This window comes from Siniperca chuatsi, unplaced genomic scaffold (assembly GCF_020085105.1).
Source record: "Siniperca chuatsi isolate FFG_IHB_CAS unplaced genomic scaffold, ASM2008510v1 Contig00116, whole genome shotgun sequence".
In the NCBI taxonomy this organism is placed as follows: domain Eukaryota; kingdom Metazoa; phylum Chordata; class Actinopteri; order Centrarchiformes; family Sinipercidae; genus Siniperca; species Siniperca chuatsi.
The window spans coordinates 1-58,611 of NW_025322588.1; the positions used below are offsets into that span (position 1 = coordinate 1).

The window sequence follows — 58,611 nt, forward strand, 5'->3', positions numbered from 1 at the left end:
AGGGACAGAGAATATCTGAGAAAGTCTTGGCGTTGTTAAACATTTACATTATTAACATTGTGTGATAATATGTAAATGTCCCTAACAGGTGGAGTACCTTCACAGTCCACGCCTGAACAATCCACTCATAATTATTATTATTTCAGAGCCTGAGATTGGCCGACATGTTTCCACGACAGTTAAACGAGTCACTGTTTGTAGAAAAGGCCGGAACACACTCTGACCAATCAGTGTCAAGAGTCAGCACGTTGGGCCCTCCTGCTGTTAAAAGGTGCAGATCACTGTTTTGCCCTGTAATGGATCTTTTAATATCAAAGTCCCCAAAGAACTAGAAGAGCGACTTTGCGTCTGCAAATTTCATATATTATTATTTCATATATTAAATTAAATACAATTGTTCTAAAGTAACAGATTCTGTTATTAATATCATAAAGAGTACCTGCTCTATAGGAAAAGCGCAATGAGATAACTTCTGTTTTTGAATTGAATTGAATAAAGTGAATAATGTTGGTTCCTGGAGATGTTCTCCTTGGAGACCTCCTACACAAATATCTCCTGTTTACGTTCAACCAGTGTTTCTGTTCTGAGAAAAGGAAAAAGGCTTCCTACATGTGTGATTGTTCATATAACTCTCATATCCACCTTTAACCAAAAAGACCTCTTCTATCAGACTGACTGTCTGTGGCTGCAGCAGGCCTCTTCATACCTGAGAGTGTCCAGTCTCCAGTGTGGATCCTCCAGTCCAGCAGACAGCTGCTTCACTCCTGAGTCTCCTAGATGATTGTAGCTCAGGTCCAGCTCTCTCAGATGGGAGGGGTTGGAGCTCAGAGCTGAGGCCAGAGAAGCACAGCCTTCCTCTGTGATCAGACAGCCTGACAGCCTGCAAACACACAAAACAACACACATGGCAGATCATCTGAGGGTCCTGCTGCGTCAGTTGGATACAAGAGGAGACTCCCCAAATAAATTAATCAATAAATACTGTGACTGAAACAGGGATTCAACAGTAACCATGACATCTAAATGTTAAAGAGGATACAGCCATGCTATGAAATGCTGTGAAATTAAGTGGAGCTTGAAATTTTGAGAAATAACTTAAATAATTAGACAAACTGTGAGTGAAATTAAGTGGAGCTTGAAAGTTTGAGAAATAACTTAAATAATTAGACAAACTGTGACTTAATCTGACCTGAGAGTTTCCAGTTTACATTGTGGACTCCCCAGTCCAGCTGTCAGCAGCTTCACTCCTGAATCCTGCAGGTTGTTGTTACTCAGGTCCAGCTCTCTCAGACTAGAGGACTGGGAGCTGAGAACCGAGGACAGAGCTTCACAGCTTCTCTCTGAGAGGTTACAGCCACTCAGTCTGAAGAGACAACAGTAAGGAAACAAGTAAGTAGTTTTTAATTTCTTTCTCCTGTTCATGAATAAACCCCACTATGTATCTACTTACAGAGCTTTGTTGGAGGCTTTGACCACTGGCAGCAGCCAGAGAAGAGCCTCCTCTGATGCAGAGTATTTCTTCAGGTCAAACACATCCAGATCTTTTTCTGATGACAGTAAGATGAAGACCAGAGCTGACCACTGAGCAGGAGAGAGTTTATCTGCGGAGAGACTTCCTGAACTCAGGGACTGTTGGATCTGCTCCACTAGAGAACGATCATTCAGTTCATTCAGACAGTGGAACAGATTGATGCTTTTCTCTGCAGAGGGAGTCTCTTCGATCTTCTTCTTGATGTACTCAACTGTTTCCTGACTGGTCTTTGAGACACTTCCTGTCAGTGTCAGCAGGCCTCGTAGGAGAGTCTGATTGGTCTGCAGTGAAAGTCCCATGAGGAAGCGGAGGAACAAGTCCAGGTGTCCATTTGAACTCTGTAAGGCCTTGTCCACAGCACTGTGATAGAAAAGTGTTGAATCGTCTACGAACATTTTAAACCACAAGGAAGTTGATTGTTGTTCTGACAGCAGATTGACACCAGAGCTGATGAAGGTCAGATGGACATGAAGAGCAGCCAGAAACTCCTGAACGCTCAGATGGACGAAGCAGAACACCTTGTCCTGGTACAGCCCTCTCTCCTCTCTAAAGATCTGTGTGAACACTCCTGAGTACACTGAGGCTGCTCTGATATCGATGCCACACTCTGTCAGGTCTGATTCGTAGAAGATCAGGTTGCCTTTCTGCAGCTGCTCAAAAGCCAGTTTTCCCAGAGACTCAATCATCGTCCTGCTCTCTGGAGTCCAGTGTGGATCTGTCTCAGCTCCTCCATCATACTTGATGCTCTTCAGTTTGGACTGAACCACCAGGAAGTGGATGTACATCTCAGTCAGGGTCTTGGGCAGCTCTCCTCCCTCTCTGGTCTTCAACACCTCCTCCAGAACTGTAGCAGTGATCCAGCAGAAGACTGGGATGTGGCACATGACGTGGAGGCTTTGTGATGTCTTGATGTGGGAGATGATGCTGCTGGCCTGCTTCTCATCTTTGAATCTCTTCCTGAAGTACTCCTCCTTCTGTGGGTCAGTGAACCCTCTGACCTCTGTCACCATGTCAACACACTCAGGAGGGATCTGATTGGCTGCTGCAGGTCGTGTGGTTATCCAGAGGCGAGCAGAGGGAAGCAGGTTCCCCCTGATGAGGTTTGTCAGCAGCACATCCACTGAGGTTGACTTTGTAGCATCAGTCAGGATTTTAGTTTTGTGGAAGTCCAGAGGAAGTCGACACTCATCCAGACCGTCAAAGATGAACACAACCTGAAACTCTTCAAACCTAAAGATTCCTGCTTCTTTGGTTTCAGTAAAGAAGTGATGAACAAGTTCCACCAAGCTGTACTTTTCCTCTTTCAGCACATTCAGCTCTCTGAAAGTGAATGGAAATGTGAAGTGTATGTCCTGGTTGGCTTTGTCTTCAGCCCAGTCCAGAGTGAACTTCTGTGTTAAGACTGTTTTCCCAATGCCAGCCACTCCCTTTGTCATCACCGTTCTGATTGGTTCATCTCTTCCAGGTGAGGGTTTAAAGATGTCTTCTTGTCTGATTGTTGTTTCTGGTCTGTCTGGTTTCCTGGATGCTGTTTCAATCTGTCTGACCTCATGTTCATCGTTGACCTCTGCAGTCCCTCCTCTGTGATGTAGAGCTCTGTGTAGATCTGGTTCAGAAGGGTTGGGTTTCCTGCTTTAGCGATCCCCTCAAACACACACTGGAACTTCTCCTTCAGGTTAGATTTAAGTTTACGCTGACAATCTCCAGAATGACTTCCTGAATAAACACACAAAAAATCGATTCAATAATATTTCCCTCCATCTCTTGAGACATCAGTAAATGTCCCATTTATCCAGCATGTTGAATCTTTAGAGAAATCCTCTTACTGATCTGCAGACAGTCAGCCAGCTCCTCCTGCTTCATTCTCCTCAGGAAGTGCAGTGTGATCTTCAGAAATGCCTCTCTGCTGCTCCTCCTCTGCTCTTCCTCCGCACCGTCCAACACCTCCTCATCCTCCCTCTGACTCTCTGAGCATTCTGGGTAATCTGATCTCAGAACCTTCTGGATCTTCTTCAGCTCGTTCTTCACAAAAGTGACAATGTTCTCCTCCAGCAGCTGGAACAGAATATTGTATGAATGAAACAATCAAACTAAAATCATGGAACCAAACATCAGATCCATGTTGGACAGACTGACAATCCACTGGTCTGAAAAGTGCAGCGTGGAGATTATTGTGACCAGAAGAGATGTAAAAGTAGTTGTTGTACATGTACAGACCATAAATATGGAGTCCAGGTGTGTTTGATGCTGCTGGGCAGACTGACCACTGGGAACCTCTGAGCTCTCCTGGTCGACTCTGTGGAGGAATCATGAAGAATTAGCTCACATTATGTCTGTCCACACAGAGACAAACACAAGCTGAAGGTCCTTTGAGTTAAAGTGTTGATTACAACATTGAATCAGACAGTTTCCCCTGACATTAAAGTGTTGGTCATTGTTAGGTTGAACATCGGTCAATCCATGTTGAAGTTGCATGTGTTATAGTTTAGAGTATGTTTATCTACAATATCTCAATTGGAAGGGTTAGGAATGACATGTTATGAGGTAACGTAAAGGACGGCATCCCAAATGAAAAAGAGTTTCCAGATGTGTCTTTGTTGTCCAGGAAAGTAAGATAAATATATTTTGAAGGTAACCAAGAAGGGCCCCAACTAAGGTTAAAGGTCAGTGTCTAGAATGGTGTATATATACATTCAGCTTTTCTTGGATCTGTGAGTATTCCTTGTACTACTCCTCAGCTGATATTAAATCCCGCCTGACTGAAGATCGACTCGTGACTCTGTGTGTGAGTGACTAAAACTGGACTCTCCCTCAGTGTACACTGCTAACATCACCTGAGCAAAGGCCCTCCAGTGGAGCTGCTCAGTGTCTGGTTGTATCAGACTGGTTGTACTGGGCAGCTCCCACTGGGAATGAGTTTGACTGTGTGAGTGTGAGGCAGCTGCTGCTGAAAGAGAACATTGGTGCTCAGAGAACTTCCACATAAGTCAGTAAAGGTTTAAAAACTGGAGATCTCACAACTGAGAATCTGATACAAACACACTGTTTAGTTTTTAGTATCAGTTTTAAATCCTCACCTTTGATCAGCAGAGTGACGTCCATCTTTGAAGAATATAGGATGATCCATGGACCTGTCACTCTTCATGGACACACAGCTGGGTTCTGGTTTTTCCAGCTTCGTCCTGATAGAAACACATAAACACAGTATATAATCTGCACTGCAGCCAGAACACAGACTAACAGTGTGTTGTGGAGACATTTGACAAAACAGTTTGCTGGTTGTTTTGTCCGGCCATCCAGCAGAACTGTTTTCCACCACTGAAACACAACTTTTCTTAAAGGCACTGCAGAGTGAATCAATGTAGAAACAGTTCTCTCATGTTGTAGGAATCAGTTTCCCGTAGGAAAGGGCTGTCTGACGGCAAGGTAAGGCAGTGAAAATATTCTAAATACAGCGTACACTTAAACTGATATTTATTTAGGTGGGCCTTCTTTTAGGGGGCTAAAATCCGTTTTGTTTCGGCTCCCGTCCACAGCAGTGCATTGCTTAGCTCCCGTGCTGGTCCTGTCTGCTTCTCCTAACTGTCCACTGTATGTATTTATAAGGGGAAACCCACAGAGACCACTGTACCTACTGTGTTTACAACTGAAGCAACATTAGAGACACAAAGAACTAATACGACATAAAGAACGTGTCGGCCTACAAGTTAGGGAAAACATTTACGAATAATAATAATAAAGCAAATCTCGTACAACCCTGTGTTGTAAAAATGATAAATACATCTACCTTATTCCTAATGTTAATTACTATTAACATCATTATGTGTGTGTGTGCACATATATATTACCTATTTTGTGTGCCTAGGACTTTTGCATATTTTTGCCGTGGTATCGAATGTCGTTCTTTTTACTAGTTTTGTTTTGAAGTTTTAATTTCTTGTATCAACAACATGAGGAGGGAAATAAGAAGCTGGTCTCCCATAGATCCTGGTCGACAGGGATGGAAAATCACTTTTTAGTCTTCAGACACAGAAGCTGCTGGAGAAACTAGCAGCTATCAGCAAGAAAAGGATCAACACACCAAAGTTCAATAAAACATGAAGCTGAATAATTTCAGTCTGTGTATCATCGCTTCATTTTCCTATAAAATATTGGACCAAACCAGGACTAAATGTCCTGATCTCTGAGCAGATTTTACTGTTACTGACAGATAACAAACTGAACTGTGGGGTCCGTCAGCAGCGACACTGTTGGCCTGTATTCTAACGTTTGCATTACGAGACTCTCCACAAATATCCTGACTGTTATTTACAGACTTTGGTAGGTGAAGCTTTTTAGGACAAAATTCAAAGAGCAGTTTCAGACTAAAGACACTTTGGAAGATCCCCACTTGATTTGTGTAAGTCAGACTGCTGAAGCCTCATATTATCCTCAGCTGAACTCTACAATGTGTTTTTCCACAGAACCAGGACTGTGGATTTTGTCCTCCACCACTTCCACTGAAATCACATGAGGAAGAGATCTGTTCAGGGCCAGTGTGCACAGGAGGACCAGTTCCAGCCACCAACAACTCTCAGTGTACATGTGGGCACGTCAGTGTTGTTTAGGGACAGACTGCAAAACATGTGAACCTGTCCTTTAATACTAATCTTCATCTGACCTTCATCATCATCACTCTAGGAGAACAGGAACATTATGAGGACAACTGGTCAGACTGGACTTAATGAGGACAAACATCAGCAGTGAGCAACATGAGGAGGGAAATATGAACATTTTAGGTCAGACTGTCCAACACTTTTAATGCTGACAACTACTTACTGTCTGTCAGAGACATGTCCTCGTTTAAAATCAATGATATTTTCCTTTGACCGGTCACTCCTGAAGGACACACAGCTGGGTCCAGGTTCAGACTCAGGTCCAGGTCCAGCAGAGTCTGGTCTCTGCTGCTCTGGCCTTGAACACAACACACACAGAGCTTTGAGTGTGAATAATGATGGTGCAGTGATCTGAGTGCTGAGCTCTGACATGGAGAAGAGTCATGGACAGTTAGAGATCCTCATCTCACCTCTGAGCTCTGGTCTGGCTGCCATGTTCCCACACAGACTGGTTTTAGAGGAGGGGCTCCCTCCTCTCTGTCCTCACACTGATTCATGCTGCTGAACTCACATCCACATCAGCTCACACACACTTTGATCTGGAGAGGAAACACAAATCCTTCATCTGCACATCAACTGAAATCCTCCTTTCCATCATTTCTCCTGTAAGAAGATCAGCTGCTCCTCCAGTGATTGGCTGTTACTTTCTGTTTCATATCAGTGTCAGCTGAATGCAGTCAGACAGCAGTGAGGCAGAGGAAGCTGCCATCAGCTGCTGGACTTCTACTATCAGGCCACTAGATGGAGTCATGAAGCTGCAGTGAAGTGCAGATTTACCTTCACCGACACACTGATTGAATATTTTAGTAACTTCCCCACCACTAAACAACATTTCAGCTCTACATAAATGAGCCGCTCACCAACAGGTCAGCAGCTGCAGCAGCGACTCACAGCTGATTAAGATACTTTAAAAATCACACAACTCCTTCTGCGAGTCGAACCTGAACACAGACATGAAACATGTTTTTAGATTCAGTGTGACTTTCACTTCAGAGGATATCATTATCATACCATGTCATTAGACGCTGCTTATAACTGCAGCACTTGGAAATGTTTGCAGGAATCTGTGTATTCAGTATCCGCATGTGCCTCATCAGATTTTCAAGTATATTGAGATTTGTAAATGTGTACAGATATTAGATATTAATGGCTGAAAAGTCTTTTGGAAATACAGACAAGTCATCAGTTACAACTCAGGCGGCCTCTCAGTTGTCTTTTTACTCGTGACTTTTTCCTCAGTATCTATACAGCCGACACACTACTGTGTAGTGGTGTTCTTTGATTCACTGTTGTGTGTGTAGTTTTGTACAGTCAGAGAATAAACAGCTGATCAGGGAGAGTCAGAGAATCAAAGGTTTCAGGCTGTCAGACCAGTTCTGACTCTCCCTCGTTCCTCAGCAGTGAAGTCAGCTCAGATTAAAGTCTAACTTGTTTCCTGCTGCTGATTAAATCCGACTAAACTCGACATGAAAAGGCTCATTTTGGCCAAAAAGTCACGTATCATAGAATAATTAGCGAATGAAGTCACTGCTCTCATCTACAAGTATATTATGTAGCCCCAAAATCCAACGACTGACAGCAGAGTTTCTTCATCAGAGGTGAGTCATGTTACCTGTCAGGGCAACTGACTGCTGGCAAGTAATTTCTTATGCTAAGTCTGCCCACCGCTCCCGACTTTAACACCTGCCTGAGATTTCAGATGAAACATTAGAAATTGGCCGTCAGCATTCAATAACAGCCTCTCCAGACCTCTACAATAAGAGGGTCTCTCTTCAGTCAGATCTCCTTTCTACTGAAGAAGCGGCGAAGCTACTACTGCACTTCCAGTCCTTTAAAGATGGCCGCTCATTTCCACTGCAAAGTTGTCAAACTGTTCCCATTAAATTACGGTAAAATACCATGAAAAGACAGATTCTTGCTATAATTTCACAGCCCAACTTTAGTACAATTTTTCATTATTAGAAAACGTGAAAATGCTGCAAAAATACCTTTGAACTTCACTGTTCTTTTAAATTACAGTAAACTTTAGTTATTTCATAGAATGATTCAGTTTATCTCCAACATCTGTCTGTCAAAGGTTTCTCCTGTAAAGTGAGTCTGCAGCTGCTTGTTGCTGTTAATACAGAGTTTATCTGGAGTGAACCACAGCTCGCCACGATATTAGGGCTCCTCTTAGGTAGGGGGCCTCCGACAGTTTAGCAACCCCACATTCATTTTCAGATAGATGTTACATTTGCGAACGATCCAATTCTTTTCAACAGCTCTTTGGAACGAACGAAGAGAACCGAGTCGTGCTCGGTGAGAGCCGTTGTTTTTATTGTTGTGCCCAGATTTCACTGCCTGCCCTAAACCCACTCCCCTTTCCGAGAACAGCGAGAACCGGCCAGTCACAAGACGTAGACGTGGCGGGAAAAAAAAGCCAAACTCTAGTAAATTCACTGACAAAGCAGAGGGAGATGGTGTCACCTTGTGTAATGTTTACAATGCAGATCACTGACATTAAGTCAGGAAACTTGAGTCCTTTACTGCTGCTGAACCTCGTCCACACATGTGAAATGAAATGATGTTTGACTTTGATCCAAATCTTACCCTATTATCATCCTAGTAGAGTTGGGACGTTCGCGAACGAACCGATTCTTTTGAATGGCTCATAAATATGAACGATGGGAGCCGAGTCGCGGCTGGAGGGGAGCCGTTCTTTCTGTCGTTCTTTTTTCCCTATGCGTGTTTCACACAGATGCACACAAATGAGCTCCTCCGCGAGACAGAACAGTTATAGGGGGAGGGGCGCACCCAGCGCAGGCCAACCCTTTATAGCGTGATGATATTAGTTATTAGTTGTGCACGCATCCTTCACGTGAGTACTCCAGTGGAAAAAAACCCTGCGTTCCTCTGTCATTGGGTAGGAGCGGAGCCATGACGTGTGCACGCTGCCATCACATGCATACTCCAGTTAAAAACAAAAAAACACGTGCGATTGCCTCTCTGTCTCAGTGCCAACGTCAGTAATAGCGGTCGTAAATCCAAAATAGTGATGTCACTGTCTAAGCAGAGGATTTGTGCAACCCTATGGAATATAGTCCACACATGACAAATGAGGTAATAATCAATATTTCAGAATAATTCAAACTCAGATATTGGTGTGTGATATCCGAGTTTTAATTATTTGACCACAAATCTCACCTCATCATTCCTCCCATCATTATTTCCAGGATAAACTGAGATGCCCCCAAGCTGGCTTCTTAAAACTGACTAAATATTTAAAAAGAGCCGTTCTTTGGAACAGCTCTTTGAAAGGAACGGATCGCGAAGATCCGGATCCCCTCAAAGAGCCATAAATCCCATCACTACATCCTAGTGATTATTTCGCAGATAAACCTAGTAACCAGCGCCCCTAAAAACAGAAAGAAGCACAACGAATGGCTCTGAAAAGTAAGGAACCCTCAGATCCGGCTCCCTAGAAAGAGCCGTAATTCCCATCACCACTTTCAAACGTGTAAAACAACGACATCAGACTCACTCACATTGTTCCTGTGAATGTACGTCAGATCGGCAGCTTGCTGGCGTCTTGTCCAAGTCTGTCTGTAAAAAGAGAGACCTGCTCATTTGTATTATGGTGACTCCACGCATAAAGTATCTGAAGGCTGCTGTCTCAACATCGTTACGCGTTGATGTGAATGTGTGTGTACATTTAGTTGTTTATTTAAGAGATGGATCCTCCTCTTGTTGTTTATTTTACTTTTTTTAAGTGTGTCTTTTGTGTGTGTTCTTTAAAAGAAAACCTATTAAAAAGTTTTATGTTGGAGTTTGTGTTATTCAAAATTTTGACACTAAGATTTTCATTTTCACTGCAAATGTATATCGGTTCCAAATATTGGTTATCGGTCTCCTTGATTACTAATAATCGGTATCGGCCCTGAAGAAACCGTATCGGTTGACCCGTAGTCCTGACCTGTCAACCATTTTGGTTTTGAGCCATTTTTGTTGCACTTACAATGGCTGGCCAGAGGGCGGTGCTGTTTGGGATGACACACTAGCGTCCACTGTGGTGGCTGATGTGCAACTAAACCATCAAAACCCATGCACATCCAAGAAAACGGCTCTTGAATAGCGGTCCACTGTAGTGACCACTATGCTGAAGGACAGTTGAGACCTGGACTGGGTCTTCAGTGAAACCAGGTCAGTCTCAGTGTTGGAAGGTTTCTGTATTTGAGCTCTTAACACTTCATCCACGCCAAAACTTCAGAGCATTAAGAGTTAAAGATAAAGCTCAGCCAAGTTGATCCAAGCTGTCAGACCAGTTCAGACACTCGCTGCATTCCTCACTGATGACGGAGCTCAGACCACAATCAGACTGCTGTCGGTTCTACTTGAGAAACATTAATGATATTACGTGGAAATCTTTCTAAAGTCACTGTTCTTTAACTCGGAGGGAAATTCTACAGCATGCTTCAAACAGCCAATCAGCATCAAGAAACATCTCTACTGTACAGTTTAACAGCGTTACATCACAATGTGATCAAAGTGTTCATCAGACATTTACAGATTCCTCTGGTCGGATTCTCACCTGCTGAACTCACTTCAGGTCAACGTAGAGACATTTTCCACCTTCACGTGTGGAGGAAACACTCGTCCGTCCTGGTGTCTGTGTGCTGGTCTGACCTGAGGACGCCGTCACACCCTCATAACTTCAGAGTCAAAGTCTAAAACACATCCGTGTGACGTCAAAACCAGTCTAACCTGTGGCAGAAACCCATTCAGCGTCAGAGAAGTCACACATCAGAGGGTGGAGTTCTACTACCTGTCCACTAGGTGGTGCTAACTAAGTTCTTTATACTACATGTGCTTTACTGCAGTACTTTATACTACATGTACTTTACTGCAGTACTTTACACCATGTGACATTCATGTACAGACATACAGTTCAACTTATCTGAAGAACAAGAAGTAAAAGTACCAATACAACAGTGTACAAATCCTCCAGTACAAGTAAAAGTCCTGCATTCAAAATCCTGCTTCAGTAAAAGTACACAAGTATTATCAGCTTCATGTAGTTAAAGTATCAGTAGGAAAAGTCCTCATTCTGCAGTCAAATGTCCCCTGTGACTGTCAGTAAAGTACAAGTACCTCCAAACTACTTCAGTACACTTCTTGAGTAAATGTACTTTCTACCACTGTTGAACACGCGACCCTGAACACAGATCTCTGAATATTGATCCAGACACGTCCTGAGAGAAATAAAGTGTCGATAAAACGCTGACAGATGAATGGAAACGAGTCTCTTTCACGCTTTGTGATTATTTGGCCAGAGATTTCTCCATCTACCTTTTATGTGGTTTATGATCTCTCCCTCACTGCAGATTAGACAACATACTGTCGTTCAGTGCGAGTTCACATTGTCAGGCGAACAGGGGAGCTTCCCAGCATGCAGCAGGAGAAACAGCCTCGTGCATTTAACTGTAATTTGATGTGTGTTGCTGCATTGTTGCTGCTCTGACTGCGTTTTGCTTCTGCAACGTGCTGCACAAGTCGTGTGTCTTTAATCAGCACGATGCGACTCTTCCAACATGTTTGAAAGAACTTCCTGTCATTCATCAGATCAGCTCAGACACAATCAGATCTGCTGCTAAACACAGATGATTATTCTTTCTAATGCTCGGACGGGTTATATTTAGAGTCAGGTTACAGCTTTAGTTCAGATTGTAGTTGCAGATGGACAGTCGTTTGATTGGGTGCAGCTGTCGGAGCAGCGAGATGGAGAATAAGATCAGTTATCTGAACAGTAAAACGACTGTAAATACTCAACAGGTCGACGCTGAGGACCGTACACATTTAAACAGGAAATAAAAATAGAAACAGCACGCGTGAAAAAATAAAGATGCATGAAAACCAAATCTAGACAAGCTTTATTCTTGTTGATTGCACCGCTGATTAATTCAAAAGCACTAAGTGGTGTTACTTCCTGTTTGTTTAAATCAAATGCAAATAAAAGGCTCAAACTGAACTGTTCTCATTCTGTACTGCAACATCTCAGACGAACCTCTGCAGATCTTTTACATGTAAGATTTTATTCTGAAGTTTGCCAGTGGGAGTAAAAGTGAAGGATTTTTCCTTTTATGTTTCACTTTAGTCCAAAATTGTCATATGGGCTGTGTAGTGGTATGCCTCAGTCTCCCTCAGCCACTGCCACTCCGACTCCCTCGGCTCCCTCAACCCTCTCCATCTCCATTCCCCACTGCCCTTTACAATAACTGCACCTTTTATCACGGTTTGTCTCTGAGTCTGCTTCTGGGTACAAATCTGCAAATCCTAACGGAAACACTTTCAACACAACTGCTTCACAGTGATTCTGTGCTTCAGAAAGCTTCGTTTCCCCCATAACTACTCAGAACCGTTGTGTTCCTCTTGACGTTGACCTTCAAAGGTTTGTCTTGTTTTCAGAGAGTGAGATCAGTGTAGTGTTTAGATGAGTGATAACAATGTTGGAGTGTTAACAGTCTGATTACTCTAACCTTGTTGTCCATGCAGCTTCCAACTCGCCTTCCTCTTCATCAGTGGGATGATGCTGCCCTCTGCTGGACTGGAAGAATTCAACAATCTGAACATTTTCATAAAGGTGTAGGCTGCACAAAACCTTTAAGGGCACATTCACTAAATGTAAAGCGAGCAGGTTTGTCAGGCTGTGATACACTATATGGCCAAAAGTATGTGGACAGCTGACAGAGTAACATGTGACTATGACATCATGTCCACTCTTCTGGTTTCAGTCTTTCCAGCAGGTGTTGAACCTGCTGCAGGGATTCGCTCCCATTCAGACTCCAGAGCATCAGTGAGGTCCAGCACTGATGTCGGTGATCAGGTCTGGATCACAGTCGGCGTTCCAGTTCATCCCAAAGGTACGGTGGCCGGAAAGTGCAAAACAACATTACAAAGTGTGAAACACTTTTACCAGTCCCGAAACAAATTTACAATGACAGATTCTTCACGGAGAGGGAATGTACCATACACCGGAAGTGACGCGGTAAATTCGTGTTGTGGTTGTGGAGTTAATGGCGTAAATAAAGTTTATGGTGACCGAACATGGACTGCGGCCGAGGGATGTTTTGCCCATTTTGTGGCAAACACATGAGCAGCTTAACGCGGTTTTGCTTTACGTGTGGTCGGTGTTTGGAGTTTCTAAAGGACGCGGACCAGACGGAAACACCGGGGACGTCTCGACAGCCGGACAGTGCTAAGCAAAGGAAGTTGTTATTTGTTATTTTTTTAGTGTAGCAAAACGCTAGCTATCTGAGGCCATGTGAATAAAATCAGTAATGCTAATAATGATTTTTTGAGCGGCTTATAACTTTCTGTTTTGAAACGGAAGTCTGTCCATTTCAGCAGAACAGCCATGCCCATCATACAAACAGTTCATGGAGTACAGAAGCTCCGAAGTCAAAAGAACGGCAGTCTTTTAACTTTGGGCCAAAAGGAAGATTTAAGCCTAAAGAAAGAAAAAACACGTCCAGGTAAGTTGTACTGACCGTCCTATACAAGTTTGCAATGCTCTATATGTATTTGTGTGTATGTGTGTATTTATTGTACCTATGTATACATTCATTATATATCTTTGTTATTTTACTAGATAAATGTAGGACTGATGGTGCCACATGAAACTGATGGAGCCGATTTAAAACCTCTAAGAGGGAAAACACTCCCGTTATTTGCAGACCCGGAGGTAGCAGCACCTGATCTACTGAAACAAGCTGTATAGAAAATGAGAACATTTAACAAGGACATGCACGAAGGACCTCACGTCCTTTTGTGTCCAGACTGCTCAGAGGTGGTCCATGTGCCTGGCTCAGAAAGGCCATTCAAATTGGCAGAATATAAACAGGAAACAGGAAAGGCAAATTCCAGGATCCCTTTTTTCATTTGCCCAGAAAAACACTATTAAAGACGTTAAATGATGTCATGATTCAATGTTTTTTACATATTTTGATCCTCTGCTGGAGGAGAGATAAGGTTTGTTTGATTTATTTTTTCAGTGGATGATACTTCAGACTCAGACTCTGATTCTGAAATTGTCATCACAACAAGGAGCACAGCTGAATTCAATTGAGCTGACACTTTGGTACATCAGTTATTTCTATTTTTTTTTTTTAATATTTATGTATATTTGTATTTATTTATTAGATATGCATTGGATTTTATACATAAAATCTTTGTCCTGGTCAATAATTTAGTGGAAAAAGTTTTGTTTTGAGTATTTTGCAGTAATTATACAGTAACACAGGAAACCAATCAGAATTGATATGTGCTGTATGTGGTAATGGAACAATAATGGAAGCTGTTGAAAGCTGTTGATCATTTTATCCGTTTCCTCTCAGGTTTTTGAACCACAAAATCGAAGTACTCCCAAACTCAAACTGGAAGATGAAAGGTAGGTGTTGCACACTTGTACACAAAAGGAACTTTCAGGCGTGCATGGGTGGAAATTATTCCTTTACTTCTTGACTGGAAATAATAATAATAACCCATATCTTATTGGGTTACAGTGCTTTCACTACCGGGTAAAGGGCAATTTAACATTTGTTTCCATTTAAATCACAAAATTGTGATAAAACTACTAGCAGATATTTCACGACTTATTCACATACACATTCTACATTTATATTGCTGTTTTGGAGATGTTTTACCACTTTTGTTCACCTGGAAATACAGCAAGACCGCACATAAGCTCAACGTTGCTACATGCTATCGGCTGTTTCTGTAACTGACTGAGGTGCCCCCTCGCTCCCTACCTGAAGGACCCACAGCTGCTTGTGTGAGCTTTACTTCGTTCACCTGCGAGGGCTTATTGGTGTGTCCTAAAAACATAACAATAAGCTCTCGCAGGTGAATAAACACAAATGACAAATTTAACCAAACTGTTAAAAAAAACATGTGAGAATGAAGTGGGGGGATGTAATGAAAGACAATGTTTTTTTTCTAGTGGTAATCAACCAATAGGAATCTTGGCTGTGTCTTGGTGTATACATAATGTTTACATGATTTGACTGTAGGCCTGAAGGACACCTGCTGGTTTTAAGATGTCTGAAACACCCACTCTAGCCCAGAACACCTTGGCCACTAGAAAAGACCCATTGTCTCTCATTTCATCCCTTTGACTCGCTGACAAAGGCTAGATGCCAAATTGCATGAGAGTGCTTTTAAATAATCTGTCTTTAAGTTGTTGATGTGATCAGAGAATTCGCTCTGATGAACTTGAAACAGAAAATACCATATGTGTAATGTGATTTATAACAAAATCATCTTTTTTATAAATCTTTCTGTTCCCTCTACTGCTGCCTTTTACTCAAAACTAGATTACAGCCTTTATCATGGAGCTAATCATTTTTTATGTTTTATCATGTTTCAGAGATGCACCAGGACATTCATCAACAATTTGGCCAGGACAGGTAATGAGGCAGACTGGCACCATGACGTTTCTTGCTGTCAGTGTTGTTGTTTCAGACATATAATCTTTTTTTTTCCAGATAGTAATATCTGATGCTGAGGATCTGGATCCACCTGAAAAAAATCCAGAAAAAACTTTTTGCTACAGGTAAATAGAAAAAATCACAATGACTGACATAATTTAAATGTATTTAACTGATTACATGGGGAGGACACTTTTGTTTGTAAGATGTTTTAACATGGACATTGAATTAATAATAATAATATAATTTCCCAACAGTAAATACACAGACCTGTATTCACCAAATGTTGAGCAAGAAGATGAAGAGCCGGTTGCTGTCAATGTGAAGAATTTCCAACACACAGCAATGTAATATGTCAGCTTTTGACTATAGCACTGTGCAAGAGTTCTGGTATATCTGGAATATCCACAAATGAAGTCACTTTTTGTCATTACAGGGAGGAGACGGACATTACATTACCTGACATCATAGCAAACCTGTCACTTCCTATTGATCATAAGAGAGTCCGCCGGTTCAACATCTCAAGGGCTCATGTTTGGGATGGGGCAGTCAGAGGTTTCAAGCGTGCAACATATTCTGAAACCTGTGACATGCTGGTCAGATTTACTGATGATACTGGTGTTCTGGAAGAGGGAACTGACACTGGTGGTCCAAGACCAGGGGTTTTAACTCTACTAATGAAACACCTAAAAGACCAGAAGGGCATCGATTCTTGGTCTACAGTGCAAATGGTATGCATACATCTAGTTAACAACAGATGGTGTAACCCTGGTCACGTTACCATCAAGCAGAGTATCTGTAGCCCGGACATTGAACTGTTAGCTGTGGGACTCGGCCATATTATCTGCCACGTAAATTCCCACATGCCATTGTTGTGGCTGTTTACATCCCCCCCTCTGCTAACCCGGCATTGGCATGCAACGCCATTCACACCGCCATAGCACAACTCCAGACTCATCACCCGAGTGCACTCATATTAATCTCGGGTGACATCAACCAAGTCAGTGTTTCAACAACACTGAATAATTTCACCCAGTATGTGAGTTTCCTACTAGAGAGGAAAGGACACTGGACCTGCTGTATGCTAACGTTAAGGACGCATACAGCTCTTCCCCCTCCCCCTCTTAGGTAGGTCAGACCACAACCTGGTTCACCTCAAACCCTGCTATGTGCCTCTGGTTAAAAGGCAGCCTGCGACCACAAGGACAGTGAGGAGATGGTCAGAGAGGCCTACAAGACACTGCAGGAAAGTTTTGAGGTGACAAACTGGGACGCACTCTATGAGCCTTATGGAGAGGACATTGACGGGCTCACTGAGTGCATCATCACATTAACTTCTGTGTGGACTGCAATGTCCCAACTAAGATGGTCCATTGTTATCCAAATAACAAACCGTAGGTAACAAAGGACATCCAGGACATCCTGAATGCCAAGAGGGCCTTTACTGATGGTAATAGGGAGGAGGTGAGGGCAATCCAGGCCGACCTGAAGGTGAAGATCAGGGAGGCCAAGGAGAAGTACAGGAGGAAGCTGGAGTGGAAACTCCAGCAGAACAGCATGAGAGAGGTCTGGAGCGGCATGAAGACCATCACTGGCTTCAGACCGACTGGCAGCAGAGGAGTTGAAGGCAGCTTGGAAAGGGCCAACAAACTTAATCTGTTCGACACACCAGCTCCTGCTCATCCCCCCTCTAACTCGGCTGCTGTCGGCCCTCAAGCTCCTCTGGGTACTCTGCTCCCCCCTCCCCATCAGAATAACGGCCCTCTTCAGACTAATGACTCCCCCTCCCCACCTGTAACCTCTGCTGTGTGCCTGACTGCTGACCAGGTGAGAGGACAGCTGATGAATCTCCACTCAAACAAGGCTGTAGGCCCTGATGGAGTTAGCCCCGGGGTGCTAAAAGCCTGTGCCCCCCAGCTATGTGGAGTCCTTCAACATGTCTTGAGCCTGAGCCTGAGTCTTCAAAGGGTCCCTGTTCCTTGGAAGACATCTTGCCTCGTTCCTGTGCCAAAGACGCCTCGTCCCAGTGGCTCCAAGGACTACAGACCGGTGGTACTGACCTCCCACATAATGAAGACCCTGGAGAGACTAGTGCTGGAACAGCTGCGGCCATGGTCAGACCCCTCCTGGACCCCCTTCAGTTCGCCTACCAGCCCCGGCTGGGAGTTGAGGACGCCATCATCTTCCTGCTGAACCGCATCTACACCCACCTGGACAGGCCGGCAAGCACAGTGAGGATCATGTTTTTTGACTTCTCCAGTGCTTTCAACACCATCCGGCCTGCCCTGCTGGGGGAGAAGCTGGCAGCGATGCAGGTGGATGCCCCCTTGTGTCCTGGATTGTGGACTACCTGACTGTGGTGGGATGTATCAGCGGTGGAGATGAGTCTGAGTACAGGGCTTTGGTGGGGAACTTTGTCTCATGGTGTGAGCAGAACCATCTGCAGCTCAATGCGACAAAGTCTAAGGAGCTGGTTATGTATCTACGGAGGGCCAAGGCACCAGTGACCCCGGTTTCCATCCAGGGGGTCAGTGTCGACATTGTGGAGGATTACAAGTACCTGGGAGTACACTTAGACAATAAACTGGACTGGGCCAAGAACACTCAGGCTGTTTACAGGAAGGGCCAGAGCTGCCTCTGTTTTCTGAGGAGGCTGAGGTCCTTCAACATCTGCCGGACAATGCTGGGGATGTTTTATGAGTCTATGGTGGCCAGTGCTATCCTGTATGCTGTTGCATGCTGGGGCAACAGGTTGAGGGTAGCGGATGCTAACAGACTCAACAGACTGATCTGTAAGGCCGGTGACATTTGTGGGGTGGAGCTGGACTCTCTGGTGGTGGTGTCAGAGAGGAGGATGCTGGCCAAACTACATGCCATCTTGGACAGTGTCTCCCACCCGCTCCATGACGTGCTGGTCAAGCAAAGGAGGACCTTCAGCGGAAGACTCATCATCCCCACAATGGCCAAATGGACAAATGGCCAAATGGACAAATAATTGGCCAAATTGTGAATGAAGGCTGGGACTGGATGGTCAAAACACAAGATTATGAATCTGACCAGACATTTGATGCCAACAGCTTTTAAGAATAGGAAGCGAAACAGCATGGAGGCCTGACACCGGGCAGCGACTTCTCTTCACTTCTACTGGAAAGTGAAACTTGAAACTTGTTTGAGAGTCGGCTGCCCGGCCTTGTAAGTATTGAGTCTGTAAAAAACACAAACCCAGTAAAACAGAAGGGTCAGGATAGTCAGGGTATCTACACCTGGAAAGACTTTGGAGTTAATGAGCTGAAACACCAGTGTGGTTCATTAAAACACATCGGCTTCATCGCACAGGGATGATACACTGTGGGTGTCTGTCTGTCCGTCGGCCTGTCCTCTCCTGACGTTTCACGCTGTAAATTCAAAACTATGCAAATGCTGAGAGGGAGCCTCGCTGCTCGGCTTTAAGCGGCAGCTTTAATGTCTGGATGTGACGATTCTGCCGACCTGCTTCAAGGCTTTTATTTAACTTTCTAAACAATACGATCCTGGTGAGCGCTCCCAGCGTCCTTTAGGCCAGTGAGCTCATTTCTTTCCAGATGTTTTTCTGTCTTTATGATTGGAAACTGAATATTTTGGGGTTTTGGACTCATTTCATCCATTTAATATGGTGCTTTTGATGATCAGCAATTGATTCGTGTTGATGGTTTAGTCTGTGAAATGTCAGAAATCAGTGAAAATTCAGATTCAGTTTCTCGTCATAAAAGACTTCAGAGAACGTTTTTCCTTAATCGATCGATCAAACGGTTTCTACTTTCCTTTAAAGAACAATAATTTTGATGTTTATGTGAAGCTCATTCAGAACTTCAGCTAGATTCTCCTGAATTTAAAAAGCTTTTCTGCTCTGGTTAACAAACTGTCTGAACTGGAAGATAAACTGAACAGAAAACAAACTGCAGCTTTATCGACTCCGAGCTTCGTGGTCGATGACATTTCTGTAAAGGTTTTGGGACTCTGTGTGTGTGAATAATACTGTATGTGAAAATATTAACGTTACGTCCACAGAGCTATGCATTTTCTATTTAATATCCATCTTGGCAATTAAAGGTTTTTGATGAGTATTTTGGTGTTTTGGTTCATTCTCAGAGATCGTTTCAATAATTACAGCAACAAGTTCGACTTCAAAATGTGTCTTTTACCTTCAGATCTTCTGTTCATTTAATTGTAAATTGAAGTTATTTTTAGTTTAATTTGATATTTTTTATATTTCTTTGGAGTGACAGTAAAAATAATTCTGTTGCAGAAACAGTTGCTGTGTTTTTAGTCATTTCTAAACCAGACTGAGCTCTAATTTCATGATCAAATAAACCAAACAGACTGAGAGCTGCTGGACGTATATTTTAAACTGATTTAAATAACTGCAGCAAAATATCAAGTGATAATCATAATAATAAAACTTTATTTATAGAGCACTTATCAAAACAAGTACAAACAACGAGAGAAATATAAAGAAATAAAATACACAAAAGCAATAAAATAAACAGTTCAGGTAAAATCAGGATCTGCTTTCAGATAAAAATGTGTTTTGAGACGAGACTTAAAGAAGACGCTGACTCAGACGGCCTGATGTCTTCGGGCAGGTTGATCCAGAGCCTCGGGGCCCTGATGGCCAAAGCTCCGTCCCCCTTAGTTTCCCTCCTGGACTCAGGAACAGACAGGAGACCCCTGCCCGAAGATCTCAGACTACGTGGAGGTTCATAAGGGATTACAAGGTCTAAAATACAGTCTGGAGCCATGAAGAGCCTTAAAAGTCATCAACAAGTGAAATGAAAATGTTGGGCTTTATTTCCAGCTGTTAGATGGAGAAGCTTTGAAAATCACTTTGAGTTCATTGATGAATTTATGACAATAAGCTGAAAGATTTCTGCAGCTGTGATCCTGTACAGACTCAACTGATGTGTTTCTCTAACAGGAGGAGACTCTCCCTCCTACAGAGAACACAGAGACACTGAGGAACCAGACCTGGACCAGGAGAGCCCAAAGCCAGGATAAAGAGGTTCAGTGAATGTGGTGTTGAAGGTGTGGAGATGGATCAGTGTGTCAGAGGAGACTCTGAAGAAGGACAGAGTGCCAGCAGGACAGTCCACATACACCGCCACTCTGTCGGAGATGGAGGAGGAGGAGGAGGAGGAGGAGGAGGAGGAGGAGGAGGAGGAGGAGGAGGAGATGGATGATCCTCTGTTATTGTGCCAGACAGAGTAACCATCATCATCAGAGCAGTCCAGTCTCCAGGACTGATCATTCTCTCCAAACACACAGTCATCACTGCGTCCTCTCCTGCTGATTCCTCTGTAACTCACTGATATATTAACTCCTTGTCTCCACTCGACCTCCCAGTAACAGCGACCAGTCAGACCATTTCTACACAGCAGCTGTTCCCAGCAGTCAAACCTGTCTGGATGATCAGGATATGACTGATCCTCCTCCACACATGTCGCCTTCCTGTTGTCGTCAGACAGTTTGATGTATCTGTTCACTGTGTTTGTGTCGAGTGTGAGTTCACAGGAATCTGATGGAGAGAACGAGACACAACACAGCTGCAGTTATTAATCTATCATCTGTTTGATGACGACATCAGAGACGTGAATGAGTGATGTCACAGTTTGAAGATGGCTGAATGTGTGCTGCTTTGTTTTCATGAATCAAAGTAAAAACAGACTTACACTTCCTCAGACCTGGTCTCAGCCATCGGACTCCACCGGGCTCCACCCTGAAAGGAGGAGGGGGTCAGACCAGCACGTCCTCTTTCAGCACGCAGACATGTGTGGTTCACCCAAATATGTGCGACCACATTTGGTATTATTGAGTAAAAAGACAATTCTTTATTTTAATTTGTGTAATTAAGAGCTTTATTTGTACATTTATAATATGTCGCCCTGTGTTAATATCGGTGAGTAAAAGAACAAAGTAAGCGGAACCTTTGACTCTGTGGTCGCGCACCCCCGGTTGCCTGCAGCGGGCCAACTTCCTGTTCCCCTTTAGACGCCAGTGATGGGAAGTTCGGCTCTTCTCTATGTTGGAAACCCTTTCATGTGCAGTGTTTTTGTGAGAAGCCTTATAACTGCCTAATTTTGTGCATTTATTCTGTTACAAAACCATTCTTTTGTTTAATATTTGAATCAAACATTTTATTGCACTAATTAACAACAAAACAGCAAATAAATCCACAGAACAGAACTGGAACCAAACTCAAGTTTAACAGCATTAATGTCCTCAGTGAAGGTCGGCATTCAAACAGTCCGATGCCTCAGCTCGGATGGACGGATCCTGTTTCTTCTCTCTGTGAGTATCTGCCCTGTTTCTGAGGAGATTCTCTCTGAAGGAGCAGAGCTTATACCTGCATGTGTGGGGAAGCCAGCAGATGCTGCTGCAGCTGCTGGTTTTTGGGATGAGCCACACCAGGATCTGCAGATGGTGTGCTAGCTTGCCCTCTGTCCTCTAACTGCACTGTAGGATGGACAGTCCTCACATGTCTCTGCAGGTTTGTGGTGGAACCTGCTCTGAAAGTAACTTCCATCTTGCAGTGAACGCACTCTGCTTTTATTTCACAGGTCAGTACTTGGTTCAAATTGCCGTAAATGAAAGCCTTAAACTTCGTATTACTTGTGTCTTCGCTGAAAAGTGATATTGTGATGATTTGTTTAACTGTTGGCTCAGTTTGAGAAAAGTTTACTGAACCGCGGCGAAGTCAAGGCGGTAAAGCTAGCCGAGAGTTGGTCAGCTCGCGCTGAGTGTGTTTATTTCACAGTAACCTTGGTTTTGGGTTGATGTACTTTATGTATAGTGCTCCAGTTTAATGCTTCAGCCTCCTGATGGGACTTTATTAGAGTTAAAAGACCCATTGTGCACTATTTGTTCATTTAATGTAGAAACTGTAATAAGAAAAGCCATATAGTAAATGTTTTGGTTTACTATATTGTAACTTTGTTTTATACTGCGATCTAAGCTAACTAATGTACACTCTGAGGTGCTTTGTCCAGATTTAAGTAAGATTTATGCACTAATACTAGTCCGGGATAATTAATCTGGAGTTTTGCACCATGTCAGTAGAAGTCAGTGTAATATTAAAGGTCCAGTATGTAGTCTGTACTGCAACTGTAAAAAGGTCAAGTACCAATAAGCAGCAGTAGGAGGTTTTGAGTAAATACAGATACATATTGCAGCGAAATGGACTTTATTTAGACTTTCAAAGCTATTTTTATAAATGAGACAAGTCAATGCACTTTTGTAAATTACGTGTGTTTTGATAAGAAATAAGAGACGCAATTTGGGAAAAGATGCGAGTGTACCTGTCGTTCTTTCTTCCACACTCTACTTTTATTTTACAGACTTTTCTTTTTGTTATTGTGGTCGCCACGCCTGGGACCCGTAACACACGGACATGACATTACTCTCATCCACATCTACACAATCTGTGCATTTACATCATTAACATTGTGTGATAATATGTAAATGTCCCTAACAGGTGGAGTACCTTCACAGTCCACGTCTGAACAATCCACCCATAATTATTATTATTTCAGAGCCTGAGATTGGCCGACATGTTTTCACGACAGTTAAACGAGTCGCTGTTTGTAGAAAAGGCCGGAACACACTCTGACCAATCAGAGTCAAGAGTCAGCGCGTCGGGCCCTCCCACTCATCACCTGCGCTCAGGTAGCTGAAGAGGAAGGACGGCAGCAGCTGTGAAAGGCTGTTTTACTCTTCTGTTTCCCCGTTTTCTGACTGGTTGAAGTTCTGTGTGCAGCCCAAAACGTAAGTCCTACTTATTCCGTAGCTGTCCCGGGTCTAATGCCTGGCTATCTGGAGACCAGGTTTCTGGGTCTTCGTGAGTTTGCTACTGTGTGGAGAAAGTTCTGGACTGTGTTACAATGAAACAGTCACTTGAGTGAGAGGTGGACAGTTTATAAGTTTACAGTCATATGTTCATATTTGGGTTGTGTTATAGTCGCCAGGGGCAACGTGGAGCCACATGATCCGCTATTAAAGGTGCAGATCACGGTTTTGCCCTGTAATGGATCAGTGAGTTGTAACTGGTGTGGCTAATTCTCACTTTGTGTTAATGTGCATTATGTTAGCATGCCGTCTATGCCAGTTCTACCTCAGCCTTTATGAATGGAAATGAAGGGAACTCTTGTTTATATTGTTCTGTACGCTGGCGGCCACAACAGCTTCAGTAAATAATGCTAGTGGTAACATTGATGGTCGAATGCCGATCTGTTGCCTGTAGAGCAATGTAAATTCTACGTACACTGATGGACTGCGGCCTGTGTAATTGTGTAATTATACTGATGCCTGTTAATGTACTTTCTGTATTATTTGCTTATATTTCAGAACCACATTCAACTTCATGTTCAATTTGTCATTCATCTGGTTTCTCAACAAACATTCCTGGATCGTCAGACATCTCTGGTTAAGTTCTGACCGGACTCCCTGCAGCGGGCCAGTTCCCAGTTAACCACATTTTTAGTGTCTTTATACTATTATTATATAATGCAACATCATTAAAAATCAAAATGTTTTGACTAAACAAACCAACGTAGCTTTAATCGTTTATGTTCTCCTCATATCCCATATGTGACTGTGCATCATGTGTAATCTTTATCTTCTCTCTGAGTTCGTTATCAGTGTAAATATGGTGAATAAATTACCATATATCTGGGAGAAGTCGTCACGACTCTTTCGTGTGTAAATCTTTTAATATCAAAGTCCCAGAAGTTCCCAAGAACTAGAAGAGCGACTCAGTGTCTGCAAATTTCATATATTATTATTTCATATACTAAATTACATACAATTGTTCTACACTGATAAAGGAACAGTCCAACATTTTGAGAAATACACTTGAATGTAGCGTCTCAGAGTCCTGTGGTCGTCAGGTTTAACTAAATTAAAAAAAGTTCTGACAAAACTAAAGGGGACCGAGCGTTTGCAGTCAGGCCCCGAGGCTCTGGAACAGCCGGCCCGAGGAAATCAGGTCAGGTCGGCTGAGTCAGTGATCTCTTTCAAGTCCCTTCTTATAACATACGTTAATCGGAGAACCTTTCCTGATTTTACTAGTTATCATTTTCTTTAAACTGTCTTTTACTTAGTTAAAGATGTTTTTCTTGTTTTTTATGTTTTCTTTTAAAACCAGATGGTTTTATGACTTGTGTGTTTTCTTTTGCTGCCTTTGTGACGGACTTTGTAATATGGATTAGGGAAAGTGCTCTATAAATAAAGATTATCATAATAATAATAATAATAATAATAATAATAATAATAATTATTATTATTATAACCATGTCCTGGACCTCTTTCTGTACAGAGATGAATCGGGTAAGAGGGCAAAAAAATGTATTCCTCAAACTCAGAGACGGTTCCTTTAACATGCATCTGTCCAAACTGCGTAAATTATTACCAACAGGCAAATATCATGTTTGTTCCTGGAGATGTTCTCCTACGCAAATATCCCCTTTTTACGTTCAACCAGTGTTTCTACTGTGAGCAAAGGAAAAAGGCTTCCTACATGTGTGATTGTTCATATAACTCTCATATCCACCTTTAATCAAAAAGACCTCTTCTATCAGACTGACTGTCTGTGGCTGCAGCAGGCCACTTCATACCTGAGAGTGTCCAGTCTCCAGTGTGGATCCTCCAGTCCAGCAGACAGCAGCTTCACTCCTGAGTCTCCTGGATGATTGTAGCTCAGGTCCAGCTCTCTCAGATGGGAGGGGTTGGAGCTCAGAGCTGAGGCCAGAGAAGCACAGCCTTCCTCTGTGATCAGACAGCCTGACAGCCTGCAAACACACAAAACAACACACATGGCAGATCATCTGAGGGTCCTGCTGCGTCCGTCAGATACAAGAGGAGACTCTCCAAATAAATAAATAAATATATACAGTGACTGATTGAACAGTAACCATTACATTGTGATCTAAATGTTATTCTACAGCCATGCTAGCAGCTCTGTGAAATTAAGTGGAGCTTGAAATTTGGAGAAATAACTTGAAATCCTGACAGAAGAGATTTTTTTACTTTGCAAAACGTTAAAATCCTTGCTGTTTTACTCTGAACATGTTGGAAACGTGACTGAATCAGTAAAAAAACATGAAATGATAATATGATATAATGATTTCGAAACAACAATAATGCTCTCTGTCTCACTCAGAATTCATATTTCATGCTGTACAATATGTGAACCTCAATTAGTGCAAAAAAATTGGAAAATTCAAAGACTTTCTGTACTGTGAAATTTGAAATCCTGACAGAAGAGATTCAGGAAACGTGATGAAATGGAGCTTAGAGAAATCATTTTTAAACATTGAGACAAACTGTGACTTAATCTGACCTGAGAGTTTCAGTTTTACAATGTGGACTCTCCAGTCAGCACTCAGACATCTGGAGTTCTTCCATCAGCAGCATCAATAAGAGAAAGCAGCTGTGTTTCCTCAGACTCTCTGTGATGGTTATAGTTGCTATGGTTGAAGATCTAAGGCTTCAGGTTCCCGTGAGGGAAAGGGCTGTCTGACGGCAAGGTAAGGCAGTGAAATTATTCTCAATACAGCGACACTTAAACTGATATTTATTTAGGTGGGCGGCACTTCTTTTAGGGGCTGAAATCCGTTTAGTTTAGGCTCCGTCCACAGCAGTGCGTTGCTTAGCTCCCGTGCTGGTCCTGTCTGCTTCTCTAACTGTCCACTGTATGTATTTATAAGGGAAACCCACAGAGACAGCTGTACCTACTGTGTTTACAACTGAAGCAACATTAGAGACACAAAGAACTAATACGACATAAAGAATGTGTAGGCCTACAAGTGAGGGAAAACATTCATGAATAATAATAATAAAGCAAATTTCAGACAACAACCCTGTGTTGTAAAAATGATAAATACAACTATTTTATTCCTAATGCAGCATTACTATTAACATTATTACAAATGTGTTGGTTCAGTGATTCTTTTTTCTGTACCAGCACTGTGTGAGGTTGTTAATTTAAAAAAAGGAAACAATTATCTATTATATATAATAGGTAACATATATATATACCTATTTTGTGTGCCTAGGACTTTTGCATATTTTTGCCGTGGTATCGAATGTCAGTTCTCTTTACTAGTTTTGTTTTGAAGTTTTAAATTCTTGCTTATCAACAACATGAGGAGGGGAAATAAGAAGCTGGTCTCCCATAGATCCTGTTCAACAGGGATGGAAATTCACTTTTAGTCTTCAGACACAGAAGCTGCTGGAGAAACTAGCAGCTATCAGCAGAAAAAGGATCAACACACCAAAGTTCAATAAAACATGAAGCTGAATGATTCTAGTCTGTGTATCATCAGCTTCATTTTCCTATAAAATATTGGACCAAAGCAGGACTAAATGTCCTGATCTCTGAAGCAGATTTTACTGTTACTGACAGATAACAAACTGAACTGTGGGGTCGTCAGCAGCGACACTGTTGGCCTGTATTCTAACGCTTGCATTACTAGACTCTCCACAAATATCCTGACTGTTATTTACAGACTTTGTTAGGTGAAGCTTTTAGGACAAAATTCAAAGAGCAGTTTCAGACTAAAAGACACTTTGGGAAGATCCCCACCCTGATTTGTGTAAGTCAGACTGCTGAAGCCTCATATTATCCTCAGCTGAACTTTACAATGTGTTTTTTTCCACAGAACCAGGACTGTGGATTCTGTCCTCCACCACTTCCATTGAAATCACCCTTGAGGAAGAGATCTGTTCAGGGGGCCAGTGTGCTGGGAGGACCAGTTCAGCCACCAACAACTCTTTCAGTGTACATGTGGGCACGTCGCCAGTGTTGTTTAGGGACAGACTGGAAAACACCTGAACCTGTCCTTTAATACTAATCTTCATCTGACCTTCATCATCATCACTCTAGGAGAACAGGAACATTATAAGGACAACTGGTCAGACTGGACTTAATGAGGACAAACATCAGCAGTGAGCAACATGAGGAGGGAAATATGAACATTTTAGGTCAGACTGTCCAACACTTTGAATGCTGACAACTACTTACTGTCTGGCAGAGACATGTCCTCGTTTAAACTCAATGATATTTTCCTTTGACCGGTCACTCCTGAAGGACACACAGCTGGGCTCAGGTCCAGGTTCAAGAGAATCTGGTCTCTGATGGATCCTGACCGAAAAACAAATTAATTCAAGCTCACATGCCAGCAAAACATACTTATATAAATATAAAATACATGTAATTAATATAAATAATGAATAATATTAAAAGCAACTTACTTTTTGTCAGATACACGTCTTTGTTTAAAATTGATAATATTTTCCTTTGACCGGTCACTCTTGAAAGACACACAGCTGGGCTCAGGTCCAGGTCCAGGTCCAGGTCCAGCAGAGTCTGGTCTCTGCTGCTCTGGCCTTGAACACAACACACACAGAGCTTTGAGTGTGAATAATGATGGTGCAGTGATCTGAGTGCTGAGCTCTGACATGGAGAAGAAGTCATGGACAGTTAGAGATCCTCATCTCACCTCTGAGCTCTGGTCTGGCTGCCATGTTCCCCACACAGACTGGTTTTAGAGGGAGGGGCTCCCTCCTCTCTCCTCTCACACTGATTCATGCTGCTGAACTCACATCCACATCAGCTCACACACTTTGATCTGGAGAGGAAACACAAATCATTCATCTGCACATCAGCTGAAATCCTCCTTTCCATCATTTCTCCTGTAAGAAGATCAGCTGCTCCTCCAGTGATTGGCTGTTACTTTCTGTTTCATATCAGAGTGTCAGCTGAATAGTCAGAACAGCATTGGGAACAAACATCATTTATAAAAACATTATTTAGATAAAAAAAGAAACAATATTGAGCTCCAAGGACTCTAATTCTAGGCCTTAATCCCAGCTTCAGATGGAGACAGTGTGCAGCTGGTTCTCTTCTAATGAATGAATTCAAATGAAGTGCCGAGCTAATGGACCCAATAGTCTTTTAGTCCGGAGCTCAGCAGCTCAGCTGAACATGCAAACACGTGACATTCATCTACAGACGCCATACAGTTCAACTTATCTGAAGAGCAAGAAGCTTAAAAGTACCAATACAACAATGTACAAACCCTCCAGTACAAGTAAAGTCCTGCATTCAAAATTGCTTCAGTAAAAGTCAAGTATTACTTCTCAGCTTCATGCAGTTAAAGTATCAGCAGGAAAGTCCTCATTCTGTAGTCAAATGTCCCTGTGACTGTCAGTAAAGTACAAACACCAAGTATTGCTTCAAAGTTATTAGACAAAGCTCTTCAGCTGGAAGCGCTAATGTCACACACAGCCGCCCGACTCAGACTGAACCTGCAGGCATCAGCTGGAGGTGGTGGAGGTACTCGCTGTGACCACTGGAGGTAGTTTAACCATTCTACACCTCCTTCTCTTCTAACTCCTTTTCTACTTCTTCCCTCCTCTCTCTCCTCCTTCTCTCCCCCTCCTCCCTTTTCCTCCTCCTCTCCTCAAACCAGCAGTTGCAACAAACAGAGACCTGAAACTGGTTTTCTCTATGCTCCACAGCTGACGAAGTGAGAACAGAGAGAAGGGCTTGGTTTGTTGGCACAACTTCAGTTAAGACTCTAGTTGTTGTTTTTACAGTGAAGGCCGACTCAAAGCTCACAAGGAAACATGCATTCAAAATGGCTTCTCTCCTGCTCAGCTCCCTCTTTAACACAGACAAGTCTGAAGAGAAAACTACAAAGAGAGACAAAATGGCTCAGAACAGCTAAATTAATAAAGGTCGACTACAACATGCTGATTAATGTGCAATGTAAAACAAATCTATTTAAAATGGTAAAAAGTTGTCAAACTGTTCCCATTAAATTATGGTGTAAAATACCATGAAAAGACGCGATGCTTTAAGTTCACAGCCCAACTTTTTAGTACAATTTTTTCATTATTAGAAGATGTGAAAATGCTGTATAAATACCTTTGACTTCACTGTTCATGAAATTACAGTAAACTTTAGTTAATAGAATTATTGTTTATCTCCAACATCTGTCTGTCAAAGGTTTCTCCAATGGATTGATCCAATTCTTTTCAACAGCTCTTTCGCATGTAACGAAGACAACCGAAGTGGAGTGCTCTCGGTGAGAGCGTTGTTTTTATTGTTGTGCCCCAATTTCACTGCCTGCCCTAAACCCACTCCCCTTACGTGAACAGTGAGAACCGGCCAGTCACAAGATGTAGGCGTGGAAGGGAATAAATGAGCCAAACTCTCTATATGGTCTATATGGTCTGAAAGAGCCATAATTCCATCACACGCTTTCAAGAAACGTGTAAAAAACGACGCCAGACTCACTCACATTGTTCTGTGGAATGTCCGTACTGTCTCAACATTATTACGATGTGAATGGGATGGATTGTTTATATTACTTTTTTAAGTGTGTGTCGTTTGTGTGTGTTCTTTAAAAGAAAACCTAATAAAAAAGTTTTATGTTGGAGTTGTGTTATTCTAAAATTTGACACTAAGATTTTTCATTTTCACTGCAAATGTATATCGGTTCCAAATATCGGGTTATCGGTCTCCTTTTTGATTACTAATAATCGGTATCGGCCCTGAAAACTTGATCGGTCGACCCCGTGAGTCCTGACCTGAGAAAGAGAAACAAGCATCGTCTGTCTGTTCCCCACACAGAGTGGTTTTAGACGGATGGCTCTGTAAATATATAGACATATTTCTTCTATATATATATTATATAACTAGAACTTGTACTGACATATATATAAAATAATGTTTTGTTACAAAAACTGAGATTTTTATTCTAATAACATAAATCAATTGATTTACAGCCAAAACGTTACTGCAGATGAAGAATTTCCCAAGAACACCAAAAGTTGCAGTGATAGTATGAATTGTAGTTGAAATCCAGTCCAGCCGTCAGCAGCTTGTTTTGAGACATTTTTGATGCACTTACAACGGCTGGCCAGAGGGCAGCGGTGTTTGGGATGACACACTAGCGTCCACTGTGGTGGCTGATGTGCAACTAAACCATCAAAACCCATGCATATCCAAGAAAACGGCTCTTGAATAGCGGTCCACTGTAGTGACCACTATGCTGAAGGACAGTTGAGACCTGGACTGGGTCTTCAGTGAAACCAGGTCAGTCTCAGTGTTGGAAGGTTTCTGTATCTGAGCTCTGAACACTTCATCCACGGCGTAACTTCAGAGCATTAAGAGTTAAAAGATAAAGCTCAGCCAAGTTGATCCAAGCTGTCAGACCAGTTCAGACACTCGCTGCATTCCTCACTGATGACGGAGCTCAGACCACAATCAGACTGCTGTCGGTTCTACTTGAGAAACATTAACAATATTACGTGGAAATCTTTCTAAAGTCACTGTTCTTTAACTCGGAGAGAAATTCTACAGCATGTTTCAAACGGCCTATCAGCATCAAGACACATCTCTACTGTACAGTTTAACAGCGTTACATCACAATGTGATCAAAGTGTTCATTAGACATTTACAGATTCCTCTGGTCGGATTCTCACCTGCTGAACTCACTTCAGGTCAACGTAGAGACACTTTCCACCTTCACGTGTGGAGGAAACACTCGTCCGTCCTGGTGTCTGTGTGCTGGTCTGACCTGAGGACGCCGTCACACCCTCATAACTTCAGAGTCAAAGTCTAAAACACATCCGTGTGACGTCAAAACCAGTCTAACCTGTGGCAGAAACCTAGTCAGCGTCAGAAATCACACATCAGAGCGTGGAGTTCTACTACCTGTCCACTAGGTGGTGCTAACTACGTTCTTTATACTACATGTACTTTACTGCAGTACTTTATACCATGTGACATTCATGTACAGACATACAGTTCAACTTATCTGAAGAACAACAAGCTGCACTGAAGTAAAAGTACCAATACAACAGAGTACAAATCCTCCAGTACAAGTAAAAATCCTGCATTCAAAATCCTGCTTCAGTAAAAGTACACAAGTATTATCAGCTTCATGTAGTTAAAGTATCAGCAGGAAAAGTCCTCATTCTGCAGTCAAATGTCCCCTGTGACTGTCAGTAAAGTACAAGTACCTCCAAACTACTTCAGTACAGTTCTTGAGTAAATGTACTTTCTACCACTGTTGAACACACGACCCTGAACACAGATCTCTGAATATTGATCCAGACACGTCCTGAGAGAAATAAAGTGTCGGTAAAACGCTGACAGATGAATGGAAACGAGTTTCTTTCACGCTTTGTGATTATTTGGCCAGAGATTTCTCCATCTACCTTTTATGTGGTTTATGATCTCTCCCTCACTGCAGATTAGACAACATACTGTCGTTCAGTGCGAGTTCACATTGTCAGGCGAACAGGGGAGCTTCCCAGCATGCAGCAGGAGAAACAGCCTTGTGCGTTTAACTGTAATTTGATGTGTGTTGCTGCATTGTTGCTGCTCTGACTGCGTTTTGCTTCTGCAACGTGCTGCACAAGTCGTGTGTCTTTAATCAGCACGATGCGACTCTTACAACATGTTTGAAAGAACTTCCTGTCATTCATCAGATCAGCTCAGACACAATCAGATCTGCTGCTGAACACAGATGATTATTCTTTTTAATGCTTGGACGGATTATATTTAGAGTCAGGTCACAGCTTTAGGTCAGATTGTAGTTGCAGATGGACAGTCGTTTGTTTGGGTGCAGCTGTCGGAGCAGCGAGATGGAGAATAAGATTGATTGCACCGCTGATTAATTCAAAAGCACTAAGTGGTGTTACTTCCTGGTTGTTTAAATCAAATGCAAATAAAAGGCTCAAACTGAACTGTTCTCATTCTGTACTGCAACATCTCAGACGAACCTCTGCAGCTCTTTTACATTTAAGACAGATTTTATTCTGAAGTTTTCCAGTGGGAGTAAAAGTGAAGGATTTTTCCTTTTATGTTTCACTTTAGTCCAAAATTGTCGTATGTGCTGTGTAGTGGTATGCCTCAGTCTCCCTCAGCCACTGCCACTCCGACTCCCTCGGCTCCCTCAACCCTCTCCATCTCCATTCCCCACTGCCCTTTACAATAACTGCCCCTTTTATCACAGTTTGTCTCTGAGTCTGCTTCTGGGTACAAATCTGCAAATCCTAACGGAAACACTTTCAACACAACTGCTTCACAGTGATTCTGTGCTTCAGAAAGCTTCGTTTCCCCCATAACTACTCAGAACCGCTGTGTTCCTCTTGACGTCGACCTTCAAAGGTTTGTCTTGTTTTCAGAGAGTGAGATCAGTGTAGTGTTTAGATGAGTGATAACAATGTTGGAGTGTTAACAGTCTGATGACTCTAACCTTGTTGTCCATGCAGCCTCCAACTCGCCTTCCTCTTCATCAGTGGGATGCTGCTGCCCTCTGCTGGACTGGAAGAATTCAACAATCTGAACATTTTCATAAAGGTGTAGGCCGCACAAAACCTTTAAGGGCACATCCACTCCTCTGGTTTAGTCTTTCCAGCAGATGTTGAACCTGCTGCAGGGATTCGCTCCCATTCAGACACCAGAGCATCAGTGAGGTCCAGCACTGATGTCGGTGATCAGGTCTGGATCACAGTCGGCGTTCCAGTTCATCCCAAAGGTACGGTGGCCCTGAAGTGCAAAACAACATTACAAAGTGTGAAACACTTTTACAAAGCTCGAGACAAATTTACATTTTGGAAAACAAATTAACAAGATGCAAAACACTTTTACCAGTCCCGAAACAAATTTACAATGACAGATTCTTCACGGAGAGGGAATGTACCATACACCGGAAGTGGCGCGGTAAATTCGTGTTGTGGTTGTGGAGTTAATGGCGTAAATAGAGTTTATGGTGACCGAACATGGACTGCGGCTGAGGGATGTTTTGCCCGTTTTGTGGCAAACACATGAGCAGCTTAACGCGGTTTTGCTTTACGTGTGGTCGGTGTTTGGAGTTTCTAAAGGACGGAAACACCGGGGACGTCTCGACAGCCGGACAGTGCTAAGCAAAGTAAGTTGTTATTTGTTTTGGTTTTTTTGTGTAGCAAAACGCTAGCTATCTGAGGCCATGTGAATAAAAATCAGTAATGCTAATAATGATTTTTTGAGCGGCTTATAACTTTCTGTTTTGAAACGGAAGTCTGTCCATTTCAGCAGAACAACCATGCCCACCATACAAACAGTTCATGGAGTACAGAAGCTCGAAGTCAAAAGAACGGCAGTCTTTTAACTTTGGGCCAAAAGGAAGATTTAAGCCTAAAGAAAGAAAACACGTCCAGGTAAGTTGTACTGACCGTCCGATACAAGTTTGCAATGCTCTATATGTATTTGTGTGTATGTGTGTATTTATTTTACCTATGTATACATTCATTATATATCCTTGTTATTTTACTAGATAAATGTAGGACTGATGGTGCCACATGAAACTGATGGAGCCGATTTAAAACCTCTACGAGGGAAAACACTCCCGTTATTTGCAGACCTGGAGGTAGCAGCACCTGATCTACTGAAACAAGCTGTACACAAAATGAGAACATTTAACAAGGACATGCACGAAGGACCTCACGTCCTTTTGTGTCCAGACTGCTCAGAGGTGGTCCATGTGCCTGGCTCAGAAAGGCCATTCAAATTGGCAGAATATAAAAAGGAAACAGGAAAGGCAAATTCCAGGATCCCTTTTTTCATTTGCCCAGAAAAACACTATAAAAGAGGTTAAATGATGTCATGATTCAATGTTTTTTACATATTTTGATCCTCTGATAGAGGAGAGATAAGGTTTGTTTGATTTATTTTTTTCAGTGGATGATACCTCACACTCTGATTCTGATTCTGAAACTGTCATCACAACAAGGAGCACAGCTGAATTCAATCGAGCTGACACTTTGGTACATCAGTTATTTCTCTTTTTTTTTTTAAAAATATTTATGTATGTTTGTATTTATTTGTTAGATGTGCATTGGATTTTATACATGAAATCTTTGTCCTGGTCAATAATTTAGTGGAAAAAGGTTTGTTTTGATTATTTTGCAGTAACTATTATACCGTAACACAGGAAACCAATCAGCATTGATATATGCTGTATGTGGTAATGGAACAATAATGGAAGCTGTTGAAAGCTGTTGATCATTTTATCCGTTTCCTCTCAGGTTTTTGAACCACAAAATCGAAGTACTCCCAAACTCAAACTGGAAGATGAAAGGTAGGTGTTGCACACTTGTACACAAAGGAACTTTCAGGTGTGCATGGGTGGAAATGATTTCTTTACTTCTTGACTGGAAATAATAATAATAACCCATATCTTATTGGGCTACAGTGCTTTCACTACCGGGTAAAGGGCAATTTAACATTTATTTTCATTTAAATCACAAAATTGTGATAAAACTACTAGCAGATATTTCCCGACTTATTCACATACACATTATACATTTATATTGCTGTTTTGGAGATGTTTTACCACTTTTGTTCACCTGGAAATACAGCAAGACCGCACATAACTCAACGTTGCTACATGCTATCGGCTGTTTCTGTAACTGACTGAGGTGCCCCCTCGCTCCCTACCTGAAGGACCCACAGCTGCTTGTGTGAGTTTTACTTCGTTCACCTGCGAGAGCTTATTGGTGTGTCCTAAAAACATAACAATAAGCTCTCGCAGGTGAATAAACACAAATGACAAATTTAACCAAACCAAAAAAAAACATGTGAGAATGAAGTGGGGGGATGTAATGACAGACAATGTTTTTTTTCTAGTGGTAATCAACCAATGGGAATCTTGGCTGTGTCTTGGTGTATACATAATGTTTACATGATTTGACTGTAGGCCTGAAGGACACCTGCTGGTTTTAAGATGTCTGAAACACCCACTCTAGCCCAGAACACCTTGGCCACTAGAAAAGACCCATTGTCTCTCATTTCATCCATTTGACTCGCCGACAAAGGCTAGATGCCAAATTGCATGAGAGTACTTTTAAATAATCTGTCTTTAAGTTGCTGATGTGATCAGAGAATTCGCTCTGATGAACTTGAAACAGAAAATACCATATGTGTAATGTGATTTATAACAAAATCATCTTTTTTATAAATCTTTCTGTTCCCTCTACTGCTGCCTTTTACTCAAAACTAGATTGCAGCCTTTATCATGGAGCTAATCATTTTTTATGTTTTATCATGTTTCAGAGATGCACCAGGACATTCATCAACAATTCGGCCAGGACAGGTAATGAGGCAGACTGGCACCATGACGTTTCTTGCTTTCAGTGTTGTTGTTTCAGACATTTTAATCTTTTTTTTCTTCCAGATAGTAATATCTGATGCTGAGGATCTGGATCCACCTGAAAAAAATCCAGAAAAAACTTCTTGCTACAGGTAAATAAAAACAATCACAATGACTGACATAATTTAAATGTATTTAACTGATTACATGGGGAGGACACTTTTGTTTGTAAGATGTTTTAACATGGAAATTGAATTAATAATAATAATATAATTTCCCAACAGTAAATACACAGACCTGTATTCACCAAATGTTGAGCAAGAGGATGAAGAGCCGGTTGCTGTCAATGTGAAGAATTTCCAACACACAGCAATGTAATATGACAGCTTTTGACTATAGCACTCCTGTTTTTTCACTGTGCAAGAGTTCTGTTGTATCTGGAATATCCACAAATGAAGTCACTTTTTGTCATTACAGGGAGGAGACGGGACATTACATTACCTGACATCATAGCAAACCTGTCGCTTCCTATTGATCATAAGAGAGTCCGCTGGTTCAGCATCTCAGGGGCTCATGTTTGGGATGGGGCAGTCAGAGGTTTCAAGCGTGCAACATATTCTGAAACCTGTGAAATGCTGGTCAGATTTACTGATGATACTGGTGTTCTGGAAGAGGGAACTGACACTGGTGGTCCAAGACCAGAGGTTTTAACTCTACTAATGAAACACCTAAAAGACCAGAAGGGCATCGATTCTTGGTCTACAGTGCAAATGGTATGCATACATCTAGTTAACAACAGATGGTGTAACCCTGGTCACGTTACCATCAAGCAGAGTATCTGTAGCCCGGACACTGAACTGTTAGCTGTGGGACTCCGGCCATATTATCTGCCACGTAAATTCCCACATGCCATTGTTGTGGCTGTTTACATCCCCCCCTCTGCTAACCCGGCATTGGCATGCAACGCCATTCACACCGCCATAGCACAACTCCAGACTCATCACCCGAGTGCACTCATATTAATCTCGGGTGACATCAACCAAGTCAGTGTTTCAACAACACTGAATAATTTCACCCAGTATGTGAGTTTCCTACTAGAGAGGAAAGGACACTGGACCTGCTGTATGCTAACGTTAAGGACGCATACAGCTCTTCCCCCTCCCCCTCTTAGGTAGGTCAGACCACAACCTGGTTCACCTCAAACCCTGCTATGTGCCTCTGGTTAAAAGGCAGCCTGCGACCACAAGGACAGTGAGGAGATGGTCAGGAGAGGCCTACAAGACACTGCAGGAAAGTTTTGAGGTGACAAACTGGGACGCACTCTATGAGCCTTATGGAGAGGACATTGACGGGCTCACTGAGTGCATCATCACATTAACTTCTGTGTGGACTGCAATGTCCCAACTAAGATGGTCCATTGTTATCCAAATAACAAACCGTAGGTAACAAAGGACATCCAGGACATCCTGAATGCCAAGAGGAGGGCCTTTACTGATGGTAATAGGGAGGAGGTGAGGGCAATCCAGGCCGACCTGAAGGTGAAGATCAGGAGGCCAAGGAGAAGTACAGGAGGAAGCTGGAGTGGAAACTCCAGCAGAACAGCATGAGAGAGGTCTGGAGCGGCATGAAGACCATCACTGGCTTCAGACCGACTGGCAGCAGAGGAGTTGAAGGCAGCTTGGAAAGGGCCAACAAACTTAATCTGTTCTTTAACAGATTCGACACACCAGCTCCTGCTCATCCCCCCTCTAACTCGGCTGCTGTCGGCCCTCAAGCTCCTCTGGGTACTCTGCTCCCCCCTCCCCATCAGAATAACGGCCCTCTTCAGACTAATGACTCCCCCCTCCCCCACCTGTAACCTCTGCTGTGTGCCTGACTGCTGACCAGGTGAGAGGACAGCTGATGAATCTCCACTCAAATAAGGCTGTAGGCCCTGATGGAGTTAGCCCCGGGGTGCTAAAAGCCTGTGCCCCCCAGCTATGTGGAGTCCTTCAACATGTCTTGAGCCTGAGCCTGAGTCTTCAAAGGGTCCCTGTTCCTTGGAAGACATCTTGGCCTGCCCTGCTGGGGGAGAAGCTGGCAGCAATGCAGGTGGATGCCCCCCTTGTGTCCTGGATTGTGGACTACCTGACTGTGGTGGGATGTATCAGCGGTGGAGATGAGTCTGAGGTACAGGGCTGTGGTGGGGAACTTTGTCTCATGGTGTGAGCAGAACCATCTGCAGCTCAATGCGACAAAGTCTAAGGAGCTGGTTATGGATCTACGGAGGGCCAAGGCACCAGTGACCCCGGTTTCCATCCAGGGGGTCAGTGTCGACATTGTGGAGGATTACAAGTACCTGGGAGTACACTTAGACAATAAACTGGACTGGGCCAAGAACACTCAGGCTGTTTACAGGAAGGGCCAGAGCTGCCTCTGTTTTCTGAGGAGGCTGAGGTCCTTCAACATCTGCCGGACAATGCTGAGGATGTTTTATGAGTCTGTGGTGGCCAGTGCTATCCTGTATGCTGTTGCATGCTGGGGCAACAGGTTGAGGGTAGCGGATGCTAACAGACTCAACAGACTGATCTGTAAGGCCGGTGACATTGTGGGGGTGGAGCTGGACTCTCTGGTGGTGGTGTCAGAGAGGAGGATGCTGGCCAAACTACATGCCATCTTGGACAGTGTCTCCCACCCGCTCCATGACGTGCTGGTCAAGCAAAGGAGGACCTTCAGCGGAAGACTCATCCCCCCACAATGGCCAAATGGACAAATGGCCAAATGGACAAATAATTGGCCAAATTGTGAATGAAGGCTGGGACTGGATGGTCAAAACACAAGATTATGAATCTGACCAGACATTTGATGCCAACAGCTTTTAAGAATAGGAAGCGAAACAGCATGGAGGAACTGACACCCGGGCAGCGACTTCTCTTCACTTCTACTGGAAAGTGAAACTTGAAACTTGTTTGAGAGTCGGCTGCCCGGCCTTGTAAGTATTGAGTCTGTAAAAAACACAAACCCAGTAAAACAGAAGGGTCAGGATAGTCAGGGTATCTACACCTGGAAAGACTTTGGAGTTAATGAGCTGTGTGGTTCATTAAAACACATCGGCTTCATCGCACAGGGATGATACACTGTGGGTGTCTGTCTGTCCGTCGGCCTGTCCTCTCCTGACGTTTCACGCTGTAAATTCAAAACTATGCAAATGCTGAGAGGGAGCCTCGCTGCTCGGCTTTAAGCGGCAGCTTTAATGTCTGGATGTGACGATTCTGCCGACCTGCTTCAAGGCTTTTATTTAACTTTCTAAACAATACGATCCTGGTGAGCGCTCCCAGCTGCCTTTAGGCCAGTGAGCTCATTTCTTTCCAGATGTTTTTCTGTCTTTATGATTGGAAACTGAATATTTTGGGGTTTTGGACTCATTTCATCCATTTAATATGGTGCTTTTGATGATCAGCAATTGATTCGTGTTGATGGTTTAGTCTGTGAAATGTCAGAAATCAGTGAAAACTCAGATTCAGTTTCTCGTCATAAAAGACTTCAGAGAACATTTTTCCTTCATCGATCGATGAAACGGTTTCTACTTTCCTTTAAAGAACAATAAGTTTGATGTTTATGTGAAGCTCATTCAGAACTTCAGCTAGATTCTCCTGAATTTAAAAAGCTTTTCTGCTCTGGTTAACAAACTGTCTGAACTGGAAGATGAACTGAATAGAAAACAAACTGCAGCTTTATCGACTCCGAGCTTCGTGGTCGATGACATTTCTGTAAAGGTTTTGGGACTCTGTGTGTGTGAATAATACCGTATGTGAAAATATTAACGTTACGTCCACAGAGCTATGCATTTTCTATTTAATGTCCAGCTTGGCAATTAAAGGTTTTTGATGAGTATTTTGGTGTTTTGGTTCATTCTCAGAGATCGTTTCAATAATTACAGCAGCAAGTTCGACTTCAAAATGTGTCTTTTACCTTCAGATCTTCTGTTCATTTAATTGTAAATTGAAGTTATTTTTAGTTTAATTTGATATTTTTATATATTTCTTTGGAGTGACAGTAAAAATAATTCTGTTGCAGAAACAGTTGCTGTGTTTTTAGTCATTTCTAAACCAGACTGAGCTCTAATTTCATGATCAAATAAACCAAACAGACCGAGAGCTGCTGGACGTATATTTTAAACTGATTTAAATAACTGCAGCAAAATATCAAGTGATAATAATAATAATAATAAAACTTTATTCATAGAGCACTTATCAAAACAAAGTACAAACAACAAGAGAAATATAAAGAAATAAAATACATAAAAGCAATAAAATAAACAGTTCAGGTAAAATCAGGATCTGCTTTCAGATAAAAATGTGATGGTGTCCCCCTTAGTTTCCATCCTGGACTCAGGAGCAGACAGGAGACCCCTGCCCGAAGATCTCAGACTACGTGGAGGTTCATAAGGGATTACAAGGTCTAAAATATAGTCTGGAGCCACAAAGAGCCTTAAAAGTAATCAACAAGTGAAATGAAAATGTTGGGCTTTATTTCCAGCTGTTAGATGGAGAAGCTTTGAAAATCACTTTGAGTTCATTGATGAATTTATGACAATAACCTGAAAGATTTCTGTAGCTGTGATCCTGTACAGACTCAACTGATGTGTTTCTCTAACAGGAGGAGACTCTCCCTCCTACAGAGAACACAGAGACACTGAGGAACCAGACCTGGACCAGAACCAGAACCCAAAGCCAGGATAAAGAGGTTCAGTGAATGTGGTGTTGAAGGTGTGGAGGTGGATCAATGTGTCAGAGGAGACTCTGTAGAAGGACAGAGTGCCAGCAGGACAGTCCACATACACTGCTACTCTGTGAGAGACAGAGGAGGGGAAGGAGATGGATGTTCTTCTCTTATTGTGATAGACAGAGTAACCATCAACAGAGCAGATCAGACTCCAGGACTGATCATTCCCTCCAAACACACAGTCTTCTCTGCCTCCTCTCCTGCTGATTCCTCTGTAACTCACTGATATATGAACTCCTCCTCTCCACTCGACCTCCCAGTAACAGCGACCAGTCAGACCATTTCTACACAGCAGCTGAGGCCAGTCGTCAAACCTGTCTGGATGATCAGGATATGGCTGATCCTCCTTCACTTGTGTCGCCTTCCTGTTGTCGTCAGACAGTTGGATCTTTCTGTTCACTGTGTTTGTGTCGAGTGTGATTTTACAGGAATCTGATGGAGAGAACGAGACACAACACAGCTGCAGTTATTAATCTATCATCTGTTTGATGACGACATCAGAGACGTGAATGAGTGATGTCACAGTTTGAAGATGGCTGAATGTGCGCTGCTTTGTTCTCATGAATCAAAGTAAAAACACACTTACACTTCCTCAGACCTGGTCTCAGCCATCGGACTACACCGGGCTCCACCCTGAAAGGAGGAGGGGGGTCAGACCAGCACGTCCTCTTTCAGCATGCAGACATGTGTGGTTCACCCAAATATGTGCGACCACATTTGGTATTATTGAGTAAAAAGACCATTCTTTATTTTAATTTGTGTAATTAAGAGCTTTATTTGTACATTTATAATATGTCGCCCTGTGTTAATATCGGTGAGTAAAAGAACAAAGTAAGCGGAACCTTTGACTCTGTGGTCGCGCACCCCGGATTTGCCTGCAGCGGCCAACTTCCTGTTCCCCTTTAGACGCCAGTGATGGGAAGTTCGGCTCTTTTCAGAGAGCCGGCTCTTTCGGCTCCTGAACGGCTCTTCATTTAGGATTTTTTGTAGGCCTTTATTTTACCAGAACTTTGCCAAAATGAACGGTTTGTGTGTTGGAAACCCTTTCATGTGCAGCGTTTTTATGAGAATCCTTATAACTGCCTAATTTTGTTCATTTATTCTGTTACAAAACCATTCTTTTGTTTAATATTTGAATCAAACATTTTATTGCACTAATTAACAACAAAACAGCAAATAAATCCACAGAACAGAACTAGAACCAAACTCAAGCGAACAGCATTAATGTCCTCAGTGAAGGTTGGCATTCAAACAGTCCGATGCCTCAGCTCGGATGGACGGATCCTGTTTCTTCTCTCTGTGAGTATCTGCCCTGTTTCTGAGGAGATTCTCTCTGAAGGAGCAGAGCTTATACCTGCATGTGTGGGGAAGCCAGCAGATGCTGCTGCAGCTGCTGGTTTTTGGGATGAGCCACACCAGGATCTGCAGATGGTGTGCTAGCTTGCCCTCTGTCCTCTAACTGCACTGTAGGATGGACAGTCCTCACATGTCTCTGCAGGTTTGTGGTGGAACCTGCTCTGAAAGGAACTTTCATCTTGCAGTGAACGCACTCTGCTTTTATTTCACAGGTCAGTACTTGGTTCAAATTGCCGTAAATGAAAGCCTTAAACTTCGTATTACTTGTGTATTCACTGAAACTGATATTGTGATGATTTGTTTAACTGTTGGCTCAGTTTGAGAAAAGTTTACTGAACCGCGGCAAAGTCAAGGCGGTAAAGCTAGCCGAGAGTTGGTCAGCTCGCGCTGAGTGTGTTTATTTCACAGTAACCTTGGTTCTGGGTTCATGTACTTTATGTATAGTGCTCCAGTTTAATGCTTCAGCCTCATGATGGGACTTTATTAGAGTTAAAAGACCCATTGTGCACTATTTGTTCATTTAATGTAGAAACTGTAATAAGAAAAGCCATGTAGTAAATGTTTTGGTTTACTATATTGTAACTTTGTTTTATACTGCGATCTAAGCTAACTAATGTACACTCTGAGGTGCTTTGTTCAGATTTAAGTAAGATTTATGCACTAATACTAGTCCAGGATAATTAATCTCGAGTTTTGCACCATGTCAATAGAAGTCAGTGTAATATTAAAGGTCCAGTATGTAGTCTGTACTGCAACTGTAAAAAGGTCAAGTACCAATAAGCAGCAGTAGGAGGTTTTGAGTAAATACAGATACATATTGCAGCGAAATGGACTTTATTTAGACTTTCAAAGCTATTTTTGTAAATGAGACAAGTAAATGCACTTTTGTAACACATGGACATGACATTACTCTCATCCACATCTACACAATCTTTGCATTTACATCATTAACATTGTGTGATAATATGTAAATGTCCCTAACAGGTGGAGTACCTTCACAGTCCACGTCTGAACAATCCACCCAGAATTATTATCATTTCAGAGCCTGAGATTGGCCGACATGTTTTCACGACAGTTAAACGAGTCGCTGTTTGTAGAAAAGGCCGGAACACACTCTGACCAATCAGAGTCAAGAGTCAGCGCGTTGGGCCCTCCCACTCATCACCTGCGCTCAGGTAGCTGAAGAGGAAGGACGGCAGCAGCTGTGAAATGCTGTTTTACTCTTCTGTTTCCCCGTTTTCTGACTTGTTGAAGTTCTGTGTGCAGCCCAAAACGAAAGTCCTACTTATTCCGTAGCTGTCCCTGGTCTAATGCCTGGCTATCTGGAGACCAGGTTTCTGGGTCTTTGCGAGTTTGCTACTGTGTGGAGAAAGTTCTGGACTGTGTTACAGTGAAACAGTCACTTGAGTGAGAGGTGGACGGTTTATAAGTTTACAGTCATATGTTCATATTTGGGTTATGTTATAGTCGCCAGGGGCAACGTGGAGCCACGTGATCCGCTATTAAAGGTGCAGATCACGGTTTTGCCCTGTAATGGATCAGTGAGTTGTAACTGGTGTGGCTAATTCTCACTTTGTGTTAATGTGCATTAGGTTAGCATGCCGTCTATGCCAGTTCTACCTCAGCCTTTATTACATGGAAATGAAGGGAACTCTTGTTTATATTGTTCTGTACGCTGGCGGCCACAACAGCTTCGGTAAATAATGCTAGTGGTAACATTGATGGTCAAATGCCGATCTGTTACCTGTAGAGCAATGTAAATTCTACGTACACTGATAGACTGCGGCCTGTGTAATTGTTTAATTATACTGATGCCTATTAATGTACATTCTGTGTTATTTGCTTATATTTCAGAACCACATTCAACTTCATGTTCAATTTGTCATTCATCTGGTTTCTCAACAAACATTCCTGGATCGTCAGACATCTCTGGTTAAGTACTGATCGGACTCCCTGAAGCAGGCCAGTTCCCAGTTAACCACATTTTTAGTGTTTTTTATACTATTATTATATAATGAAAAATCATTAAAAATCAAAATGTTTTGACTAAACAAACCAACGTAGCTTTAATCGTTTATGTTCTCCTCATATCCCATATGTGACTGTGCATCATGTGTTATCTTTATCTTCTCGTTATCAGTGTAAATATGGTGAATAAATTACCATATATCTGGGAGAAGTCGTCATGACTCTTTCGTGTGTAAATCTTTTAATATCAAAGTCCCGGAAGTTCCCAAGAACTAGAAGAGCGACTCAGTGTCTGCAAATTTCATATGTTATTATTTCATATACTAAATTACATACAATTGTTCTACACTGATAAAGGAACAGTCCAACATTTTGAGAAATACACTTGAATGTAACATCTCAGAGTCCTGTCCTGTGGTCGTCAGCTTTAACTAGATAAAAAAAAGTTCTGACATAACTCTCTCCCTGCTGTATCTCTGGCCTCTTAGTACCGTACATGCCGGCACGTACTTTGAGATCCTCGGGCTGAGGTCTTTTGTCTGATCCAGAGACCTGGCTGAAAACTGAAGGGGACCGAGCGTTTGCAGTCAAGGACCGAGGCTCTGGAACAGCCGGCCCGAGGAAATCAGGTCGGCTGAGTCACTGTTCTCTTTTAAGTCCCTTCTTAAAACATACGTTAATCGGAGAGCCTTTCCTGATTTTACTAGAGTTTTCATTTTCTTTAAACTGTCTTTTACTTAGTTAAAGATGTTTTTCTTGTTTTTTATGTTTTCTTTTTAACCCCAGATGGTTTTATGACTTGTGTGTTTTCTTTATCTGCCTTTGTGACGACCTTTGTAATATGGATTAATTTGGATATGCTCTATAAATAAATGTATTATTATTATTGTTATTATTATAACCATGTCCTGGACCTCTCTGTCCAAAACTGCGTAAATTATTACCAAGAGGCAATTATCATGTTTGTTCCTGGAGATGTTCTCCTTGGAGACCTCCTACACAAATATCTCCTGTTTATTTTCAACCAGTGTTTCTGCTGTGACCAAAGGAAAAAGGCTTCCTACATGTGTGATTGTTCATATAACTCTCATATCCACCTTTAACCAAAAAGACAGAGAAAATGATCTTCCTAATCTTTCAGACTGCAGGCCTCTTCATACCTGAGAGTGTCCAGTCGCCAGTGTGGATCCTCCAGTCCAGCAGACAGCAGTTTCACTCTTGAGTCTCCTGGATGATTGTAGCTCAGGTCCAGCTCTCTCAGATGGGAGGGGTTGGAGCTCAGAGCTGAGGCCAGAGAAGCACAGCCTTCCTCTGTGATCAGACAGCCTGACAGCCTGCAAACACACAAAACAACACACATGGCAGATCATCTGAGGGTCCTGCTGCGTCCGACAGATACAAGAGGAGACTCTCCAAATAAATGAATAAATAAATACAGTGACTGAAACAGGGATTCAACAGTAAACATGACATTGGAATTTAAAGGTTAAAGAGGATACAGCCATGCTAGCAGCTCTGTGAAATTAAGTGGAGCTTGAAATTTAGAGAAGTAACTTAAATAATAAGACAAACTGTGACTTAATCTGACCTGAGAGCTTCCAGTTTACAATGTGGACTCTCCAGTCCAACTGTCAGCAGCTTCACTCCTGAATCCTGCAGGTTGTTGTTACTCAGGTCCAGCTCTCTCAGACTAGAGGACTGGGAGCTGAGAACTGAGGACAGAGCTTCACAGCTTCTTTCTGAGAGGTTACAGACACTCAGTCTGGAGAGGAAATAGTGAACAAGATGACAAATAACATTTGTGTTAAAATGCTGAGTCTGGACTTTTGCTGATACAGTATATATAATATCTTCTCAGCACGTTAAATCCTTGCAGTTTTACTCTGAATATGTTGGAAACGTGACTGAATCAGTGAAAAAATAAACATGAAATGATAATATGATATAATGATTTCGAAACAAAAATAACTATCTCGGTCTCACCTAGAATTCATATTTCATGCTGTACAATATGTGAACCTCAATTAGTACAAAATTCATTTGAAAATTCAAAGATTTTCTGTACTGTGAAATTTTAAATCCTGACAGAAGAGATTCAGGAACCGTGATGAAATGGAGCTCAGAGAAATCATTTTAAAACATTGAGACAAATTGTGACTTACTGACCTGAGAGTTTCCAGTTTACAATGTGGACTCTCCAGTCCAGTCAGCACCTGAATCCTGCAGGTCGTTGTTAATCAGGTCCAGCTCTCTCAGACTAGAGGAGTCCAGCTGTGTTTGATGCAGTATATAATATCTTCTGCGTTAAAATCCATGCTGTTTTACTCTAAACATATTGGAAACGTGGGCAGAAATGATTGACCACTGGGAATTTCTCTGTACAATAGAACCTCAATTAGTCTCAAAGACTTTCTGAAATCCTGACAGAAGAGATTCAGGAACCGTGATGAAATGGAGCTGTCATTTTAAAACATTGAGAGACTTAATCTGAATCACTCTCCAACTGTCAGCAGCTTCACTCCTGAAATTAGGTTCACATTATGTCTCTCTGAGAGGTTACAGTCCAGTCACTGAGAGACAAACACAAGCTGAAGGTCCTTTGAGTTAAAGTGTTGATTACAACATTGAATCAGACTGGAGAGGAAATAGTGAACAAGATGACAAATAACATTTGTGTTAAAACGCTGAGTCTGGACATTTGGTGATACAGTATATATAATATCTTCTCAGTACGTTAAAATCCTTCCTGAAACAAAAATAACGATCTCGGTCTCACCTAGAATTCTGACATTAAAGTGACCTGAGAGTTTCCAGTTTACAATGTGGACTCTGGTCAGACTAGACGACTGGGAGCTGAGAACCGAGGACAGAGCTTCACAGTCTAGGTTACAGCCACTCAGTTGAACATCTCCTGTTCAATCCATGACCACTTGAAGTTGCATATTTCTTCAGGTCAAACACGTCCATAGTTGAAGACCAGAGAGACCACTATGTTTATCTGTTGGACTGAATATCTCAATAGGAAGAGGAGAGTATTGGTCTGCAGGAATGACAGTCCAGGTTAGGCCTTGTCCACAGCACTCTGGTAGAGAAGGTGCAGATTTGTGTTTTCTTGTTTTAGACTTCTGGGATGTTGACTGACATCAGACACCAGAGCGTCAGATGGACCCAAATGACACCTCGTTCTGGTACAGCCCTCTCTCCTCTCTAAAGTTTGAACACTCCCAGACTGAGGTGCTCTTTGTTGTCCAGCCAGTTTTCCCAGAGACTCAATCATCTTCCTGCTCTCTGGAGTCCAGTGTGAAAGTGACGTTCCTCAGTTTGGACTGAACCACCAGGAAGTGGATGTAGGGTCTTGGGCAGCTCTCCTCCCTCTCTGGTCTTCATATTTTGCCGGCCTGCTTCTCATCTCTGAATCTCTTCCTGAAGTAGTCCTCCTTCTGTGGGTCTGTGAACCTCTGACCTCTGTCAACATCCACTGAGGTGGACTTTGTAACATCGGGTCGACACTCATCAAGACCGTCAAAGATGAACACAACCTGGAACTCTTCAAACCTGCAGATTCCTGCTTCTTTGGTTTCAGTAAAGAAGTGATGAACAAGTTCCACCAAGCTGTACTTTTCCTCTTTCAGCACATTAAACTCTCTGAAAGTGAATGGAAATGTGAAGTGTATGTCCTGGTTGGCTTTGTCTTCAGCCCAGTCCAGAGTGGTTTCAATCTGTCTGACCTCATGTTCATCGTTGACCTCTGCAGTCCCCCTCTGTGATGTAGAGCTCTGTGTAGATCTGGTTCAGAAGGGTTGGGTTTCCTGCTTTAGCCCAAAGAAGATCAGTAAGTGATTTATAAAGAAAATATGACAATTTAATTCCCTAAAGAATTCATAAATAAACATATTTCCCTCCATCTCTTGAGACATCAGTAAATGTTTATCCAGCATGTTGAATCTTTAGAGAAATCCTCTTACTGCTCTGCAGACAGTCAGCCAGCTCCTCCTGCTTCATTCTCCTCAGGAAGTGCAATGCCTCTCTGCTGTTAATCTGATCTCAGAACCTTCTGGATCTTCTTCAGCTCATTTCGTCACAAAAGGTCAGCTGGAACAGAATATTATATGAATGAAACAATCAAACTAAAATCATGGAACCAAACATCAGATCCATGTTGGATGTCTGGGCAGATTGACCACTGGGAACCTCTGAGAATGTTGAACATCGGTCAATCCATGTTGAAGTTGCATGTGTTATAGTTTAGAGTATGTTTATCTAGGTAACGTAAAAGGACAGCGTCCCCAAATGAAAAAGAGTTTCCAGATGTGTCTTTGTTGTCCAGGAAATACATTCATGTCTAGAATGGTGTATATATATATTCAGCTTTTCTTGGATCTTTGAGTATTCCTTGTACTAATCCTCAGCTGATATTAAATCCCGCCTGATTGAAGATCGACTCGTGACTCTGTGTGTGAGTGACTAGAACTGGACTCTCCCTCAGTCTACACTGCTAACATCACCTGAGCAAAGGCCCTCCAGTGGAGCTGCTCAGTGTCTGGTTGTATCAGACTGGTTGTACTGGGCAGCTCCCACTGGGAATGTGTTTGACTGTGTGAGTGTGAGGCAGCTGCTGCTGAAAGAGAACATTGGTGCTCAGAGAACTTCCATATAAGTCAGTAAAGGTTTAAAAACTGGAGATCTCACAACTGAGAATCTGATACAAACACACTGTTTAGTTTTTAGTATCAGTTTTAAATCCTCACCTTTGATCAGCAGAGTGACGTCCATCTTTGAAGAATATAGGACGATTCATGGACATGTCACTCTTCATGGACACACAGCTGGGTTCTGGTTTTTCCAGCTTCCTCCTGATAGAAACACATAAACACAGTATATAATCTGCACTGCAGAACACAGACGAACAGTGTGTTGTGGAGACATTTGACAAAACAGTTTGCTGGTTGTTTTGTCCGGCCATCCAGCAGAACTGTTTTCCACCACTGAAACACAACTTTTCTTAAAGGCACTGCAGAGTGAATCAATGTAGAAACAGTTCTCTCATGTTGTAGGAAACAAACTGAGCAGCTGTCTGATTGTCAGCACTCAGACATCTGAGTTCTTCCATCAGCAGCATCAATAAGAAAGCAGCTGTGTTTCCTCAGACTGTGTTTCCATAGTTGCTATGGTTGAAGATCTAAGGCTTCAGTTTCCCGTAGGAAAGGGCTGTCTGACGGCAAGGTAAGGCAGTGAAATTATTCTAAATACAGCGTACACTTAAACTGATATTTTTTTAGGTGGGCCTTCTTTTAGGGGGCTAAAATCCGTTTTGTTTCTGCTCCCGTCCACAGCAGTGCATTGCTTAGCTCCCGTGCTGGTCCTGTCTGCTTCTCCTAACTGTCCACTGTATGTATTTATAAGGGGAAACCCACAGAGACCACTGTACCTACTGTGTTTACAACTGAAGCAACATTAGAGACAAAAAGAACTAATACGACATAAAGAATGTGTCGGCCTACAAGTGAGGTGTATGTATAATATATATATATATATATATATGTACATAACCTATTTCGTGTGCCTAGAACTTCTGCATATTTTTGCCGTGGTATCGAATGTCGTTCTTTATACTAGTTTTGTTTTGAAGTTTTAAATTCTTGTATCAACAACATGAGGAGGGAAATAAGAAGCTGGTCTCTCATAGATCCTGTACAACAGGGATGGAAAATCACTTTTAAGTCTTCAGACACAGAAGCTGCTGGAGAAACTAGCAGCTATCAGCAAGAAAAGGATCAACACACCAAAGTTCAATAAGACATGAAGCTGAATGATTTCAGTCTGTGTATCATCGCTTCATTTTCCTATAAAATATTGGACCAAACCAGGACTAAATGTCCTGATCTCTGAGCAGATTTTACTGTTACTGACAGACAACAAACTGAACTGTGGGGTCCGTCAGCAGCGACTCTGTTGGCCTGTATTCTAAGATTTGCATTACTAGACTCTCCACAAATATCCTGACTGTTATTTACAGACTTTGGTAGGTGAAGCTTTTTAGGACAAAATTCAAAGAGCAGTTTCAGACTAAAGAGGCTTTGGAAGATCCCCACTTGATTTGTGTAAGTCAGACTGCTGTGGCCTCATATTATCCTCAGCTGAACATTACAATGTGTTTTTCCACAGAACCAGGACTGTGGATTTTGTCCTCCACCACTTCCATTGAAATCACATGAGGAAGAGATCTGTTCAGGGCCAGTGTGCACAGGAGGACCAGTTCCAGCCACCAACAACTCTTTCAGTGTACATTTGGGCACGTCAGTGTTGTTTAGGGACAGACTGGAAAACACCTGAACCTGTCCTTTAATACTAATCTTCATCTGACCTTCATCATCATCACTCTAGGAGAACAGGAACATTATAAGGACAACTGGTCAGACTGGACTTAATGAGGACAAACATCAGCAGTGAGCAACATGAGGAGGGAAATATGAACATTTCAGGTCAGACTGTCCAACACTTTGAATGCTGACAACTACTTACTGTCTGTCAGAGACATGTCCTCGTTTAAACTTAATGAGGCGATCATTTGAGCGGTCACTCTTGAAGGACACACAGCTGGGCTCAGGTCCAGGTCCAGGTCCAGCAGAGTCTGGTCTCTGCTGCTCTGGGCTTGAACACAACACACACAGAGCTTTGAGTGTGAATAATGATGGTGCAGTGATCTGAGTGCTGAGCTCTGACATGGAGAAGAGTCATGGACAGTTAGAGATCCTCATCTCACCTCTGAGCTCTGGTCTGGCTGCCATGTTCCCCACACAGACTGGTTTTAGAGGGAGGGGCTCCCTCCTCTCTGTCCTCACACTGATTCATGCTGCTGAACTCACATCCACATCAGCTCACACACACTTTGATCTGGAGAGGAAACACAAATCCTTCATCTGCACATCAACTGAAATCCTCCTTTCCATCATTTCTCCTGTAAGAAGATCAGCTGCTCCTCCAGTGATTGGCTGTTACTTTCTGTTTCCTATCAGTGTCAGCTGAATGCAGTCAGACAGCAGTGAGGCAGAGGAAGCTGCCATCAGCTGCTGGACTTCTACTATCAGGCCACTAGATGGCGTCATGAAGCTGCAGTGAAGTGCAGATTTACCTTCACTGACACACGCTGACTGAATTTGACGAGAAGCTTCAGTTTCTTTAATATTCAGTCAGTTCAAAACTAAAACTTTCAGTTACGCCTGAATGATTGTTATTAAACTCGTCCGAGTGCGTTTGACGCAAAGTGTCGCCCAAATGATTGTAATGGACCTCAGCTCTACATGTTGGAGGCCGCACACTGTTCTGTACATTAAACTGCTTCTGAGAGTTATTCTGTTACGTTGCTCTTCGTATTCATTTAGTTTCCGTTTGATTTCTTCCTTTAGTGATACTTTTACATACTTTGTTCTGTTTCGTTTTGTTCTCATTTAAAATATTGTGAATATTTGTTCAGACCTGTTCTGTGTGTGTAGTGTGGAGGAGCTACAGCTGTATTGTATTGTGCCATCCTGTGTTGTATAAAGACAATAAAGCTGAACATTCAACCTTGATAAGGAGCCCAAAGTCCACAGAGGCGAACCTGAACTTCAGACAAACTAATGTGGCAGCAACAAATATTCTACTTCATCTCTGAGACCAAAGTGTACAGTTGTATGCAAAAGTTTAGGAACCCCTGACAATTTCCATGATTTTCATTTATAAATATTTGGGTGTTTGGATCAGCAATTTCATTTTGATCTATCAAATAACTGAAGGACACAATAATATTTCAGTAGTGAAATGAGATTTATTGGACAGAAAATGTGCAATATGCATCAAAACGAAATTAGACAGGTGCATAAATTTGGGCACCCCAACAGAAAAATCACATCAATATTTAGTAGAGCCTCCTTTAGCAGAAATAACAGCCTCTAGACGCTTCCTATAGCCTGTAATGAGTGTCTGGATTCTGGATGAATGTATTTTGGACCATTCCTCCTTACAAAACATCTCCAGTTCGGTTAGGTTTGATGGTTGCCGAGCATGGACAGCCCTCTTCAAATCACCCCACAGATGTTCAATGATATTCAGGTCTGGGGACTGGGATGGCCATTCCAGAACATTGTACTTGTTCCTCTGCATAAAGGCCAGAGTAGATTTTGAGCAGTGTTTTGGGTCGTTTTCTTGTTTTTTATTTATTTATTTTTATTTATTTAAAGAAAGGGGGGAACAATGCATATTAATGAACATTTACACAAATGTAAATATGCCAGATTATAGCCTAAGGCTAATTTCCATCTGCAGACCCCCTGGCAGGTTAACAGAAAGATAAGAACATACAGTACACTTCAGTTGGACAGAGACAGGAAAACAAGGTTTTATCGTGTTAGTACAACTACAAACATTCAACAGAAAACAAGTCGAAGGGTCACAGACAACAGTTAAGACACATATATGTGTTGCACAAGCCCTTCTACTGCAGTGTCCTATTGCACACACCCTTACATTGCACTGATCCTTATTGCACACCCTCATATTGCACTGATCCCTATTGCACACGCCCTTATATTGCACTGATCCCTATTGCACTGATCCCTATTGCACACACCCTTATATTGCACTGATCCCTATTGCACACACTCTTGCATTGCACCGATCCCTATTGCATATTGTTGAAATATCCAGCCCCGGTGTAACTTCAACTTTGTGACTGATTCCTCAACATTATTCTCAAGAATCTGCTGATATTGAGTGGAATCCATTAGATCCTCAACTTTAACCAGATTCCCAGTACCGGCACTGGCCACACAACCCCACAGCATGATGGAACCTCCACCAAATTTTACTGTGGGTAGCAAGTGTTTTTCTTGGAACGTTGTGTTCTTTTGCTGCCATGCATAACGCCCCTTGTTATGACCAAATAACTCAATCTTTGTTTCATCAGTCCACAGCACCTTATTCCAAAATGAAGCTGGCTTGTCCAAATGTGTGTTTGCATACCTCAAGCGACTCCGTTTGTGGCGTGTGTGCAGAAAAGGCTTCTTTCGCATCACTCTCCCATACAGCTTCTCCTTGTGCAAAGTGCGCTGAATTGTTGAACAATGCACAGTGACACCATCTGCAGCAAGTTGATGTTTTAGGTCTTTGGAGGTGGTCTGTGGGCTGTTTTTGACCGTTTTCACCATCCTTCGCCTTTGCCTCTCCAATATTTTATGTGGCCTGCCACTTCTGGCCTTAACAAGAACTGTGCCTGTGGTCCTCCATTTCCTCACTATGTTCCTCACAGTGGACACTGACAGCTTATATTTCTGCGATAACTTTTGTAGCCTCCCCTAAACCATAATGTAGAACAATCTTTTTTTCAGGTCATTTGAGAGTTGTTTTGAGGCCCCCATGTTGCCACTCTTCAGAGGAGAGTCAAAGAGAACAACAACTTTCAATTGGCCACCTTAAATACCTTTTCTCATGATTGGATGCACCTGTCTATGAAGTTCAAGGCTTAATGAGCTCACCAAACCAATTGTGTGTTCCAATTAATCAGTGCTGAGTAGTTACAGGTATTCAAATCAACAAAATGACAAGGGTACCCAAATTTATGCACCTGTCTAATTTCGTTTTGATGCATATTGCACATTTTCTGTTAATCCAATAAACCTCATTTCACTACTGAAATATTACTGTGTCCTTCAGTTATTTGATAGATCAAAATGAAATTGCTGATCCAAACACCCAAATATTTATAAATGAAAATCATGGAAATTGTCAGGGGTTCCTAAACTTTTGCATACAACTGTATCTGAACGGCTGCTGTCACTGTTATATTATTACTTTATTATTGTGTCACTGATGTGTAACTACAACTCTGTGTTGTAGCTGGCTGAGGTGGAGCCACTTTGAACTGTTTTATACACTTTGAGGAAGTTGAATGTTTAATAGTGAATCTGAATCTGAAAAGTAACAACACGTAGTGAAGTAAACAGTCAAATATAGGCAGATACAGAGCAGAACTATAAAGCAGCAGAAATATTCAAGGAAAGTACAAGTACTTCAAGACTGTACTGAAATGTACTCAGTTACTTTCAACGACTGGAGGTTACACGCGCACACAGATCCTTCCAAAATAAAAGACTGGCAGGCTCAATAAAGCCCTTCCAGAAAATATTACAACATTCATTTAAAGGAAATCTTTGATTTGATTATTGATCACGTTTAAGTTCAAACTAATAGCATTTATAATGAATTGATTATTCATTAATCATAGTTTTATAATGTATTTATTTAATCAAACCAAAGCTTGTGAGCTCCTCTGCGCCCTCTGAATGCTCCTTCCTGCTGTCTGCACATCAGTCCTGTGGTGGAAATATAACGACACAAACAGCTGTTCTCCAGCGGCTGTCCGGCCGAGCGAGGCCGCATTTAGTGGCTCAGACAGCGGGAGAGCAGCGGCTCGTCTCCGCCTCCTCCACAGGCTGATTCAGGCAGGAAAAGCTGCCTTCAGCCATCAGTCAGTGGAGCTACACAGTAATAACGACTCTGTGTCCAGCTGCTGAGGATCCGCTGACTCTGCTGCTGCTCTTATTCCGCCGCTTACACTCCCAGACACCGACACAACATGGCGGAGATTTGTAGTCCCGAGTTTCCAGTGAAACTCAGAGCTGTGAGTTTGGAGAAATGAAGCGTGGAGCGGCAGCTTTCTGCTGTTTCTGTGGAACTAAGCTGCCGACAGCTTGTGTTAACGAGTCAAACACTTCAGACGGGTTACATTACCTTCAGCTGCAGCTTCAGAGGAGAAAACTATCTGCGACTCGAGGTTCAGAGGAAGTGAAAGTAAACTTTGAAGAGGAAACACCCAGAGAGGCGCGTGACCATGACTCACAGCCAAAACACAAGCAAAGTAAGAAAAGCATCAGAGAGAGAAGACAGGAAAAGAAATGATAGTAATGGAAGTTTGGACAAAAGAAATGTTTACAATCCTTGCAAAGAGCTGTCATTAGAAGTTATTTGTTGTGGAGATTTTAATGCTCATAGTACGTTGTGTTTTTGTTGAAAGTGGAGCTCCTCAGGGAGTATATTGAGTCCTGTGTTATTTTCTGTGATGATAAATGATGTTTTTCTGAGTTTGGAGAATGGGGTGGGATGCTCTCTTTCTGCGGATGATGGGGCAAAATGGAAACGAGGGAGGAATTTGGAATTTAGTGTGAAGAAACTACAGGAGGCAATTGTTAAAACAGAAGAACAGTCATTTAAGTGGGGATTTAAGTTCTCAGCAGACAAAACAAAGACAATGTTCTTCACACGGAAAAGAAAGGACAGTAATTTAACATTAAAGTTATATAATCAAGAACTGGAGAGAGTGAAACAACTGAAATTTCTGGGGTTGTGGTTTGATGAAAGAATCACACGGGCAGCACATATTCAGAAGGTAACGGACAAGAGTAACAAAGGATGAAATGTAACGAGACGTCTGGTGGGAAGTGAATGGGGGGCCGAGAGATCAGCACTGAAAACCATCTACAGGATCGATAAGATCAGCATTAGATTCTGGATCTGCAGCAAGTACATCTCTCAGAAAGCTAGACAACATTCAGTATCAGGCTTTAAGACCGTGTCCAGGTGCCATCAGAACGAGCCCGACGTCAGCGCTACAAGTGGAGATGGGAGAACGCAGCTGTCTTTAAACTATTGGCTTCATTTAAAGGACATAATGAAGATCATCTCGATGCACTAAAACCCTGCTGGGAAAAGGACAGACACAGACAGTGTTGGACGGACAGCTGAGCAGAGAGCAGAAGAACCAGGAAGAACTGGAATAAACATTAGTCCAGCAGTGTCGCTCCCAGTAACGCACCCTTGGACGCTCCCTGACCCGACTGTAGATCTCACACGGCTCAGCAACAAGAGCGAAGACGAGGAGCTTATTTTCCATCCGCAGATAATACAGACAAATATAGAAAGCATCTACCACGGCTACGTGAACATTTCTACAGACGCTTCAGAGAGCGCAGCTAACAACACTGGTGTTTCATTCACAGCTCCAGATTTCAACATGAACATTGGCAAACGAATCGGTGACGGAGTATCGGCGCGTACAGGGGAGATGCTGCTGATTCTGAAGATGTGAGGCCTCTGAGACTCCAGCTCGGCAGCAATCAGCTGGAAGCAGACCGGACGTCTCACAGAGATACAGCAGACTCTATGTAGAACTCAAACGATGGGGCTGAAGGTGACGTTTGCGTGGATCCCAGCACATGCAGGAATCACAGGAGACGAAACAGCCGACAAGTGCGCAAAGGAAGCCACGCAAACAAGTCGCAGCGACGTTACAGTAGCCCTCAGTGAAACGGACATGAAGACCACAGTTAAGCAGAAGCTGAGAGAAAGGAGGAAGAAGAGAGAACAGGAAGGCGGTTCTACAACAGTCAAAGGAAAGTCGGCGTGAGGAGGAAAACGGGGAGAACCAGGAGAGAGGAAACAGTAATATCCAGGCTCCGCTTTGGTCCCACAGGATTAAACAGCACATTATGGAAAACAGGAAAACATCAGACAGGAAGATGTGCAGTCTGTGAGCAAGAAGAAACTGCAGAACATGTTATGATTTACTGTCCAAAACACGACGCCGAGAGAAGAGAAGCCACGCCCAACCTTAAAGAAATAAAGACCAGGTCTGATCTACGAGATCTTTCACAAACAGGTTCTGGAGAGAAGTGTTATCTGCTGTCGTCTCATTATCTTAGAGAACACGTTTGATAGAGAGAATATAGATATGCTGTGATTAGTTACAGAAGTTATTTATTTACTTATTTTTATTTGTTTTGGATTCATCTCAGTTTCTTTTCTTTAATCATTAGTGAAGGTTTAGTTAGAGTCCCGATCCACACTCCAGTCCAGTAGGTGGCGGTAATGCACCATAACGCTGATACACAACCGCCATAAAACCTGAAGAAGAAGAAGCAGAAGAAGAAGAAGAAGAAGAAGAAGAAGAAGAAGAAGAAGAAGCAGCAGAAGAAGAAGAAGAAGCAGAAGAAGAAGAAGAAGAAGAAGAAGAAGAAGAAAGAAGAAAGAAGAAGAAGAAGCAGAAGCAGAGGAGTGAAAACACGGAATAAAAGCAGGATTTGAGCGTCGCTTCGTCGGCTCGGGTTGCTAACACGGAGGGAAACTTCAGCAGTGAAGAAATGTGGACGCCAGAAAAGCTTTGGAGCAGTTTTTGGGGAGCACGCGGTGATGAGTGGAGGGGCTGGACGCTGGCAGACCTGCGGCTGGAAGGTAAAGCTAACAGACAACACAACATTTGAATCAAACTACAGATTGTTTTAAAACACATGAAGGAACGCTCCTTAATAGAAGATGAAACTATGGCAGATTTAAAAACACAAACAGAGAACTTAAAGGATGAATTATTCTACAGCATCTGGAAACAAACAGACAGAAACAACAGAGGAAACATACTCCACGCCCTGAAAATAGCTCAAAAACTCATTCAAAGTCAATTCATTAGATCCATAAAAACCCAGACGGTGCTGCTGTTCATAGTGAAATACGGAAAAGAGAAGTGGTGAGAGCTTCATGTGCTAATGCATATAAAACAATAGAAAGTGAAAGTGACTGTGTGGCTGTTTTGCTGGAAAGAGTGACAGCTCACTGAACTTCTCTCAGCTGACTGGGGAGATCAGAAAAGATGAGGTGATGCAGGCCATCCAGCAACTAAATGTCCTGAACCTCCTCGCCTCAGTGTGTGACAAAGGTCTGAACAGCGGCTGTATGGGGGCTCTTTCTATCAGGGAGGGGTCTGTCTGGTGTTTCAGAAAGGCGACGACACAGATCTGGACCATCACAGACGTCTCACTGTCACGAATACAGATTATAAAACACTGGCAAAGATCATTCTGAACAGATTAAACGACATATTAGATGAATTTACAGCTAAAGAGCAGACGTGTGCCGTTAAAGGTCGGCTCATGTGGGACAATCTGAGCGTCCTCTGAGACATTTTACACAATCCAGATAAAAAGGGTCTTTTTATTGTTGGCCTTGAGCAGAAGAAAGCCTTTGACTTCATTTCCAGAGATCACTGGAAATGAAGAACTGGGAGACAAAACTGCGTGAAATTAAGGAAGAGGTTAAAAAATGGGAGAACAAAAATACAAATTATAAATCAAGAAATAACATCGTCAAAACTTTCATCCTGTCCAAACTCCTCTTCCTGGCGAACATCTTCCCCCCTTCACACAAAATGGTGATCCAGCTCAACAAACAGTGTGTGAACTTAGTCTGGGGAGCAACCAGGGAGGTAACCAAAAGGGAGCTGCTGTTTAAAAGCAGAGACTTTGGGGGTCTGGGAGCTTTAGAGCTGGGGGTCAGTTTGTTGCTGTTGTTAAAATGTAAGTGTTGCCATCTCCAGGAATGCTCTCTGGGTCGGAGATCGCTCACAGTGGCAGAAGAGACGAGGCAAAGACAGACGTGGCCCCTATTACAAACTCACTTAGAGTGATTTTATTGCACAATACCAGCACTTTAAGATAAACTGGTGTGATTTTAGTAGCTCTCCTTGTGAGAGCTGTGGTTTCGTGGAGTTGTTATGTCGCTACTAAAGTCTGTCCAGTGATTTATTTTAACTCCGATGAGACACAACAGCACCTCCTGATGGACTGCTACAGAGCTCAGGAGGTCTGGACCACCTTGAAAGGACTCGGTCTCTCTTT

The 58,611-nt window shown here is 42.5% G+C and overlaps 3 protein-coding genes, 4 long non-coding RNA genes and 1 pseudogene across 8 annotated transcripts; 3 read left to right on the forward strand and 5 right to left on the reverse strand.

The window, feature by feature from the left end:
- Positions 1-1,231: 1,231 nt before the first annotated feature.
- On the reverse strand, positions 1,232-2,687 carry LOC122872780 (protein NLRC3-like; the record flags this gene model as incomplete). The annotated part of the gene is given in 2 exon segments (XM_044188789.1): positions 1,232-1,363; positions 1,451-2,687. Coding segments are annotated over 2 exon segments (1,223 nt in total), but the record flags the coding sequence as incomplete, so codon positions are not given.
- Positions 2,688-9,255: 6,568 nt separating this feature from the next.
- LOC122872782 lies at positions 9,256-16,453 on the forward strand (annotated as a pseudogene).
- Positions 16,454-21,159: 4,706 nt separating this feature from the next.
- On the reverse strand, positions 21,160-25,337 carry LOC122872783. The gene is made up of 3 exons (XR_006377298.1): positions 25,292-25,337; positions 21,353-21,399; positions 21,160-21,198 (listed from the first exon to the last, which is right to left on the reverse strand). It is a non-coding gene; the product is annotated as an uncharacterized LOC122872783 (long non-coding RNA).
- Positions 21,400-21,883, reverse strand: LOC122872785. Its single transcript, XR_006377300.1, has 2 exons — positions 21,815-21,883; positions 21,400-21,639 (listed from the first exon to the last, which is right to left on the reverse strand). It is a non-coding gene; the product is annotated as an uncharacterized LOC122872785 (long non-coding RNA).
- On the forward strand, positions 21,893-22,967 carry LOC122872784. The gene is made up of 2 exons (XR_006377299.1): positions 21,893-22,195; positions 22,795-22,967. It is a non-coding gene; the product is annotated as an uncharacterized LOC122872784 (long non-coding RNA).
- Positions 25,338-30,608: 5,271 nt separating the features above from the next.
- LOC122872787 lies at positions 30,609-33,048 on the reverse strand. The gene is made up of 3 exons (XR_006377301.1): positions 32,951-33,048; positions 31,170-31,342; positions 30,609-30,968 (listed from the first exon to the last, which is right to left on the reverse strand). It is a non-coding gene; the product is annotated as an uncharacterized LOC122872787 (long non-coding RNA).
- A 22-nt stretch (positions 33,049-33,070) lies between these two features.
- LOC122872781 lies at positions 33,071-36,734 on the forward strand. Of its 2 annotated transcripts, none has more exons than XM_044188790.1 (9): positions 33,071-33,625; positions 33,769-33,893; positions 34,010-34,325; positions 34,414-34,499; positions 34,761-34,813; positions 35,788-35,827; positions 35,909-35,976; positions 36,109-36,198; positions 36,302-36,734. In XM_044188790.1, exons 2-9 carry the CDS (start codon positions 33,801-33,803, stop codon positions 36,327-36,329), a joined length of 774 nt encoding a protein of 257 aa, XP_044044725.1. In that variant the 5' UTR covers positions 33,071-33,625; positions 33,769-33,800; the 3' UTR covers positions 36,330-36,734. The 2 variants fall into 2 exon arrangements, with proteins under 2 accessions (XP_044044725.1, XP_044044726.1); XM_044188791.1 differs by having other exon boundaries at positions 33,488-33,625; positions 33,772-33,893.
- Positions 36,735-40,316: 3,582 nt separating this feature from the next.
- LOC122872788 (ribonuclease inhibitor-like) lies at positions 40,317-47,411 on the reverse strand. The gene is made up of 6 exons (XM_044188792.1): positions 47,376-47,411; positions 46,713-46,750; positions 45,501-45,674; positions 45,073-45,246; positions 41,175-41,221; positions 40,317-41,020 (listed from the first exon to the last, which is right to left on the reverse strand). Exons 1-6 carry the CDS (start codon positions 47,409-47,411, stop codon positions 40,479-40,481), a joined length of 1,011 nt encoding a protein of 336 aa, XP_044044727.1. The 3' UTR covers positions 40,317-40,478.
- Positions 47,412-58,611: the final 11,200 nt, after the last annotated feature.

Coding starts and splice junctions, on each gene's coding strand:
- LOC122872788 (XM_044188792.1), bottom strand. CDS start 47,411: ATGTTACAAAGTCCACCTCAGTGGATGTTGACAGAG. Junction 46,751..47,375: donor CTCAGTGGATGTTGACAGAG/GTCAGAGGTTCA, acceptor CCAGTCGTCTAG/TCTGACCAGAGTCCACATTG. Junction 45,247..45,500: donor TGTAAACTGGAAGCTCTCAG/GTCAGATTAAGT, acceptor GTGTGTTTGCAG/GCTGTCAGGCTGTCTGATCA.
- LOC122872781 (XM_044188790.1), top strand. CDS start 33,801: ATGGAGTACAGAAGCTCGAAGTCAAAAGAACGGCAGTCTTTTAACTTT. Junction 34,326..34,413: donor AGAAAAACACTATAAAAGAG/GTTAAATGATGT, acceptor TATTTTTTTCAG/TGGATGATACCTCACACTCT. Junction 35,828..35,908: donor CAACAATTCGGCCAGGACAG/GTAATGAGGCAG, acceptor TTTTTCTTCCAG/ATAGTAATATCTGATGCTGA.